At 40.1% G+C, this 72,089-nt stretch overlaps 2 protein-coding genes across 2 annotated transcripts; one reads left to right on the top strand and one right to left on the bottom strand.

The window, feature by feature from the left end:
* Positions 1-867: 867 nt before the first annotated feature.
* LOC134531656 (splicing factor YJU2) lies at positions 868-25,517 on the top strand. Its single transcript, XM_063367427.1, has 7 exons — positions 868-1,002; positions 4,050-4,150; positions 7,974-8,085; positions 8,179-8,346; positions 16,101-16,288; positions 21,646-21,832; positions 22,068-25,517. Exons 1-7 carry the CDS (start codon positions 979-981, stop codon positions 22,230-22,232), a joined length of 945 nt encoding a protein of 314 aa, XP_063223497.1. The 5' UTR covers positions 868-978; the 3' UTR covers positions 22,233-25,517.
* A 21,745-nt stretch (positions 25,518-47,262) lies between these two features.
* Positions 47,263-59,741, bottom strand: LOC134532228 (mucin-22-like). Its single transcript, XM_063368648.1, has 3 exons — positions 56,871-59,741; positions 49,879-50,033; positions 47,263-47,542 (listed from the first exon to the last, which is right to left on the bottom strand). Exons 1-3 carry the CDS (start codon positions 59,739-59,741, stop codon positions 47,263-47,265), a joined length of 3,306 nt encoding a protein of 1,101 aa, XP_063224718.1.
* Between the last annotated feature and the right edge of the window lie 12,348 nt (positions 59,742-72,089).

The raw sequence follows: 72,089 nt of genomic DNA on the forward strand, positions 1-72,089 counted from the left end.
TCCAAAGTTCCTATTACACAATGGAAGTTTCCTTGTAAGATGTTCCATGGAAATGGTATGGATGGTTCTGTAGAAGAATTAGCAAAGACATGGCCATTCTCAAAGTCGTTGTTTGGTACTGTGAAAGTGTTATTGCTACCATGTATGTGTGTTAATAGGTTTGTTTTACGCGAAATTACTTTTATACTTTGAGCTCTCAGGGCAACCTTCAGCATTTTAAATTCCACAAGCAGTATAGTGGAGGGCCATTTTACTCCTGAGAGCAAGATGCTATCATGTCACTCAGGTTATGCCCTCGATACTCCTCCTCTCGAAGAAGAGTTGTGAGGGCAAGTCACCTGCTGCTTGTTTTGGCACGATAATTTACTTCATTGTTCAGTGTTTTGTAATTTTTAGGACAATAACTTAAATGTTGTGCTACAAATGACAATGATGATCGTATATTTACTACTCATGGATTTTGAATAAAGTATTTTTGTTAATGTATATTTATTCAAATTCTACATGTGACATGGAGTATATTCGCATTAACGATCTTAAATTAAAAAACGGCCAAAATAAATTGATTAAGCTCTCACAATTTGTGGCACAATATTAGACATTGCCTAAGCAATTTCACCTTCAGGCCATTCTTAATTCGCAATTGAATTTTTCAAAACATGTAATTTTGTGCTAGGTCAAAAAAGAAAATTTTTTAAAATAAACCTCAAGTCGTTCTCTTCGCCTATATTAGAGTTTCCTACTCTTTTTGACCTAGGTACGTTTGCTTCTCTTATATCTCATAGGGAGCAAACGAGACGGCGAATAAAACAAATCCATCAGGTCTCTGGCCAAATTCATATTTTTGACTCTGGTGTTGATATCTTTACTCCGGTGTTGATGTCTACGTATATTGTTTACGTTTTAATATTTTTAATTATTACTTGTTAAGTAATTTTTATTCAATATTGAAATTATAAATTTTACCTTCTAAGCACAATGTCGGAAAGGAAAGTTTTAAACGTAAGTTAACAACATGAAAGCGAGGAAATAAAATATCAAAGTTACATTTAAAAATTCAAGTTAAATATAAATTTACAATTTTTTTTGCTAGTTTCTTTAACTGGGCTCAGTATTATTACTACTATATCTGTTTGCTCACTTGTTGAATAATTGTATGTATCACATGCAATACTATTTTCGGTTTTCCATGTTAGGTTAATTCCACCTTATCTTTTCCAGACATTAAATTTAGGGTAATGCCAAATAAATTGTGTTTAACGTTAACAGAAATTTGGGGTCATTCTATTTCCCGATTCCATAATACTAATGACGTCACCATGATGGCGTTGCATATGTCATTACCACCCCTACATTTTTACGGATCGCGGGAATATAGGGTTAAGGCAGGGAATTGATAAACACACTAGTTTTCATTTATTTTATATTTTTAACATTATGCTTTCTTGGTATCATAAATTAGACTATAATTTCATCATGAACTAGACTAATTTCTTCCCCCCCTCCAATAGCCCTAGTCTTTTTTTATATCAATATTTTATTAATAAAGCAATTATATCAATATAAATTAAAACGTGTTGTGGTATTTCGAAATATTACAGTGCCCAATATATTACAACACTTCATTATGCCAAAAAATAAAAGTGGTAGGAAAAGTTGTAATTATGAGGAACAAAATACCAGGATTGCAAAACAGAGTAGACCGGTTGGAACTGTATTCTACTTCACGAAACCAACAAAATATTACCCCGAAAGGTCTTACTTTCAAAATATTAAGTACTGTTATCACAAAATAGACTAGTCTACTTCACGATACCACAAAAATTGATCACGAAAAGTCTCTATTTCAAAAAAATGAAATACCGTTATCAAAAACCAAACTTTACTGGATAAAATTTTTATTCTTCAGTATATTACCCGAAAGTTACCAAAATGAAATACGTTTAAAAAAATACTGCCTCTACAGTTCTCTGGCCAAAACCTGCAAATTTTCCGTCTTACCCCGTAAGAATGGAGTTATACTTTTATTGTAACCAACCTCAATCGCGTGATACACTCTTCCGTCCAGAATATATTAAAGTATTGATAATATAGCTGACCTAAACTAATCAGCCATTCACTTCCTTTTCATTATGTGAACAAATGGTAACTGAACGTATTGAATTTCACATTTCACTTAACCTTTAGAGCTACACCTTTTTTCATTTAACATACACACTTGTCACACATATCCAATTTAACTCTTTTTGAAAGTAATTTCGTCTCTACTTTTTTCTCTTCAAACCATTTACTTTGTTAACCGCATTGCCGTCATTTTCTACATTTTCCATAACTTTTCATTAATCAAACAATGAACATTACACATCACACGTGGTCTGTAACTTACATTATTGCCACTAACTACTTCCCATTAAGGAAAAACTACACATGAACATCAACTCCATTGCTACCAAAACATAAAATCCTACTCTATTCCAACTTCATTGGCGTACTCCTATGCAGTCATTTTTTACCCATACTTTTTGTTTTGACACGTAATAAGCTTCCACACTTGCTGGAAACAGCTTCTAGAATTGGCCCAGAAATTTTAAAACCGGAGATGGTAACCATGGTATGTGAGTGTCCTATGTGTTTTGTATTGACAACTCCCCTTCAGGCTGCCTGGAGAAATGGAGGCTTATAAATAAATAAAAAAAAAAAAAAAAAAATGGTACTAATCGGTTTAAGGGTGTTACGATACTTCAAGTGGGGTAATTCTGAAGGAGACCGATTTCTCTGAGGGAAAAAACATTCTGGCATGCTTTTTAATCAATTGCTAAGAGGTCTATGTGATACATCAAATAAGTTCACCATTTTAAGGCGTAGTTAGGTTAGGTTTGTATATTGCAAATCTGAAATACTTTGAGAATGGTTTGTTGGGTTAGGTTAGTTAAATTTTAAATACTTTAAATGATTGTGAATGGTTGGTTGTGTTAGCTATTTTTAAAATACTGTAAAATTATTCCATGGTTAAGTAGGAGTTATCAATTTAAAATATATCTCACTTAAAGAAATTAATGGCACATATTATTATATAGGATTTTTAATTTAGCTAACCATACCAAACCTTGTGATATCATAGAATTTGTAATGTAGCTATCCTAACCTAACTGCATGTTAAAATGGTAAGCTGCTGAGAGCGGGTTGGTAAGTTCCAGTGTATCCGCGCAGGGGGAAATCGAGCCTGGCTCCACATGGGCCACGTCATAGCCCAGGGACAAAGTCGAATGCTGGGAGCACGTGCCCATCCACGTGGTGACGCCTTAGATCTCTATTTACGCCAACACGATAACCCATCTTACGACAACTTAAATCCCGGCAGTCATTCTAGATAACCCTGAATTACGTACATTATTTTAGGGACTACGAAAAGTGATATAAGTCAAATAAATTATAGTTTCAATTTAACTAAATATTCTTCCCTGAAACATTCAAATTATTATTTGACATGGCAAACTCAAATCTGCAAAACTCTATAATTATAAAACTTTGTTGACCCATACTGCTGTAAAAATAAACTTAACTATAATTGTATATCCAAATCACCGGCATTGAAGTTCCACCCTTCAACAGTCATCAGCAAACATTACTGTGTTCACCAAACATTAATAATGATATTTTTGATAGACTCATTTCACAACGTTTGATAGTTATGCTCCTTTAGTTGATAAACAGTTAATTGTAAAAAATAATATAATTTACTAGCCCTCATTTAATGTAAACTTCATCACATTATCTTGATAACTTATTTTTTGAATGACATATCTTGTGTTGTCTAGTTGTCATGTTCATGACATTTTCTTAAATTTTTTTTTTAATAATTTGTAAAATATGTAGGCCTAAGTACTTGCATACAGTCTTCATATAAGTATTCCCATTTGATAAAGACATTTGGGTATCCTACCTTAACTAAGGCTGAATCTACTGAAAGTTATACCTAGATGTTAAATATTTACTGAAGGCAGCTCCGTCCATAAATGTTCTTTACAAAATGTTTACATCTATTTCAGAAATACTATCCACCGGATTTTGATCCGTCTAAGATACCTCGCATGAAATTGCCTCGAAATCGACAATATACAGTTCGTCTGATGGCACCATTTAATATGAGGTATGTTTTGTAATACTTGGTGTCTTGGAAATTTTGTAGCTAGGTGAATGACTGAATGAATGAATAAATAAATGTTCTAAATGCATCTTTGAATTGAGTTCATTAAAACATATTAAGAGTAATAAAATGTGAATGGGGGAGGGAAATGGGAGTATCCTAAGAAAACCCATTGGCTCACTGCAACTTCCGCCAAGTTTCCTATTGGTGAAAAATCAGGGTTAGACCTTGCCGGGAATCAAACCCAGATTGACTTGGTGAGACTATGTTTTCTGACTTTTAACCCACATGTAGCACCATTTTATAGCTAGATATAGAAAGTTTGTAGCCAACAAAACCTGAAACTATGAATAAGAATTTATACTTCAAGTAGGTACCGTATTTACTGGTAAATGGGTTGGCCCTTCATGTTGGTCAAAAATTTTTGGCAAATATAATATAATTTTTACCATAAGGTTCGCCCTTGAATATGAGTCCCGCCATATAACTGACTCTAGTAGAATACAAGTGAAGTCTTTATGGTCCGTGTCTCAGCTTATTGCCACGAAAGAAATGGCAATGATGTCCTTCGTCTTTCCCCTCTTCATCCTTTATAGCACTTTCTCCCTCCTCCCCCATGCACTATCTAACAAAATATACAAAGGAAAAGAATGCTATTTTTTATATCCATGTTTCACTTCCTGTCTTCCTCAAGAGAGAAAAGACTGCAGGCTATTTCCTTGTCAATTTTTTATGTAAGTTTCTTCAATATAAACAAGCACGCCCTTTATAGCAGTTTTGTCATGAATGAAATGTTGCAGTAGAAAGAGTAAGAAATCTCACGCAAAAACAATGTTTGGACACAGTTGCATCACAAAATCCTTTCAAAATGACATGATAATTGTTTATGGTGCCAGTTCACAACACCTTGCGGGGGAGGGAGAACCGACCATAAACACTGCTGTGTGGCCACATGCATGTACACGCATGCCCTTCCCCCCCCCCCCCCCTCTCTCTCTCTCTCTAGCTACACGACAGGGGGCAGACTAGCTTATACAGCGCAGTTCATGATGCTTTATACTTACTGCTGAGATATTTTAATGAAACATTTATAATTACTCTTGACATATTTATTAAAAACCAATACAGACTAGTTATTTAAGCACATAGTCAACCACAACAGAGCAATGTTTATTTTTTTTCTCCCAAAATTTAAATTTTCACATATGGGTCGCAGTACATTTTATTAAACAAAATTGGCATAAAATCTGTGATCTTACGCAGGTAAATACGGTATTCTTTCCAGCAAGATTAAACACCACAATCTGTCTAAATGAGTGTTAGATCAGAGGTTTCCAAAATGTGCGCCGCGGTGTCCTGGGGTGCCGTTGAGAGTAAACGGGCGCAGTGAGACGCTCCTGTTTTCTCTTCTCTGGAAACTTAACTTATATTCACAATAAACAATTCAGATCACACGCACTGCATGCACCACTCGCTGCGTTCGCCAGTACTTTCGCTCGGGTTGTATTCGAAAATAAGATTGCCATCACATTTTAAGGGCGTATGTCCCGTTCCAGGTCATGATTTTAGATTTATATTAATCACTGATCAACTTTTAGACATTTTCAATCGTTTAACTTTAACTAAATGAAAAATATATATAGTTGCATACTTTTTGCATAATTAGCTGCCAAAGTTACATTTTTAACCTTTTTGGGTTGTACAAATAAGGAGAATTTTATTTATTGCAGAACTGAAACTTTTTAGGATTAACTGCAATGCCACTGGCTACTTCAAGAAATGGTTTGCATTTCTATCACAAAAACTCATTTCATGTTTCTTGGTTGTTAATATCATAAAAATTTTGAGAATTTTGAAATGTCAGGTAAAATTAATTAATATTTTCATTTTTTTTTTGAAGATGAACATTTGTCCAAACAAACCTGAAGTGAATTTTTTTTTTAATGTTTAAGTACACTAAATAGTGCGTGTGTACATAAATTTCAGTTTGAAAACTTTAAAAAATTTAAAATCTAATTACGTATATTGTCTATTGTAACAGATGTTAATAATTATGAATTTCATGTCAGTCTAAAGTCGTATTAAAATAAGAAAATAATACTTCTTCTGTGTATTTTATATATAGTGTAAACTCTATATAACGACACTTAACGGACTGAGCATTTTTAAGCGTTATAGAGAGTGGTCATTAAATGGAGAGAAACAAAAGATATCATTTTATATGTATCTACTAATAGAGTACACATTTTACACACAAACATGAATATTCATACAGATAACAACACATATTGCATATTGTCTGTTATCTTCGTCTGATGTTTTTTTGCTGCTCCAATATTTTAATTGGATTTTCTTATGTATTTTACTGATATCTTGAGATACTGCCAGATCATCTTGATTATATAAAAACTATTTTTCTAATAGTTTCGCTGCATCAAATTCTTAATAAAACTTCTTCATCAATACACAAAGATTTTCGTTTACTCCCCATGTTTACAGTTCGAAAGTCTGTAAGCAACTGCGAAAACGATAACGTGTAACAACTTGACAAAAGTCTAGTGACCGAGTTAAACATGTGCAAGTTCATCATACAAAAACAAAAGACAAAATTTCTTAGAATGTACGGTAAGTCAGTCGATGTAAACACGTGCTAGATAATACAACAACAAAACAGCAAACTAAAGAATGTACACAACTGCAGTTCTGATCAACTTCGGCAACTTAGAAAGTACTGCTTCATGATTTATAATGCCGTATTGTTGCGTTGAATAGAGTGAGCGTGACGCTTTATAGAGTGTATTATTGTATTGAAAACAAGGTAAACCAATCAAAGTCAAGCAATTTTGATGTTTTAAGGAGTTTGTCGTTAAATCGGATGACGTTATAAATAGTTTACACTGTAATTTGAAAACATCGTCTACCTGTTAAGAAGGAAGCTACAACTATTTTCTGTTATTTCTCCATATTCTTCAGCAAACAATTTTTATAGTCTGGTTGTCTTGGATCACATTTAAAAAATTTATATTTCACACTTTTGCTATTAGTTTTTCTGTTTCTTCAGCATCTAGCACGCAGAATGCTAGACAAACTGTCTGGAAACACAGTCGGAAACTAGGATGCTGTGGGCTGGGTTCGCTGGACACTGCGACAGCCCGCGTTATGTGATTTTGTGTGCCTCGACCTTTAAACATTCCTCGCTGCCCCTCACCCTTCCCCTATTAGGGTAACTAAGTACTATGTAGTTTTTCTGCTGTCTACTCGTTCGGGTCGCTGCATTACCTTGCCAAACCAAGCTGGTACCTGCAGTGGGCCAGTGCTCTGGAGGACACGGAACTGAACAACACTGCCCCCAGGTATGACCATCTTGGTAGCACTGAGATTCAGGTCAGTGAGCAGGATATGCCTGGTCCATGCCAAAACACTGAAAGTTAAGAGGCTGTAATTTTAAATTTTACCCTTTGCTATTCTGTTAATGTGGACTTACTGCTCCATATTACAAAACACTACTGAGGAAGAAGTGCAAAGCTCTAAAGAAAAGGAAATTGTGTACTTTAAAAGACTTGCTGTGCCATACCTCAGCTTGCTTGGTGATTTTTTTTTTACTTTTTTTTTTATATTTTGCTTGTTTTGTGTCTTACTGTATTGTGTTTGTAAAACCATGTAATGCGTGGAGAGGAATTTATTGCATCCTAATGAATGAGTAATGCCAATGAAGGTTTTCTTCAGAGTTGAAATATATTTTTGTATTGGGGCCCATAGCATATCTTCTTGGAGGGGTGTACAACCTGCAGTACATTAGACTTAAATGTGCTGATTTTGGTTCCAGATGTGTAACGTGTGGTGAATATATTTACAAAGGAAAAAAATTTAATGCACGGAAAGAAGATGTTGAAGGAGAAGATTATTTGGGTATTCGCATTTATAGATTTTACATCAAGGTAAAGATTGGTTTTGGTCATATTTACATCTAATAATAAATGTTTTGTATCACTTTTTTGTTGTAAAACAAAATTGCTTGGTTTTTTATTTAGTGTACGAGATGCTTGCAAGAAATCTCCTTCAAGACGGACCCACGCAACACGGACTATGAAATAGAGGCGGGCGCAACTCGTAACTTCATGGCACTGAAGTTAGCTGAAGAGCAGGCACAACGAGAAGAGGACGAGAGAAAGGAGGATGAAGCTACAAATCCAATGAAGGTGCAACTCCATTGTTTTTGTTTACTTAGTAACACACATGGGGACTTCATCGTGGAAGCACTGACATTAATAACATTCATATTATTTATATCATTAGCAAACAACCCGTTGCTTTGCTTATGCAATTTCACGATTCGCTGGTATTTTACAATTGTAATAAACTATTTAATTCATTCCAAATAGTTTTACTAAAGAAATAGACACAGTAAAATTTCAGGTGTAAATAAGTTTTAATTTCTAACAAAACAGTTTAAGAGTGATATTATATAATGTGGTAATGCGTAAGCCTGTTACAGTTTTTGTATAGACTGAGGTAGCCAATTAATAAATTTGGGACTATTCTAGATCATGATACCATGATGAAATCACTCACATGGCATCACTTACGTTATTACTACCCCTACTTTCTTATGGAACAAGTGCAGTGATATGGAGGTTTTAGGTGGGGAACAACACACACACTGTTTTTTTTAATATTATATTTTTACAATATCGTAAACTACTCTATTTTGCGATACAGATTTTTCATTATCAATAAAATTTTGTCTGTAAACATTACTACATATGGCGGAATCAGGAAAATTAACATTGTGCCCTATATACTATAAAAATTCATTTATCTGAAAAATAAAAGTTGCGTGAAAATCGTTCGATTATGAGCTCGCAAATTAGTGTTGACCGGGCGGGATTGTATTCTAGTTCATGATACAAAAAAAATATCTTGAAAATTCTTATTTTCAATAAAGTAAATACCAGTATCACAAAATAGAATTGACCGGGTGGGACTACATTCTAGTTCACAATACCTAGAAAATATTGTATCAGAAAGCTTCACTTTCAAAGAATTAAATATCGGTATCGCAAAATAGAGTAGGTCAAGTGGGACTGTACTCTACATCATGAAACTGATAAAAATACTATCTAGAATTTTAATTGAGGTAATTATTTAAATCTTGGTATCGCAAAATAGATTAGACCGGGTGGACCTATTTTTTATTTCACAATACCACAAAATCACAAAAATTCTCATTAAATACAAATGAAATACCGCTATCGCAAAACAAACTCGACCTTGTAGAATTTTAGTCTCCTTTATGATACCTTCCACCTATAATTTACTAATTTACTCAAATTAAATATGCAAAATGTTTTTAATAGCTGACCTACCCTCACCAAACCTTTCACTTTGGGTTTATCATTTCAACAATTGCACAACTAACCACAGGAAAATGAGCCATTTTTACATTATCTAATAACTTTTATGATTCCCCTAACCAAAGCAACTATTTCATCCAACATTTCAAATGAAACACACACAATACACCTCTCACATAACATATAAAATTAAATTCACATAAAACTACAAATCACAAATCTTTATAAAACATAAAAAAAACATCTTTCCTAGCATTATTATAATATTCATTTTCTGTCAATATTTTCTTGTATACAGGTATATTACATTTAAACCAAAAACAATTTGCCATTCCTCCTCTTAATTCATTTGATATTGTGAAACACGAACTGTCACTTCCGTGGTCACTGCTATAATTACGACCATGCATTCTCTCTCTACACTGTACTGTTATATTGATACAATATAAACACTACTGTCCTCTTCTCTCGTCACTAGTACACTCATTACCCCACATATCCAACAAATTTTGTATTACCTACTTGCTTAATGCTTATTGCGTACTTATTTATTAAATTTACAATGATATTTACTTACTCTTATTAATTCACTCTTCCTTGTATAAATGGTCTCTACTATCGCTCCAAAACTCAACTATCATAAGATTTTTTTTTCCACGGTTCTGTTTTGTCTTTAGCTATAGCCAATACTACATACTATATCTTCCTTCGTTCCACCATTCCATTTATTATCATTGGACAACTTCCATGACATCATTCTTTTCCCCTACTTTTATTTTTTACACATAACAAGCTTCCACGCTTGGCCAGTATCACTATCTAAATTTGAGCCAATTTGTGAAACTCACACCTTTTTCATTTTTATTAAGATTATGTCATCATTTACACTTAAACATTAATTTTTTTTTATTATAGCTATGCTCTGATTAACTAATTAAAATTTATTACAATATTTTAAGATTTTGAAATGTAGACTACAGGTTAAAATTTCTTATTCTAAGTATTAGTTGATTAGTAGTTATGCTTTGTGTTACTTGAACTAAATTCCCAAATTTTTCTTCCCTCTCCTCATTTTCCGCAGTAATGCTAATGTAAAAATTCAGAACTACAGGTTTTGTAAACATATCAAAATTTCTTAACCAAGTAAAACCAAACTCATTACATTTTTTTACCGTACATTTTTTTACCGTAGATGTGAGGTCCAAAATATTTATAATAATCTTACATTACATATATTAAATTCAAATTTTTTTATGCCAATACTGATTTTGTGAAGTCCATATAAATATATATTTTTAAATTTATTCACCTCTGTTACAACTTAAAAGGTAATATTTTAGAAAATGTTTAGTGAGAGAAGGTAGCTTTAATTATATTTATCAATCATTGCCAGTATCTTATACTTGGATTGTATCAGTGTATATTATTATTTTATTTTTTTAATGTTATAACCATATTTACAACCTTTTCACCCATTTAGGATTTCAATTTCAGCAAGTAGTGACGACAATAAGATGGTAGATTTTGTCAGTTTATAAATATCACTAAATAACTTACATCCCACTTAATTATCTTCGGAGATATGACATGATAAAAGAAAACTTACCACTTTTTACCCCTTTTGCGGCCCAATCTAGTAAAATGGTAAATGTAAAACCATGCTATGAAATCATATAATACAATTTATTCTTGCCCATTTGCTTACCTCCTGCTTAATTTGCTTAGAGTTATGATTTATTAATATAAAAACAAACTTTCACTAACTTGGGCTTGAATTTTGAAATTAATAAAAGCATGTTACATAGCTAATTATTTGTTATTCATGCTCAGTTTCTGGCCTCTCACTTGATTTTCTTTGAATATATTATTAATTTTTTTTTTTTACAAAATAAAATTACTTATTTTGTTTTTATCCCCTTTGCTATCCAATCTCAAGAAAATATAAAAACATAAAAACATTTTAGATAATTCATATATGTCATTTATGCTGACGTCGTCCGGGCCTGCGGCCCCCTTTTGAGCCCGATATGCCACCGCCCAAACACCACCATCTGTTCAAACCTCCCGCTTGTGCGTGCGTGTGTGCGTGTGTTGCTAGCCCGGCAAGAGGGCACTTAGCTGCAGTGCGCTGCACCCCTAATTGGTATTAATAATTATTGTAATCCTTTTCTTTTCACCCCAAAATAGTGTCACGACGGCTATGCATGTGAGTGTCTTTTGTTTAACTAAATCATGATGTTTTGTAATTTAATAAATGCAAGGACGCTCCCTAGCGGGCGGCGGAGGAACTAGCACGTAACTGGATTTAAACTGTTTTCTATCATATAAGTAATTATTACAGACGGTCTGGGTATGGATGTGATGTACTAATTTTTGTAAAGAATTTATGTTATTTTCAATAATAACCCGGGGCACGCCATAGCTAAGTTGTAACGGTAATTGTGTTCGGCGCGAAGGGCGCAATGTTGCCTTCCGCAAGCCCGGGTCTCTCCCCAGTTTCCTTCTACAACCGGCCGAGAGCGGACCTCCCTGCCGACACCCCGAGGACATCACCGTTGTTTCACCGAGAAGTAGTTCTGCTAAGTAATTTATCCAAATCGTTTTCTTTATATCCTCGGGGCCTCTCTCGGTCGGAGAGACTGCTTAATTAATAATTATTTACTCTCCGGAGTTTTCGATCATCTGTCTATTAAGTAACGGCTTGAGGCGACCACGTGCGTGGTTCGCCTCCTCACCTAATTCGATTCGTGCCTCGGGCGTTTTGTAGCAGTATCAAGGGAGGATTATGTAAGGGCGTGTAACGTGAGTAATAAAACCAACTTAATTGAGTCACGTGTTTTTGTGTTCGGGGGGGCCACGTGGGTCCCTAACCTGGCCGGCGGCGTGTGGGACGCCCTGAGAGCCCACTGCAGATTAGAAGCGTGCCCGACGCTGAGAGCGGGCTTAGTTAGGGACAGGCGTTGCGTTAAAAATCAGGAGGGCTAATATCTCGCCGCACACGGGCCACGTAACGCCCTGAGTTAGAGTTTCACGCCGGGTCCACGTGCCCACTCACGTGGTGGCGCCCATTATTTTCCACCAGTATTTCCAACATTAGCACCGGTACGCCCTCAATGCTTAGTGTTTTACATCCAGCTATATTTTGTTTGGAAAAAATTATTTTTTATGTCTAACCACACTTACCCCCTTTTCACACCCTAGATATCAAATTCTAAAAAGATTCTAAAAAAATTAATGAGTTGTAACTTTATATGCTTGACATTCATTCTTGGTTTCTTACCTTTAGATCCAGCAGATTTGGAAGTATACATTTATGTTTCTTAAAACAAACCTTTCCCTTTTTACACACCTTGGGGGGTGAAACCTCGCAAAGTTGTAAACAAAATAATGCATTGTTTATTATTTTTATTATTCTTACCAAATATTTTATGTCTAGCTTTATTAGTTTCTGAGATACAATTTTTTTATAATAAATATGAACTTTACCTTCTTTTTTTTTCCCCCATAAAGGACAAATTTTGATAAATGGAGAAAAAATACAATACTGAACTCTACATGCACATTCTTCTTTCTTAGTTTCTAACCTCTAGTTGTAATAGATTCGGAAGTGGTCATTTTTTCTTTTTAAAACAATACTTAACTTCTTACATCCCTTAGGGGTTGAATTTTGCAAAATAGTAACATTGTAGTTGGTAGTTTTGGTATGTTTATTATTGATATCAAGTATATTTTCTTATGCTTGATTAGTTTCAGATTCAATTAATTATCTTAAAATCATATTTACCCCTTTTTCACCCCTTATTGGTAACATTTTCCAATACCTAGTTTTTAAGCTAGCCAATGACCTTACTATTAAAAAATTTCATCAAAGTCAGTAAGTAGTTTTCAAATGATGCTGGAACAAAGGACAAACAGACAAATTAAAAACAATAATTTTCATTTCCAAATAATTTAAATAGTCATTTCCATTAGTTTTTTTTAATAATTTCATCTAATATACAGACATTTTTTCTCAAACTTTTTTATTTTTAATATATATTTAAGGCTATCTTTGCTTTTTGTGTGTTTTTGTTAATGGAAGAATGCTTGTTCAATATCATGGTATGTATGTATATAATTATTATTAATATGGAATATCTTTTTTTTTTTTTTTTTTTTTTTACCCAAGTTGATGATAATCAGTTACGTCAATATGGCTACTTTTGGGATTGTAGGTTAAAAAAGGATAGCTAAATTAATTAATTATTTAATTAGACTTTATTTATTAACTGCTATATATTCTTTTCTAAGTTACAATACTCTAAATGATTGTCCACAAATTAATCACACTTTCATACATGTACTATTTACTCTCCCCACTGGAGCTCGGTTCAACAATGGCTATTACTGCTGTTCGTCTGTTACCACACACCTCGGTCCCAACACATTTTCACACTTCTCACTCATCTGCCCTGCCGTGGCACAGTTGACACAATCAGTGGCGTAGCCAGGATTTGTGTATGGGGGGTGTTAAGAAGCATGGCCCCCCGTATTAAAGCGGGGGGTCCGGGGGTCCTCCCCCGTGAAATTTGGATTTTAAGGTGTAAAATAGTGCTATTTTAGCAGTTTTCGGTACTTAAATTTAAATAAAGTAATGGTAAAAATTTTATTAATTTTAATATGAAATTTGTTTCAGTGATGAATAAGAAATTATTTAAATATTTGGTGCTAAGGGGGGGGGGGGGGGTTGAACCCCTAACCCCCCCCCATCCTGGCTACGCCCCTGGACACAATCCATGATACTCGGATATTCTTCAAGAAGCTTGTTGCTCGCTGTCGCTCCCACTTTACTCCTCAGCTCTTGGTCGCTCTGAGGATTCCCGGTATCGCCACCAGTCTCCCTCTCACTCGCTGATGTCGCCAACAGCCACTCTTACTTTCGCCGGTGTTGCCCATGGAAAGTCCTCAAAAGTGCCCTTGACTTAACACTAAAAGCTGCGAGAGAAATGGCATCCCAGTTATGCCACTTCACGTGATGGTGCTCTCAGGACCTGTAGAACCCTCCAGGTGAGACAGAGGCACATCAGAGATTCTTTGGGAAGGCCACTAATGGGATTTTCATGTAGTGATAGGAAAGGGACGGTTGCTTCCTGTGTCGTGCTCCTCAAGGAGGCAGGGCTCTTCCAGGAATCCACCCGGGCCGCATATTGATTTGGTTGGCCGGACCTCGCCTTTGGCAGCCTGGTTTTTATATAATTTAAATGTTTGCACCATCAGTATTGTCAATTTTATTGAAGTCATTATTCAATATAATAAAAGTCTCTCTATTATCGTGTCCTCTATATCATTGGGGCCACTAGTATTTCAATATTTTTTTGGCTTGGGATGTTTATTTTAATCTATTACTGTTATGTCTCAAGCTACTGGAAGCGAGCTTGAACACTACACGTGGCCTAGCCAGTCTAGAATTGAACCTATACCAAGGCCATATGACAGGGTTGGGATAATGGGCCACACTCCTGGAATATTTTAGTTTATGTTAGGCTGAAACTGGACTTTCCTGGTGTCATAAATAAATGACTTTTAATAGAATGAGTGATAAAATATGATTTTGTATACAACTTAAGCTATGTGATTTAAAATTCAGGTAATTATGATATAACACAAATTTTTTCACACTTTGATGCATAATGAAATGTTTATTCGGTATTTTTACTAAACTTTAGAGATACCATGCATAGTTATATAAATATATTAATGTACCCATCCCTTGAATTAGTGCCCTAATTTGTTCCAGGAAAATATAGCGCTAACCAAAAACCTTTTTTTCTATTTGTTTGTATGTTAATCAAAATAATTAATTTTTCAACCACTAAAGTGTGTTTATTGAATACCATTTCAAACAAGACCTTGATCCGACTGAAATAAATTTACATTAAGAATTTTGTGTCTTAATACATTTTAAGTACATTAATATAAACATTTGTACATATTTCACTTTGACAATAAACATCCTGAAATAAAAATTAAATGTAAAAAAAACTCAGACCGCAATATTGGCATAACATTCGTTACGAAGTAGGTTCTGACAACATTTTGAGTTACGAGACAATTATATTATAATTATAGAAAGTCTGTTGTATTGTCTAAAAATCTTAAAGATGCATAACATTATTTTTTTATTAACACAAATGATTATTTTATTTGTTTACATATTTTCTGGCACTGTTGTTTACTAAATGTAGTCTACCAACTTTAACATTTTACCAGCTAACTACATCACTACCCACTCATGCAGTCCTGAAAATTTCTGGTCTTTCTCACCACAGATGCTGAGGGATGACTACTGCAGAAGTAAGTCTTAGTTTTAGATTTTTAATGATGGATGATTTGTGAATACTGATCTGTATTTGTAATACATTGCAAAAAAAAAACACAGTGGCTCTGTCTGGTTTCATTTACGAACACACTAAAATATTTTTTTTAAAATTTATATTAAGAAATAAATACACTTACTTATAGTAACATAATAAATGAAATCACAGGCTCAGTTGAAAGTGGGGTGGATGGCACACAGGGAACTGCAAGCAGTGTAGACGGCCAGTGTCCTGGGGTTGCAGCTGCTGGAGAACCGCACCAAGCAGTCAAAGCAGGAGCTGGAGCTGCTGGAGTCGCTGGAGGAGTTGCGCGACTTGAATCGACGCCAGAGACTCATCGACTACGACTCCATGCTGTCCCAGTACGATGGGGCGGAGGCCGCTCGCCGCCTCGAGCTGGCTCAGCAGGCGGAGGACGAGAAGTACATTCGGTGAGCTCTCTGCTTTTTGTCTCCTGCTTCTTGCTCCTCATCCCAATTCTCTCTGCTCTCTGCTCTTTGCTCCTTGCTCCTTTCTCTCTGCTCTTGACTCCGTGCTCTCTACTCTTTTCTCTGTCTAAAATTGTCATAAGATCTGCTCAGCACTTTTCAACTTATCAATACAGATATTTTTTTTGTGACCCTAGCTATGATAAAAAAAAAACCTCTCTGCTGCTTCAGTTACGTCTGGAGTTTGAGGTTAACAACTATGTTAGGCAACATATCTGGCAGATATATTTGCATTATTAACATTAACTAACATTCATGAATTCTACAGCAAGAATCGTAGTCGCCTACTGCAAGAGTACAAGCTGTGAGGTGGCAAACAAGAAGTCACTTGAGTCACTGCTCACAAACTAAGCTGTTATTGTTCAACACCTAGAAACATTGGCTGCAGAAAGTATTCAGCTTTCTGCAAAACTAACCACAATATTTTTCATGTGGATTTTATTTATTTAATGACATTTTGAGTCATTTTTTGAAACTGTCATTTTCACTACAGGGAGATAAAATGGACATACATTGACCATTGTAAAACAATTGTATTCAACACTAAACAGCATGATTTTACACTCTTAGTTAGTTACTAAATTTGAATGATTAGGATTCAAGCCTAAATTACCAAGGAGTTAATTTAACAAACAGATCATCTATATATGCATTTAATAGCAGCTATGTTGACATTCTCAGAGAGCTACACAATGTTTTCTGCAAAAGGTTTTCTGATTTGCATGACTTGGAAGTTATCGGTGCTGCACTGAAGATTATGAAGTGAAAATATTGCCCACAGACAAAAACATTATTTTGGTGAAGAAAAAATGGAATTTTGTGTGTCACTACCAGTACTCTTGGATTGGAGAACAATAGCGTAACAGTGGAGGTATCGTAAATAATTGGGCAGATTTCAAAAAATTCTGACACCATAACTTAAACAATCTTTCAGGTTATGAACTGTGGAAAATGTGTGCTAGGCTTAGAGTGCATATTAATTTTCCAAATCTTGGCCAAATTCTTAACATAAGTGTATTTCCAGCTTCAAATGCCAAACTGGAGAAAGCATTTTCTACAGTAATGAGTTTTCACCAACCATTGCTGCTGTAATATTCTTCTCAAAGAATCACCATCCAGAAACAACCCCTTATGGTCGTCAACCAGGCTATCAAAGAAGCTGAAGTCTAGTATCATAAGTAGGGTTAGAAGTTTTCCGCGATTCCGCAATCGCGGAATATTTCGCAGAATTACAAGAGTCCCGCATAATCGCAGAATAATCGCAGAATTACCGATTTTGCTGTACCTTTTTTGTCCATTTTGAGTGCAGTAATAATGCGTGCAAGGGTTATGTTCTCCCAAATAATATCTTAATTATTATGGGCAGAGTGAATAATTTCCAAACATTGTATAAAACATACATTTTCATATAATTAATGCGGCAATGCTGTTAAAAAATACAAGTTTGAATTACCAAATCACGTACGGCAAAATAAATTTTGTTTGCAGAGAATCCAAAGATAAGATTATAAGATGAGTAGCACATTGAGCGAGCGATCCTGCCGGCATTTATGAAACGACTGTAGTCACAGTCAATGGAAATATGTGCGCATCAATCGACTAATCGATCGATACAAGGCTTCGAATACGAAAGAATGACCTTATGGCCGTTGGCGCAAGATGTAGGCCACACAGAATATTAAAAAATATAAATATATAGATATATCGTGATCCACTAAAGAAAATGAAAATGTCTTTAAGTAAATAAGTTTTTTAAAGAAGCCAGCGGGGGTAAAACAGCTATTCAAAATTGTTTTTGTTAGCTCGTTGGAAAAACTGGCTTCTTTAGGTTGTATATACATGTTTCAAACATGATAAACTATTTTTAATAAATTGCAGAACTTTACATTTCTTATCGCAGAATTTCTTGTTTTCTATCGCAGAATTTGTGTTTCACTATCGCAGAATTTTGGCCTTTGGTGTGCAGAAAACTCCTAACCCTAATCATAAGTGCAGAAACAGGAACATTTTCAGATTTTGATAGCTCTGTGTCTTAGTTTCAAGGATTTAAGTACAGTACCACAGTTTTGTAACCATTAATATAGGAGTTAGGGTAAATAATTAAAATCTCTATTTTACAAATGTGATTTTACCACTCCCTTTGTTTTTACTTGTTATTTATTTACGCTGTTTATATTTTCTTAATAAAATGTTATTTAAGATTTCTGTTCAATTGCTAAACAAAATTAGGTAACTACAGCCCAAAAGTTTATATGTGTAGCAAATTGCTATACAAACTTTTAAAATGAAATTACGAGGTGAGTAAATTTGACTTACAAACCTTGGCTACAGGTTCATAGTGTAAAAAAGTTGAAAATATACATACAGCAGATGGTCTTAAGTGCCTCCAAAGACTATTATACTCATTTGAAATGGCAGCTGAACCGGGAGTTTTTTGTAAATAATAAAAAAAAACTATAATGAAATGCCAAGCATCTGCGTAATGTCTAATAATGGAAATTATTTAGGTTGACAATCTTATTTCCCATAAATTTTGGTGATGCAGAGGAGTAATTTGGTTTTCAAAGGCTGATTATTAATCTAAATGTCTAAATTAATGAAAGAGGTCGCTGTACTACCCTATACCCCACCATTTTCACGAGAAACTAAAATAATTTAGAGTGAAATAATTTGATGCCTGGCAGTTTTACAACACTCACAACACTTAGATTGAAACAGCTGCCTAAAATCAGGGGCACTGATTTTTAAGATATGTACATGCAACTGAAGATATTTGTGAAAGAAACATTGAACTAATAATTAAACTTAAACTGCAGGTGTAACGTAAAGCACATAAAAGTGAATGCTGAACAAACCATAGGTATCATCAAAAACAAGAGAAAATATGTTGTTAAACCTTTATTTGTAAGGAAAGATTTTATCATAAAACAACTTTTTTGTTAAAAGGTGTTTAACCTAAGGTTCCACAGTTCACAAAATTTATTACTTAAAATTTGAAGATTGTGCTTTAAATATGAAAGTCTTTAATAACTGGCTTTACTTACATAAATATATACACAACTACTTAGTGCCCGTCAAAGCTTTGATAAATGTGTGTATTCCGGCAGTAAATGGGAAGTCCTATTTTCAGCTACTGTCTCTTGAGGCTGGGGGACTTCAAGAATTGGAATGCATTCATCATACATACCATAAATTATTTCCATTAAATAATTTTGCTTTAGTGACAATATTTGTAGTGTTTGTAGAACTTTTTTCCATTGTACATTTGGTCGAATTTAGACTCAATTCTGTATACACTGCTGTAATTATACTTATTTCATATAAAAATGACTATTTCAACAAAATAAAAAAAAATTTAATAATTTCTACACATTTGGTCTGATTTTGCCCATTTACTTACTTGACCAAAAATTTTTTGTCTATATATTTTATGTACAGTAGAACCTCATTTTTACATATTTCAAGGGACCAGGAAAAAAATATGTAAAAACTGGGAAAATGCAAAATGAGGGAAATGTTCAAATTTTTTTTATCATCTCACTATATGGGAAACAATAAGAAAATATATACCACACTAAATAATATGTCAGAGACGGTTACATTTTTATATATTAACTAGAACTTCACTATCTCACATAATTAAAATTATAAATATGTATATCCAATATCGCTGTTCTTCATTATTGCCGAAAGTTAAACATGAAATTTGCTGTTCTTGTGTAAGAGATGAGAATGTTGAAGCATCTTGATATAGCCACTTGGTCTGCTGAAATTTTGTAACACAATTGATTTTTGAACTTTGTATTTAATTACGTGTTAAAGTTTTATTAATTTCAGATTTTTTGAGAAATAATACTATAAAACGATAGCTACCACCATCAATATAATTGTTTACATTGAGGAATAGAAGTTAAATTGCCATTGCATTGTTTGGATATTCATTGCAGCCATTTGACATTTCAGAATGTTTCTAATGTGTTAAAATGTACATCGCCGAATATGCATGAAGACACCATATTTATAGGAAACTCGTACGTTGCTTAAAACGTATTTTAATAATGGAACAGTAATCCGCTCTTTTGTGTATTTAAAATGCAAGTTTTCACCTTTATTTGAGTAACAGGCGATTTGCCTAAAGTCATTTCTCCTAAAGGCGTTTTGCCTAACGGCGATTTGCCTAACGGCGTTTTGCCTAACGGCGTTATGCCTAACTGCATTTTGCCTAACTCCGCTTTGCCTAACGTTATTTTGCCTAACGGCGATTTGCCTAACGGCATTTGGCCTAAAATGTTACTATGATGACAAAACCTCGTTTTGCCTAACGGCGAATTGCCTAACGCCATTTTGCTTATAGTGATTTTCCTAACAGCATTTTGCCTGACCTAACCTAGCCTAACTTAACCTAACCTAACCTAAGCTAACCTAAGCTAATATAACCTAACATAAGCTAACCTAACCTAAGCTAACCTAACCTAACATAAACTAACGGCATTTTGCCTATCAGCGGTTTGCCTAACGGCATTTTGCCTAACTGTATTTTGCCTAATGGTTGATTTGCCTAGCGGCGTTATGCCTAACGGCATTTTTCCTGAACTGCGTTTTGCCTAAAATTAGGCAAAACACCTTTAGGCAAAACGACACAAGCCCCTTTATTTTCATGCATAATACTTTTAAAATTAAAGGGGAACGCTAATAAAAGTACTTATTAATTTTCATGTTTATGTCACCATACGTTTGGTTCATGGCCGTATGGTGTACAATAGCACGTGGCACAAAAAAAAAGTAAGTTGTTTACAATGGCGAACGAAGCTGTGGTGACCATACACTCATGCAGTAATGCTTAATAATTAAACTTCACGCTATTCATTTTGAGAATTTATTGTTTTCTCTAAATTTTCCGATGGTTTGCCACGAAATACAGCACTAATTCTACGTAAACAGTGGGAAATGCTTTTGCGCAAGGCGGGAAAAGAATGCATTATTAGTACATATAGGGAAATTGACAGTGCATGTAAAAAAATACGTTAATCGCGGGAATTCGTATATCGCTGGTACGTAAAAATGAGGTTCTACTGTATTAGTATGGAAGTGATTACTGCAAAATTCATATTACTACTCAAACTGTAATACATCCTTATCTTTTTTAAATAAAATTAACATCAATTGGTTATTGTGTTAGAATAATCAATACTTTTGAAACTGAGTCCATGTTTCTTACGGTTTATATAATTTTTAGTTATGTTAGTTTTTATAGATACTTTTTTCCTCTATTTTTTATATTGCAAGTTCTTTGTCAACAGTTCTGTGTTTGGAGCCAAAGATTCAAAAACCAAGATTGTGGAAGAAGAAATAATAGAAATGAATGAAGAAAAGACTAGATCGTCTGCTAGTGTGGGCAGCCAAAACCATGGAGAACCACCCCCTAAAGTTGCAAAGATCTCTTCTCATTCTACCCCTAGTACTTCCGCAGCTGAAAAAACAGTGCAGGTACGTTAAAATTATCAATTGTTTATAAACATTATGTTTTATCATGAGTTGAAACTCATTGAATTAAATTTTTGTCGGCTGGCCTGGAAGAACTGAAAAAGTAATTTTTAAGCAATAGTGACCTAAATGTTACTAAGACAAAGACAATTACCATTCTGAGTGGTGACTATTAGCTATACTTTCTGTGTTGGATGACAAGGCTGTGTGCATGGTGCAACTTACAAACTGACCTCAGGTGGGAGCCACTACGACAGCGAGAGCGTCCAGCGTGGGCGTGCTGTCCGGCAAGAGCAGCCTGGCGGGGTTGGTGCGCGTGAGGCAGTCCGCTCCCACCAAGCCCGCGCCCAGCGCCTTGTCGCTGCTGGGGGCGTACTCTGACAGCGACGGTGACGGAGACTGACATGGTGGCTTGCTGGCACGACTCCCTCGTCTGCTCCGCCTGTGGCACAGCACCAGAGCCTGGGAAGGAAGTACATATGGAGTATGGACTTCTCGTCAGTCAAGATCACAAGAGAGGTCGTAGGGCATACATATTCATAAGGGTGTCGATTTGGGTTAGGCAGTGAAAGTCCTACTTCAGAGCACAATGTGTATATATCCGTCATATCAATTTCAGAATTCAACTGCTTATAATGTTTCAATTATATATTTAGAAATTCCTTATGAAATATATTTCCCTTTTAAAATACTGTAGAACCACCCCCTTTTTTTTTACGCTGAAAATGTTGTAAACTGCGGGAAAGTGTAAAATAATGGAAATGCATGAAAAATTATTTTTTGCTGAGAGGACAGTGATATACGACCTTACAATAGGCCTACAATTTGTTGATATAAAAATTGTTATTAATGTGTGAAGCATATATAAATAGAATAATCAACATTAAAGTCCTATATTTATATTCTTTATCAAGTATAGGTTAACGTACATGCACATACTTTAATCAGCAATTCATAGTAACATTAGACATTTTTAGGTTAAGAATATTAATAAAAATAATTACTTTTATCATCACACTGGGTTGCATTTCCTTCAATAATTTTGTGATTTTTCACAATTGTGTTCAGAGTTCAAATAGGCAAGCCTAACCTGTCAGCAAATGGAACATGAGTATCTTTGTGCTCATCCATGCACTTTAAAATGTTCATCAGTTGAAAATGTTTTTCATCTTTTGCAAGATGTCATCTCGATAAGTTACATACAGATAAAAATTCAATTAATTGCATTAAAGACAAAATTTCATGCTTATTGACATTTAAATTTTTTACTGACCATGTTATTTTTAACAGATGTTGACAAAGATGAATACCATAAATATAAACTTCATACTACGATATGTATAAGTTACTGATGGACAGTCAGAATTTCTATAAACTGTAGTGCTAGCATCACTTACTAATATTTTCTCAAAGTCTGTCATTGTTAGACCAGTATTGGCAGCCTGTAAATATTGTTTTTAATGGAAAAGCACATCGGAAAATCCAAAAGATACAGTGCTAGTGTTCCCAACAGCATTTTGGATTTGGTATTACACACGAAAGTGTTATCTTCATATGTATCATGTATGTGACAAACACGTGAATAACAAATTTATGTATGTATATCATAAGCAACAAAAATTGTGGGAAGCGTTGTTTCCAGGATTTTTGTTACCACGAAAACAGTTAACCCTCATTTCATTGAAGAATGGCTAATTACATCAAAATGTTGTAATGGTTGTTTTCAATATAGGTTTTGGTCAGTGAAAAATTTAAAAAGTTGGGATGAGTCAAGAAAAGTTTGGAAATTCAGTATCTGGGTTTTACTTGACAGCTTGCATTATCAAAAACATCTTTCCTTAATTTGTATTGATGTGGAATTCATATCCAGTAATGGAGTTTCCACTCCAGTTCTGTCCTTTATAATTAAAAATGAATAATTTTCTTTTATTTGCAATCATGTTAGAAGGTTAGAACCTTTGGGAGCGGCAACATAATGTGTAGAAAGGGCTGAACACTGAATTTCACTTAACTATACTTTAGCTACAAGATCTGTGTTTCTTTTTTTTCAGGAAAGGGATTTGCATTTTAATCTACACAAACTTCCCCCACTATTGGTTTGTACTTATACATTCATTAGTGATTCCCAGTCATCAGTTATTTCAGTAGAAGCAGTGGTTATTGATTTATTTAGGAATTAACTTTGCTGCCCTACTTAAAATTAGATTAAATAGCAGAATCTCAGTACAGTTAGACCCCTGGAAGAAATCAAGAAGTGACCATCTCTGATCACATCAAGATGGATTGTGTTTAGAAGCCTATTTAGAAATTGAACTGAAATAAAATTTGTGTCCATATCGGTACAAGCTTACAGACCAACACAGCATGTTAACTTTGAAAGCTTTTACCAAAGCCACTACATCAAGTAAAAAGTTGGCAACATTCTTGGTTATGTGAGACAAAGTCTCTTTGCTCCCACTGTTCATGATTATTACCACTGAAAAAATTCCCTAAAACATATTTTTCTTGTAATGTAATACACTTACAAATATTGTGTAACTAATAAAAGGAACAAATTGTATGATTTTTGACAGTGTATTAAATACTAATTTTATTAATGTGCTGCTAAATCTTTAGGGAATATATTTTTCAAAATACAGTACAACCATTTTTTGAAGTACCTGGGATTTAATAATTTCAGTAAATCAACAGTGTATTAATGGGTCCTTTTTAAAATAAGCTTTTAATTTAACATAACAAATTTCCTGTAAATATGGCGATTTTGGCGATGCTTGCTTTACTACAGTAAAAATGTTCATGATAGGTATTTGGCAGCACTGAATTTCCAAATATTGCAATGGACATGTTTGTAACCTTTTCTGTTCCTAAACATAAACAATTGTTTAAAAGTGGTTATGTTGTTTAATATAGTGGTCTCCAAACTATGGCCCGCGGGTCAACGCCGGCCCGCTACCACGGCATCCGGCCCCGTCACAGATGTACAGTATGTTGGTATTATGAGCTAGCTAGGTCTTGGCCCTTAGTACTTAGTGGAGGAGTCTGTTTGGCCCTAAGGCTAAAAAGTTGAAGGACTCCTGTTCAATAGAATAGTTTCCAAAAAAAAATTTGAAAGTAATTAATTATGTGTTGTTAACATGTGATTGCCGATTATAAACAAAGTCCAAAAAAGAATTGTGTAAGAAAATCTCACCATAAAAAAGTGAACATTTTGAAGTGCTTCAGTATGCACATCTCTTGCCCAAAAACTGAAGAGTTCATGCATCAACTTAAAAAACAATCAAGAAGAACAGCAAGGCTGAATATGATTTTTTTTTTTTTCTGTGTGTGAGAGAGAATTTCTACTTATTGTATAAATCTTAAGCATCTCTGACATTATATTTATTGTGATGTATATTTGCTTCTTATTATTGTCATTATGGTGAAATTAAAAAAAATATTAACATTTAACTGTTTTTGTTTTCCCACTTTTTAATATTTTTTTTTGTTCTGGTCCCTCAAAATACGTTAAGAAGAGGTTTTTACTATACATCTACAGCTACCTAAAAATAACAATCTGGATATTTTTGGTTTATTAATGTTGTTATATTATTGTATTTATATTTTTATAATTGTAGTGTTGTCAAACTATAAAAAATGGTTTGTTCATCACAGATCTTTTTACCTAATAAAGTGTGTTTGTGTATCTGTATCTGTGTGTGTATGTCTTTGTGTGTGACTGTGTATGTGTGTGTGTGTATACACGCACGCACGCGCCCACGCATGCACACACACACACAAAATATATTCTATTTTAATTCCTCATGTTTTCTGCATCATCGTACTGTGCTGAAGTTAGTTCTTATCTGCTGGCTCTATCCATCATTCAAAGAGCTTGGACAACGGCATCATAAGTCATACCACGCAAACATGGCAAATTTGATCCTGGTTTTATTTTTTATATCAAGATGTACAATGGTACTAAAGAGCTGAAATGTGTGTTAGCAATTAATATTAAAAAATTAAAAATAGAGGGGGAACTGTTGTACTGGTTGCACCGAGGCCTTTGAGGGCAACAGATGTGTGATTTTCATAGTATTTGTCACACACTTTTTTCAACCCCTAAGAAACAAACTGGTACCGATAAAGCTGATGACAAATGCAGAATCAAGTTTAAATGCATTTTATTTCTCCGGAAATAAGGTTACCTTGGCTCCCTGGAATATTCACCCCTGTTTCAGAGGAAGTTTACCTCACGCCTAACATGTTGTAGCAGCAAATCGTGCAGTTAGCGATTAAAGATTTTTTGGCATCAACGTTTTACTCTTTTAATGTTGGAAATAGTAAAGTTACATATTTTGAATACATTTTCACAACATTTTTAAGTCGTATTGTAAATATTGTATTTGTGTGTTGGAATAGATACATCACTTCCAAAAATTGCCTTTATAAATGTATCAGGTAGTCAGTAGACAGTTAGTTTTCCTCAATTACTAAAAAAACTTACAGAAACCTGGTCCTTAATTTAAGTAAAAGTTCTGTTCTCTATCTTTTCAAAAATATTACTTTTTGTATTTCTGGTAGCTTCTGGAGATGATAAACTTTGTCATAATCTTTGTTTTTATACAATGCTCTTGTCAAGGAACTTATTTTTTTGAAAAAATAATTTTTTAAACCACAATATTAATCAAATCATAATAAATAATTGACAGTAATTTGTCAATAAGGGCAAAAATTTCAAATAATGCTTGCTGGTATAGTTGCCACTGTACTGCCCTCTATGAGCCCAGCCATTTCCCGAACACCACTCAGGATCAGCCCACTCTGTTGGAGTGCAACCAGGTACCTGACAGCAGTCCTCATCATTGCTTGTTTCTGTTTATTTAACTCTAAAACGGGTTTAATGTAAAAGTTAAGTGTGTAGTAATTATTAATTCTCTCATTGCGATAGTTCACTGTTAATATATTTTGAAACATGAAATCTTCTATTTTGAAACATGAAATCTTCTATTGCTGCTTATTTGAAGACTGATCTTTGCTCTTGCAATTAAAGCTGACACTTATTTGCTAAAATAATTTTTAACACTAAAGAGTTGACTTAGAGCATGAGTCAAAACTGCTGTTAGTGTCGTTATTTAAAAAATAACTTTTTATTTGTTCATGATAATCAAACAACTTAATTGCATTAGTTTTCTCAAGTATTTTGCCCAAGGGCTTCCACAGGTATAATTGGTTCAGGGTGCTGCCTAATTGAGAGAATAATCATTTTCTTTGTTATGTATAGTGAATACATGTGATGACAAACTTGACTTTTTTTAATGCTAATAGAAGTAGAAATACTGTTGATATTTTATCGGAAAATTCGGGTCGTCTTCTGAAGTTAGTGGATGAAAACAATTGGAACATTTGGAAATTCCAGTTAAGTGTGATTCTCAAATCGAAGGAGTTGTTTGATATCGTGTCGGGCGTGGATCCGAAACCGTGTAAAACAGCTGATGTTTCACAAAGTGATTTTGAGAAGAAATTGAAGACATGGTGTAGCCGCGACAATAAAGCGCAGGAAGCAATAATTACGCGCATGGAGGCGGGCCCTGGCTATGACACATTTACTTACTTGTGAGTCGGCGAACGAAATGTGGGAGAAATTGCTGTCTATATATGAGCATCGTTCGGAGGTGAGTCTGCACCAATTGCAACAAAAGTTTTTTAATGTAAAATATGAAGGCGAGGGTATAGCCCTCTTCATCTCGAAGCTGCAGGAACTGGCAGGTCGTTTGAAAGAACACGGAGAAAAATTGTCAGAACAGATGTTGATTACCAAAATTTTTATATCTTTGCCTGAGAAATATAAACATTTTGTTTCGGCATGGGAGTCGGTACCCGCTCAGGGTCAGAAACTTTCGGAATTAACCTCAAGGCTATTGATCGAGGAAGAACGAACTGTAGGAAAAACCAATGTAGAAGGTGCTTTATTTACAAAAAGAGCCGAGTCAGGTCCACATAAATGTTTTTCATGCGGAAAATCTGGACACATAAAGGCTAATTGCTGGAAAAACAGAACTCAAAAAACCGCGGAAGGAAATGAGAAGGGAAGTCGGGCTTGTTTTTACTGCAAGAAACCGGGTCATTTCTTAAAGGATTGTAGGTTAAGACTTGCAAAGGACGGCAAGCAGACTTACAAAGGCTCCCAGAGCAGTCATGTAAATGCATTCATTAGTGCAGCATTGATAGGAGAAGGGTTAAACTCGGAGGACTGGTACGCAGACAGTGGCGCCTCGGAGCACATGTGTTCTCAGAGAAACATTTTTTCAGAGTTTAGTAACTTGGAAGAAAGGAGGGAAATTGTAATAGGGAATGGGTCCAAGTTAACAGCGATTGGAATAGGAACAGTTAAAGTGGAAACTTACACAGGAGACAGGTGGGAGCGGTCAGAACTGAGAGATGTTCTTTTTGGGCCAGACCTGAAATTTAACTTATTTTAAGTCGGGGCGGTCCTAAGAAGGGGATTCGAAATGACCTGGACCGAGGAAAAATGTGAGTTCATCAAAGAGAATAAAGTTTGTGCAGTTGGATTCCAGGCAGGAAAGTTGTACAGAATGAAATTTAGAGAACATTGAACTCAGCAGTCACAGCGATTAGTACTAAAGGAAAGTTTTCGCTACAGGTGTGGCATGAAAAATTAGCACACCAAAATGTACAACATATAAAATCATTCCTCCGGGAACGACAGATAACACTTCCAAGCTCAAATGATTTTTTCTGTGAACCTTGTGTCAGCGGTAAGCACCAGAGGCAGTCCTTTCCACCCAGTAAAACCAAATCTACGACAACATGTGAAATCATTCACGCAGATATATGTGGACCAATGGAGACCCCCTCTATGGGGAAGGCAAGGTTTTTCCTGTTAATTGTCGACGAAATACAGAAGTGTTTACTTCTTGCAACACAAATCCGAAGCAATAGAGAAGATGAGAGCATTCCTGCAGTTAGCCAAAAATGATACAGGAAACAGTGTGAAAATTCTCAGGACGGGTAACGACAAAGAACTAACAAGACAAGAAATGGTGAGAATGACAGAAAACATGGGTATACGCCACCAGAAAGCAGCTCCCTATTATACGGAACAGAATGTGAAGGTGGAGCGAGAAATGAGGACTGTAGTCGAAGCGGCGAGAACCATGTTGCAAGCCAAGAATATGAATAAGAGTTTTTGGGCCGAAGCAGTGAATACGGCGGTGCATGTGATAAACAGAACAGGCAAGAGTTCCGTGGATGGCAAAACCCCTTATTCGTTGTGGTTCAATGCCGAAGCGGAAATCAAACACTTCCAAACCTTTTGAGCGGTAGCCTATGTTCATGTACCAAAGGAGAGGAGGAATAAATGGGATGCTAAAAGTGTCAAAGGTTTTTTCGTTGGATACCAGGAAAACTCCAAAGCTTTCCGGATATATGTTCCTAGTCGGCGAAAGGTAGAGATAGCTAGAAATGTTGTGTTCCAGTGTGAAGAGGCCCAGCCAAGAGCAAACATCGAAGAGAACCAGATGAAAGACGTTGCCCAAGAGGGAGGAGGGGACACAAACGATGAGACTTATGATAACAGTGAAATGTGGCTGGAAAGTGGAGGCTGCCCAACTTCATCTCAAGAGGATGGAGTCGAAGAAGATTTCAAAGGTTTTGGGCCAATGCAACGGAACGCTATACCACCTGGACGCCGCGAACTGTATGAAATTTCAGTGTCCGGGGATCCGGCAGAAATGGCAAATAACCGTGGAAACCCATCAGCTGTGGATCAGTTAGTGCAAGGTACCAACCCTCAGACAAGCAAACTAAGGAATCGACTAAGCCTGAGAAAACCACAGAAGTTAGACAGTTATGAAACAAACTCCTGGGCTTCATCTGAACCGACCACCTATCAAGAGGCCATAAAGAGAAGTGATAGTATTAGGTGGAAGGAAGAAATTTATTCAGAGTTGCAGTCTATCGAAGAGAACAAAATCTGGACCGAAGTGATACCTCCAAAAGATAGTCATGTTATTGGGAGTAAGTGGGTTTTCAAGATAAAGAACAACGAACGAGGAGTACAATCGCAATACAAAGCTCGTCTCGGGGCGAAGGGATTTGAACAAAACAACATGTCTGACTTGGGAGAAATATATTCTCCGGTAGCAAAACTGGCGACTGTTAGAATACTGCTAGCGGTTGCAAATCAGCTAAGTCTGCCTATCTATAAAATTGATGTGCATAGTGCATTCCTGTATGGAAGCATAAAGGAGGAAGTGTATATGGCCAAACCGGAGGGAATGGAGTGTAATGGCAAAACCGTATATCGTCTGAATAAGTCCCTTTATGGCCTAAAGAAATCCCCCAAGTACTGGAATGATAAATTCGACCAGGTGATGGACCAGGATGGATTCGTGAGATCAAAACATGATTATTGCTTGTATGTAAAGAATTCATTGGAAACAAGGTTGTACGTCCTTCTGTATGTTGACGATTTGCTGATTGTGGGAAATGAAGAAAAGGAAGTTCAAAGGGTTAAAATGAACCTGAATGAGCACTTCAAAATGACAGATATCGGGGAAGCATCGAACTACCTAGGTATTTGCATAGCACAAGACAGAAAGAACAGAATACTCAGACTGAACCAAACGCAGTTCCTGAAATCACTACTGATGAAATATGGGATGGAAGATTCGAGACCAGTTGCCACTCCAATGGACCCATCCATCAAGATAGTGAAGGATGACCAACATCTCAAGGACTGGGAACTGGAAACAAGATGTCGTCAGCCTATTGGAAGCTTGATGTATGCAGCGGTAGGAACGAGACCGGACTTGAGTGCCACAATTGGTTTCGTAAGCAGGTACCAAAATAGCGCAAGCCAAGAACTTTGGAAAGCCCTAAAGCGAATCCTAGGATATATTAGAGGAACGTTGGATTTGACGCTAGTCTACAGGCGTCAGTCTGCAGTCCCAACTGTGGAGGGATATGTGGATGCAGACTTGGGATGTGACGAAGGGGACAGAAAATCAACTTCTGGATCTGTGTTCTTAGTTCTGGGTTGCACAGTGACTTGGAGTTCAAAGAAACAACCCTCAGTAGCTCTCTCATCAACTGAAGCACTTAGTTTTACGGCTATGGAGGTGGTGTGGCTGAGAGGAGTGCTAAGCGACCTTGGTGTGTTAGGATCGGAAGAACCTGTAGTGATACACAAGGACAATCAAGCAGCCATAAGGGTAGCAAAGAATCCGGAGAGTCATAAGAGATTGAAACATGTGGACATACGGCACCACTTCATCAGGGAGAAGATACAAGAAGGCGTAATTGAAGTGCAGTATGTCACCACCCAAAATCAGGTGGCAGATGGACTGACCAAAAGCCTTGAACAAATCGTTATTTCAAAAATTTGTGTATAATCTTGGACTTGAGTAAACCCTTTTGATCATGTAATAAGTAGTAGTTGTTGGTGTTTTGTGGTTTGAAAGCAACAAACCTTGTGTGGAAAAGCTAATGTGGTCAAACTAAAACTGGGTTCTCTAGTCGTACAAGGTGACCTACTTTGCAAGGGTCATGTATTTCATAATGCCTGTGTTATAGGAAAATTTTATTGAGGGGGGTGTAGAAGTCAATAAAATGTTCGGTTGCTGGAGTTGGTATGACTGAAGAAAAAAAAGAGAGCAGAGTGTAAATGATGGCGGAATAAAGGAGTGCGGTGTTATCATGTGGACTGGCATTACTACAGTATTTAAGTCAACAAGAAGGAAGGACATTTAACGAAAAGGACACACATTTTGGACAAAAATTCAACTTGGTAAAATACAATATCATCATAATGACACGGTCCCATTAGTATGATACCTACAATATAACAGTGTTGTCTACACACATTTAGCATAAAGGACATAAATTAGACGAACATTCAACTTAGTAGGATTCGATTTTATAGGTAGATATGATCTCCAATCTATGGTAGACCTCAACTGCTCCAATTGACTTTGGCTCCAACATTATTTTGACTTCAACTACTCCAACGACATTTGGCTACATGGCTACTATGCTACTTAGCTACGAAGCTACAAGTTTACGAGGCTCCAATTGCTGCATCTGCCTCCGGCTCCAATTGTCTTTGACACCAACTGCTCCAACGACATTTGGATATAAGATTACAAGTCTACTTGGTTACGAAGCTACAAGTCTACGAGGCTTCAATTGCTGCATCTATCTTCGGCTCCGATTGTCTTTGGCTCCAACTGCTCCAGCGAAATTTGGCTCTAAGATTTAGTCCGCAAATTTGAAATAATTGGCACGAATTTATTTTTCACCTAAAACCCTTAATTTTAACTTTGATAGCCCATTGTTCGTCCTGATCAAATATTTCCTATTAGAGTCCTGCTACGTTTTCCCAGCTCCGAAACCGAGAGCCTGGTGATACACATTTGCCACGAAAGGGAATTTGATACACATACTCTCTCTTTTGCACTTGTGTAACATAAATGTCCCCTTATAATGACTTTGGGAGACTAGTGGATCTTTTAGTTTCAGAGGTAAAACAATAAAAAAGTGTGATTTCGTCTGAATATAAGTGCCTCTACAATTATTTAACCATTAATTACTTTAACATCAATAAATAAAACATGGATTTCACAAACAGGTTAAAAATGAAACTTAATTTATGTATAGGCTACATATTGACAAAGTATATTAAAATTATAATGTTCTGTGATTTGGTTGACAAATATATTAAACTTATTAAATTATGTTAAGAAAAATATTAAAATTACAACATCGTAGGGCGCTTCAACCTGCACCCGACAATCGGCGAGCAAAAATAACAGTATAGAAAAAGGGAGGTTCTTCTAGTAGAACCTGTTACAGCTAGTTTAGAGGTGTACATCAAAGAGTATAAAATTAGACAGGATCATAAGGAACATGAGACTAGTATATTATTAAGTATCCTTATACACATATATATATATTCTTTGGAATAGTGGATACAGGTGAAAGTGCACAAGTACAATAAACAAGTTACTGATTATGAAGGTACATCGTGCGCCACAAGTGGTACTACTAAGCGAGTTAAACGCAAGCATAAATGAACAAAGTTAAAGTATAAGCACCTACGCACGGGCCAATTCCTCCTCTGAAGTGTTGGAACCAGCATGGCATGGCCCAAACGTATGAGAGACAGTCGAAAGAAGGAAATGTACCCAGTAATTAAGCACGCTGCACGAAAACAAGAAAACCCGGTCTTTAAAACGTGCACACAGACATCTCATACACGAGCGACAGAACCAGTAGAGCCTGCTATCGAAACTCCAAGTGGGACAATCAAATAGGGGAAGGGGTGGCCAGCCGGGAGGCTTATGAAAACCACACAAAACAAAGGGCACAGGTAAAAAAGCAGAAAGTATGGCAATGCAAAACCATCCTGCAGCACCGGGGTCGGCAAGTGACATGTGTTTCCATGAAAGGAGCGAATGACAATATCAGAAGGTGAATGCCAAAAAAACGTTACAGTTAGATAATGGAAACACATGATTTACCTTGTCGTCCCTCCGAAGGCCATTAAGCCCGGCCTCCACCCGCCAGTTTTAAACCCCGCAAACAGAGCGCACCCCTAGCCCATGTCACATGAGTCAAGCGAGCCATCGACGCCGGTGAGTGCCTTCACAGATTACGTCAATATGCCAACACCACCAAACAGTTCTTATGCATCATTAATTACTGTGACTAATTAAGCAATTTTTAATTAACAGAACAACACTTAATAGTGAAAGTGCATCGTAGGTGTTGTGTCTGATGTTGAGGGCTTGGTAAATTAACCACACACACCTGTAGAAACTTGTTTGTTGTTTCACCTGCCTATCCATTAATTCAGGAACTATGCTTTGTTGTATCTCTGGGTGAAACATTTGTTGCTGGTAGGGCAGCAAACCTCTCAAACCTCTACTGAAAAGCATCTGTGCTGGTGTTGGTAGATGTGTACCAATCGGGGTATTACGATATTCCAGTAGTGTTAATATTAAGTCCTTACCTTCCTCTCCTACTGTTCTTTTCAACATTTTCTTTATCGTTTGGATGTGACGTTCAATCAACCCATTAGACTGTGCATATATGGGGCTGGAAGTTTTATGTTGTAAGTTCCACGCCGTGACAAACTGTGTGAACTCAGCTGACCGGAATTGTGGACCATTGTCAGTATACAATACCTCTGGAATGCCATGTCTGGCAAAAATGGACTTCAACTGTGTAACGGTGTGGGCACTACTGAGGTCTTTCAATTGTACTAGCACTGGGTATTTAGAATACGAATCTACTACCAGGAGATAGTCAGCGCCACCGTAATGCATTATATCGGCTCCTAGGATCTGCCATGGCCTCTGTGGAATTTCTTTATTCATATGACTTTCTTTACTGTTCATATTTTGTGTTGCTCTACAGGCACTACAGTTACTCACTTAATCAGTTAATTCCTTCATTAGAAAAGGCCAGAACAGACATTCTCTAGTGCGAAGCTTACACTTTTGAATTCCCATGTGGTTATAATGAATATGCTGCAGAATATCTTTCCTCATTAGTGTAGGGATGACTACTTGTTTGTTTTTGAAAACTAAGCTACCTTGTACTACAAGCTCGTCCCTATATGCCCAAAATGGCTTGACTGACTGAGGTAATTTTTCTTTAGAAGGTGGCCACCCCTTTAAAACTAACTCTTTTACCTGACTGAGCATTTCATCCTGCTGGGTATGCAATTGTATTTTGTTCATAGTGTCCTGTGTTGCCTGTATGTGATGTAGTACCAAACCCTCCTGAGCAGCTATTTCCTGTTTCATGATATTACATTTTCTATCCTGCAAACTAGCTCGGGACAGAGCATCGGCAACAATTAGCTCTTTGCCAGGTACACACTTAAGTGTAAACTCATAATTTTGTAGCTTGATTCGCATTCGCTGAAGACGCAGGGGGCATTTGTCTAAGGGTTTATTGAATATCGCCTGGAATGGTTTATGATCAGTTTCTACAACTACGGGATTGCCATAGATGTACTGGTGAAATCTCTCGCAACCATACAATACTGCTAGTAACTCCTTCTAGATTTGAACATAATTTTGTTGTGTTGTACTAAGTGTTTTTGATGCATGGGCTACTGGTCCCTTTGGTTGTAGTAATTCTGCTCCTAACCCCTTACTGGATGCATCGACCGATAGCGTAAGTGGTTCCATGGGGTTGTAATATTGCAAAATGGGAGTCTGTGTTAGCATCAACTTTAGGTCTTGAAACGCTAGCTGATGCTTTTGTGTCCAATTCCACTGGGTCTCTAGTTTGCATAATTCTCTCAGGCCAGCACTGTGCTGAGCTAGCCTAGGAACAAATTTCCCTATATAAGTTAACATTCCTAAAAACCTATTCAACTCTTTCTTATTAGTTGGCTCTGGGAATCCCTGTACAGCCGTCACTTTCTCCTTATCAACTTTAATCCCATTCCTACCTACGACATGACCAATGTACTTGACTTCACTTACCCCAAACTGACATTTGCCTCTATTAAATGTTATGTTATTCTCCCTTGCCCTAGTGAAGACTCGTTGTAGGGTCTCATCGTGCTCTTACAAAGTCGTACCATGCACAATGATATCATCAATGTAAATTTATACTCCAGGGATGTCACTGAAGAGATCACTAAATATTTTGTGAAAAATTTCTGGCGCACATGAGAGACCATATGGCAATCGAGTAAATCTCATCCTACCATATTCAGGTGTGTCAAAAGTACTCAACTTTGAACTCTCCTCTGACAGTTGTATTTGCCAGAAACCCCTATTAGCATCTAGTGTGCTAAAATATTTAGCATTCAGAAATTCTACTGACACTTCCTCAAAAGTGGGTAATCTCTGATATTCCCTTTGAATTGCCCTGTTCAGTGGTTGAGGATCTAGGCATAACCGTATGTCTCCATTGGCCTTTCTAACCAGCACTATGGGGTTGAGCCATTCCGTGGGTTCGTTGACTATCTTTAACACTTCCATTTCAAGTATCCTATCTAGTTCCTCTTTTAGCTTTGCATGCAATGAGAAGGGAATTCCTCTAAACCTACATGCTTGTGGCTGACACTCAGGCTTTATCTTTAATTCACAAGGCTTTACCTTAATATTTCCAATTCCCTCAAATACATCGGCAAACTTGTGAACTACAGTCTGTGTAGTTGTTGGAGTTTTGTCCAACCTAACCTCATTGACCCTATTCAGTATTCCTAACTGTTGAATTGCTACTAACCCAATAATAGGTGGAGAATTATTTACATTAGTAACATGAAATTCCAAGACTTTTGGAGCACTGTTTTCTGTTTTACAATACAAATAACATTTACCCAAAACTGTTATGTCTGTCCCCGAATATGTTTTCAGTTTAGTGTTTTTTGCATGCAACGCATCTTTCCGTAAGTGTAACTTCCTATATATACACTCAGGAATTACATTCACCTGTGCTCCTGTGACAATTTTAAATTTAATATAGTCATCCGGCTCTTTTACTTGTGCAGTGCATTTCCGGTACGACGTGTTCCCCTTCGATGGACTTGAGTAGCTGATGTGTTTGTTCCGCCGCCTTGCATACTTGAATAGCTTTGGTTAGTGTGATATCTGTCTCTCGCAACAACCTGTCTTTTAGCCTAGGATCCTTGATGCCACAGACTATTCTATCCTTAATCAGGTCATCACACAATGTATGAAACCCACAATTAGAGCTGAGACGCCTCAATGCAGTAACAAACGAATCCACACTTTCATACTCTTCTTGTATTCTGGTGTTGAATTTATGACGTTCAACACTTTGATTCGTCTTCGGTAAAAAATAATCTTCGAGGTGCTGTAGTACACGATCAAATTTAGTATCATCACTAGTAGGCACATCCAGCATGGTGTACAAGTCTTGAGCCTCTTCACCCATAACGTGCAACAAAATGGCAATCTTCACGTCATCGTCTTTATTCGTCGCACCCGACGCTTTTAGATACACACAAAATAACTGCTTCCATCGTTTCCAGTTATTACCTAAGTCTCCTTCCAAACTTAATGGTTTTGGCGGTTTCAGGGATTGCATTATGCACCGCTCGTGAATGGACCAAATCCATGCAACACTTCGATCTGCGTTTAAATTATCACTACGGTTAATACCTCCTGCACACAATCACTGTTCTGTTGCTACCCCATGATAGATCATACTGTACCATAATTCGTCAGTCCGCAGTGCCATGTTGTGTGTGATGTTGAGGGCTTGGTAAAATAACCACACACACACACCTGTAGATCCAGCCATCTATATTGTGTACCGGAAATCGACCACCACTGTGTCTTCCATAGACATGATATCAAAGACAAACATAACATACATAACAGTAGGGGTGCAGCGGTTTTCCCAATGGGAAACCGCAATTAATAATCGTCCGGGATGTCCCTTGCGGCCTTCCGCCAATAATTAACAACAGTGTTAATCAATATAATTAACCTCCCTGTTTGTACTTGCAAATAGCCACTGGAGTATTCAACAAGTACCAGAAAACCTCCAGCTTGACCTTTTATTTTCAAATATTATTAATCTAAATTTTATTATGTATTATTATGATAGGCCTTCCGCCAACTAATTACGACAGATGTCATTAAGATACGAGGGTTATAGAAATTATAATGACTAATTATAATCATAAAATTGGAATAACGGCACATTAGAAAGTTCGGCGCGTCAGCGTCATGACACTTCCTCCCCTCCCAAGCCGGCACAAAGCGGCAGTAGAGTTTTACTCGCGGGCCGGGGCGGACGTGTGATCCCGTGGGGAGACTTAAACTTTTGTACTTCTTATTCTTCATACTGGTAAATATCATAATTCAATAAAACCTCTTTTCCTCTCCCCGCGTGCCCCTTTTTCGGTGCAGGGCTTAACCCGGCCGCTTTAATTTTTGCTCGTCGCGGAACAACGGTTCGCGACGCAGTCACTTTACGGTCCGGGCCGACTCCCGCGAACAGAAATTAATGTAATTCTTCGAGCATTCGACTGCCGACTGCAAGCTTAAAGACTTTGCCTCTTAATATTATCTTCGTGGGCCCGCCACTCACACAGGTGAGCCCGGGCACGAAGCTATCTACAGTTCATCACGGGAGTGGCCGTTATTCCACCCAAACTCTTCGACGACCCTCAAATCAATGTAGGGATCTTGTTTTCAAGTGCCGCAAACTAACATGTAATTAATTATCAGTGATAGTGTGTGTAGTGCCAAAGCATTTTTGTCAAGTGTAATTGTGTCCCATCTGTGGGATATTTAAGTCTGTAACATTGGCCGCATTGGAGACTTGTGGACAGTTTGGAAAAGATGGCCACATAGCTTGATCAAATGTAACTTTAGTTGGTGATTTACGAAATAAAAATGTAACACATGGCGACGAGGATGGGAAGTTGTGCCGGAAAGAATAATCCGTTTATTCAGCGTTGTTAAAATGGGAGGTTTCAAAGTGGAAAATTTTGTTTGCAGCGAGGATTCGTGGGAATCGTACGCTGAGCGGCTGTAACAGTGTTTTATTGCCAATGGCGTCAGTGATAAAGAAGAGGACCAAGCAAAGCGGCGCGCAATTTTGATATCGTCATTAGGCAAAGAAACATACGAAGTCTTACGGAATTTGTGTGAACCAAAGAAACCTCAGGACGTGAGTTACAGGGAACTTTTGAAGTTGTTGAGTGATTATTATTCTCTCAAGCCATCGGTCATAGCTGAAAGGCACAAGCGTGTGCAACAAGATAGCGAAACAATTTCTGACTTTGTGGTTGGGTTACGGAAATTAACCAGGGGGTATTGTAATTTTGGGACTTTTTAGACTCGGCTTTGTGTGACCAATTGGGCGGGGTAAGAGATAAACATATAACACATAGGTTATACTTGGAACTAGAAGTCATCACATTTGAGAATGCCGTAGCACTTGCAGCTGCGTATGAAGCGGCTATGGATAATGCATCTTTAGGTGTGGCAGATTTGAAGGTTAGTGAGGTACCTTGTCAGACGCCTCCAGTGACAGAGGCCGTAAATGTAGTCAAGTTTAGGCCCAGGAAGGTAGATTAAAAAGGGTTAGGAACAGTGAAATGCTTTGGCTGTGGTAGGGCTAACCATGTGGTGAAAGACTGTAAATTTAAGAGTTATAGGTGCAACAATTGTAAACAGCTGGGTCATTTGCAGTGCATGTGTCCAAATCAAGCGATGTCAAAGAAGGGTGAGTTGAGAGCACACAACTTTGTGGTACATGATGGTGCAGAGAACCAAGTTGGCCTCGTAGATCGGTGTGAAGGTGAGTTTACATCAGTGTTTTGTATATCAACTGGAAAAAAACCAAAGCCATGAGTAATACCTGTTTTGGTTGGGGAAGTACAATTAGACATGGAAGTGGATAGTGGTGCTGCTATATCCGCCATATCAGCACATACCTACAAACAATTGTTTGCAACCCATCCCTTGAGGCCTACCAATGTCAGATTGAAGTCTTATACAAATGAGGTGATGAGTCCGTGTGGTACGTTGAGGGTGCCCGTGAAAGTAAAGGGACAGCCTGAGACTGCAGAATTAGATCTTTTTATAGTACCAAATGGTGGTCCACTCTTGCTAGGGAGAGACTGGTATGATGCTTTACATTTACCACGACCGCACTTGTATCATATCGAGACATCAGAGAAGCAAAAGTGGGAGTTGTTTAACAGCTTGGTAAGGCGATATCCACTGGTTTTTGATGAGGGCCTGGGAACATTTACTGGTAGGCAGGTCTCCTTGCGACTAAAGGAAAATGTCCCTCCTGTGTTGTTGCCTGCCAGGACCCTTGCATTCGCACTAAAAAGCAAGGTGGACACGGAGCTAGACAGACTGTTAGGGCTGCACATTCTGCACCCCGTAACATTCAGTAAATGGGCTACACCGATTGTGCCAGTGGCAAAAAGTGATGGCAGTGTACGCATATGTGCTGATTTTAATATAACTGTAAATCCTGGATTAGTACCAAGGGTGGATGAGCTGTTTGCAAAGTTGAAGGGTGGTGAGGAATTTTCTACAGTAGATTTGTCTCAGGCATTCCAGCAGTTAAAGTTAGATGAGGCATCTCAAGAATTGTGCACAATCAATACACACAGGGGTCTTTTCAGATACAGCAGACTACCATTCGGAATTGTGTCCTGTCCGGCCATTTTTCAGCGTACAATGGAGCAGGTCCTTCAGGGCCTAGACGGAGTGGTTTTCTTTTAAGATGACATTCTGGTTACTGGTCCAACAAGGGAGCAGCACTGGAAAAATCTGGGTACAGTATTCCAGCGTCTAGACAAATATGGTCTCAAGGTAAATACGAAGAAGTGTAAAATCTTTCCGTCTTCAGTAACATTTTTGGGTAACACTATTGACAAAGAGGGGCTACATACTTGCGGCGATAAGGTCAGTGCAGTTGTGGGTGCACCAGTTCCGCAAGACCTTAAGCAGCTGCGTGCATGGCTGGGGTTGGTAAACTATTATGCTCGGTTCTTACCTAACCTCTCTACAATCCTCGCACCCTTGCATGGGCTTTTGAAGAAAGGATGTCGTTGGAGTTGGACCTCGCAGTGCGACGTTGCCTTCAAGCAGATCAAGGATTTAATTGTTTCATCGACTGTACTGGCCCACTATGACCCTGAGTTGCCTATCAAGATGGCATGTGATGCTTCCCCATATAGCCTCGGGGTGGTGATCAGTCATGTGTATCTGGATGGCTCGGAGAAGCCAATTGCATTTGCTTCTCGTACATTGTCAGAAGCCGAGAAGAACTATTCGCAGTTAGATAGGGAAGTCTTGGCAATTGTTTTTGGCGTCAAGAAATTCTTCCAGTATGTGTATGGGCGGAAGTTCTGCCTGGTTACCGATCACCAGCCCCTAACGCACATATCTGGCAACCATTGCGGCATTCCTCAATTGGCTGCAAATCGCCTACAGCGCTGGGCTGTTTTGTTGCAAGGATTTGACTATGAGGTACAGTATGTGAGAGGTTCAGCAAACTTCAATGCAGATGCCCTTTCCAGGCTGCCGTTGCACTGGGTAGAGGTTTCAGAAGAGTTTTCATATCTGCACGTTGCAAAGGCTGAGTTTTTACCAGTGACGGCACAAGCCATTAGGATTGCTACAGAGCTTGACCAGGTTTTGAGCAAAGTATTGTTGTGCGTTCGTGATGGCTGGCCATCAGAGGTTGAAGAGGCATTGAAACCATTTTACAGAAGAAGGCTGGAATTGACGCTTGAGCAGGGAATGCTGATGTGGGGCCACAGAGTGGTCGTGCCATTGTTTCAACAGAGTAAAATTTTGCAGGAATTGCATTCCAGCCATTTTGGTGTGTGTAAAATGAAAGCTCTAGCACGGTCTTATGTTTGGTGGCCGAAGTTAAATGATACATTGGAAAAGGTCACAACATCGTGTGAGTCGTGTTTGCGGGAGAAGTCTATGCCTGATAAGTCTATCCTTCTGCCATGGGTATGGCCTGGCAAGCTGTGGCATAGAGTACATGTGGACATTGCTGGTCCCTTCCTGGGAAAGAACTTCTTGGTGTTAGTGGACAGCTACTCTAAGTGGCCTGAAGTGTGTGAACTCACAAGTACTAGCAGCACAGCCGTTATCAACTAATTGCGTGGGTGGTTTGCAATGCATGGCCTCCCGGAGCGGCTTGTATCGGATAATGGCCCCCAGTTTTCATCGGAAGAGTTTCAACATTTCTGCTGTCAGAATGCCATAAGACACACATTTTCCCCACCATACCACCCAGCAACCAACGGGCAAGCTGAGAACATGGTCAAGACGTTGAAGCAGAATATCAAAGCCATTCTCCACTCTGGGGTGCCAATGGAGGTGGCACTCCCTAGGTTCCTTCTGAGCTACAGGACGATGCCTCATGCTGTTACTGGAGAGTGTGCCAGCAGTTTGATGTTTGGCAGGGTATTGCGAAATAGACTCTCCCTGGTTACGCATTCCGTAGCAGCCACGGTTGTTACCCACCAACCACCTCCTGCTTCTTCACCTCTGTGCAGGTCGGACACTTTTGCGCCTGGCAGTGCAGTGACTTTTCGAGTCTATGGGCGCGGAGAGAACATGTGGGACCGAGGCATCATAGTTGACCAACTGTGTCCGCTCACTTACAGGGTAAATGGTATTGTAGGAGATGTTTTCCATCGTCATCTTGATCAGATCAGATTATTTTCCCCATTTCAGACATTTGTGCCACCCTTCGACCAGCACAGCATAGACAGTGACACGAGTACTTGGGCTGCAGTAGTGCCTCAGGGTGCGAGAACTCCCTCAGAGTCAGTCACTGCCAAGGTCTGTGATACTGTTGGGAAAGTAAAGCGTGTTACACCAGGGATGGTTACTGGTGCGAATGGTAGTGCCTTCTTCAAGCGGTTCCATCCAGCTACAATGGTCAGTGAGAGTCGTGAAATAGGAAGGGGGAAGAGTGTGCTTGACAGTGACAGCGGTACGGACCAACAGGTTTTAGGAAACAGCAGTACGTCATATGAAGGCAGAATGGAGGATGAGCAATTCAAAGGATTTCCTGTAGAGGTGTCTTCACTCATCAACAGCACTGTTAAGGATCGTAGGTACCCGATGAGAGACAGAGTACCAAAGAAGGTTACTGATGTATAGTGTGTTATCTGCAGTGTAGGACATTTGTAAGCAACAATGTATTCGTTTGTTGTACTCTTTGTAATGTAGGCGTGAGTGACTGGTTTGTGTTCTCTAGTGTATTTGTACTTTCTTTTTAGTATTGGTTTATATACCTATTCTACTTCCAAATGGTTATGTGGGGGAGGAGTGTGGGATATTTAAGTCTGTAACATTGGCCGCATTGGAGACTTGTGGACAGTTGGGGAAAGATGGTCACATAGCTTGATCAAATGTAACTTTATTTGGTGATTTACAAAATAAAAATGTAACACCATCCACACTATGTGAGATGCGAGATAAAAAACCAGCACATAAATACCATTTTTTATTTTGTAAATGCCTCCTTAACAATTAGGAAACAGTACTCTATACTGTTTAGGGCCAGTGCATATTAGAAGCAGGGACTCCCTCCCACCATCAACACCCGTCGATCCTCGTGGAACACGCAGGGGCAAAAACCCATGACCACCTTGGTTAATCCTCGAATTAATCTGGCACCCGCCGGAGATTTCCTTTAGAGCCACTGAAAACCACTAGGACCGCCCCGAGACTCGATCACGAGACCATGGGTGATGACATTTGGCGCCCTTTGCGTGTGGCGAAAACGGACATTTTCAACAGTTTCTTGCCATTTTCTACAAACGGACCACGGCGTGGGCAAGAAGCGGCCATTTTGCGAGCAACAAGTGATTGGGGTCACACAGGCAGGCGCGGCCAGAGTTGCGGACAAAGAGTCCCCTTCCGCCTCTTGGACAAAGGCTAGCCGGCGAAACAAGGGACGCGCGGACACTTGACATCACAGCCCAGCACCCACCCTCAACCCCTCTGCTTTTTCGCATCCTCCCACTCTCCCTTTTGGGCGGCTGTCCGGGCGCTCTCGCCCGCCGCTTCGCATGCCCATCCGCACTCCCCCTCCTCCAGCACGCCTGTTTCCATCCTCTGCTTTGTGCGGCTATCTGGGCACCTGCCCAGCTGGCGAGGCGAACCCGCGCCCAGAACTACCTGCGCGCACAACACCACGAATGAAAAAACGAATCGACACAACGGAACACGCACCATAACAGGAGCACCAAGCGCATAGAGATGTATGCGGACGAATGCATCGGGTGTTACCACCCCTGCCCGAGTTGGTACTTATATGGCAGGGCCGCCGCTGGGTACGAGTGCAGCTATTGTGAAGAGTAACGCATATACGGAGTGATGGTGTGTGTAGCCCTGTCGCATCCCGGAGGAAGTAGCGTGGGCTACCACTGCGACGAATGTGCCCACCTATGGCATCGTGGCTGTACCAGCGAGCGTGAAGGGACTTCGCGGCACGAGTCCTTCACCTTCACGTGCGCGCGATGTACCGCCCAGCGAGCCACCCAGGTGCGGTATCCGGCTGCAACGCTAACAATTCCTCCCCTACGATATGCCGCGACGCTTCATGACATCCAGACGCCACTCACACCGAAACACCACAAGCCAAGGGCGCCATCCGTTGCCCGAACGTCATCCGCAAAGCATCGAGACGACTCCGCACCTCCACCACGGACCACAGTATCACAAAGGCGTGTCCCGACGACACCTGCACCGTCAAGTGTAATGTTTCCGATGCCTACTGTCCCGACACCGACGCTCGTCATCCTGACGCCGGTAATCCTGCTCCCGCCACCTGTTGTCCCGGAGCCACCAGTCTCAGCACCTCTTGTATACCTGACGCCTCCCGACACAAGCCCGAACACACCGTCACCAGCGAAACCACGTTTCCTCGACCTGAAGCCACTCATCCCGACTGTTATGACGCTGGACCCGCCGAAGCTAACGGAGCGACGCACGACGCCGACTGTCCCGCCGCAGTCTGCCACGCCGCCCAGCACCCGCCTCGTGTCGGAGACACCTCTCGACATCGGAATGACCTCGCCTCCGCACCTGACCGCTGTCAATTTGCCGCGATGGTCCATTCCAACATAACCCTCGTCGTCTCCGTCACAGGACTCGTCATGGACGCCGACAGACTCGGCACCGATACTTCGCGCCACATTGTCGCCACCACCTGGCTTCGACGTCATGCTGCCGTCGTCACTACCGCCCGAGTGCGGAGTCACAAACGGGACACTGTACGATGCCATGTCCAGGGCCCTGATGCCGAGACTCCTGAGCGTGGCCCCGCCACCTGGATTTGCTCTGCGGTGCCCGCCTGGCCTCGAGGCACAGTCGGTTGAACCCGCCCGAATGAGACAGGTGCGCACTCTGCCCTCCACAGGCGCCACGACACCGCCCCTCGGCCAGCCTGCCACAGCATCAGCCGAGAAGGCACGCACTCCAGCATCCACAGGCACCACGATGCTGCCCCTCGGCCAGCATGCCACGGCAACAGCCGAGAAGGCACGCACTCCAGCCTCCACAGGCACCACGACGCTGCCCCTCGGCCAGCCTGCCACGGCAGCCGCCGAGGTGGCGCGCACTCCAGCTTATGAAAACCACACAAAACAAAGGGCACGGGTAACAAAGCAGAAAGTATGGCAATGCAAAACCATCCTGCATCACCGGGGTCGGCAAGTGACGTGTTTCCATGAAAGGAGCGAATGACAATATCAGTAGGTGAATGCCAAAAAATTGTTACAGTTAGATTATGGAAACACATGATTTACCTTGTCGTCCCTCCGAAGGCTATTAAGCCCGGCCTCCACCCACCAGGATTAAACCCCGCTAACAGAACGCACCCCTAGCCCATGTCACGTGAGTCAAGCGAGCCGTCGACTCCGGTGAGTGCCTTCACAGATTACGTCCATATGCCAACACCACCAAACAGTTCTTATGCATCATTAATAACTGTGAGTAATTAAGCGATTTTTAATTAACAGAACAACCCTTAATATTGAAAGTACGTCGTAGAGGTGCAGCGGTTTTCCCCATGGGAAACCGCAATTAATAAACGTCCGGGACGTCCCTTGCGGCCTTCCGCCAATAATTAACCACAGTGTTAATCAATCTAATTAACCTCCCTGTTTTTACTTGCAAATAGCCACTGGAGTATTCAACAAGTGACAGACAGTCTCCAGCATGACTTTTTATTTTCAAATATTGTTAATCTCAATTTTATTATGTATTATTATTATTATAGGCCTTCCGCCAACTAATTCCGACAGATGTCATTAAGATACGAAGGTTATAGAAATTATAATGACTAATTATATTCATAAAATTGGAACAACGGCACATTAGAAAGTTCAGCGCGTCAGCGTCATGACGCTTCCTCCCCTCCCAAGCCGGCACAAAGCGGCAGTAGAGTTTTACTCACGGGCCGGAGCAGACGTGTGATCCCGCGGGGAGACAAACTTTTGTACTCCTGATTCTTCATACTGGTAAATATCATAATTCACTAAAACCTCTTTTCCTCTCACCACGTGCCCTCGTGTCCTTTTCCGGTTCAGAGCTTAACCCGGCCGCTTTAATTTTTGCTCGTCGCGGAACAATGGTTCGCGACGCAGTCACTTTATTGTCCAGGCCGACACCTGCGAACAGAAATTAATGTAATTCGTCGAGCATACGACTGCCGACTGCAAGCTTAAAGACTTTGCCTCTTAATATTATCTTCGTGGGCCCACCACTCACACAGGTGAGCCCGGGCACGAAGCTATCTCCAGTTCATCACGGGAGTGGCCGTTAATCCACCCAAACTCTTTGACGACCCTCAAACCAATGTCGGGATCTTGTTTGCATATGCCGCAACGTAACATGTAATTAATTATCAGTGCTAGTGTGTGAAGTCCAACGTATTTTTGTCAAGTGTAATTGTGTAACTTGTGTCCCATCCACACTATGTGAGATGCGAGATTAAAAAACCAGCACCTAAATACCATTTATTATTTTGTAAACGCCTCCTGAACAATTAGGAAACATTGCTCTATACTGTTTAGGGCCAGTGCGTATTAGAAGCAGGGTTTCCCTCCCACCATCAACAGCCCTTGATCCTAGTGGAACACAGAGGGGCAAAAACCCACGACACCTCGGTTAATCCTCGAATTAACCGGGCGCCCGCCGGAGATTTCCTTTAGGGCCACTGAAAACCACTAGGACCGCCCCGAGTCTCGATCACGAGACCGCGGGTGACTGCAACCTTATGTTAGTTTACGGTCCCCTCGCGGACAATCAAAGCATCCAAACACTTTACCGACCAGACGAAAGAGTGGGCAACCGCCACCGAACGCACAACCGACCGCAACCAGAGCTAGAGGTGAAAAAGGGCCAGAGGCGAAGAGCCTCGGTCGCACATCGACTTGCCACTGGAGGTGCCACCATCGCAGCGCGGGGAGAAAGGGAAAGAAACACTGCATCACAGCCCCAGGAGTGGAATGGAGGGTTGGCAAAGAGGGTGGCAGGGAGGGGGGGATAGGCGCGAGGCGCGATGTTTAAACAAAGAGGTTCTCTGGGCCTCTTGAACCTGCTCCCTTTTCGAATCCAAAGGCTCCTAAATTTTTCTTTACTGTCCAAATAACACGAGCTTTATTGTGCGACAGCCAGGAAAATCTTCTAGGAGCGACGACCCCCGTAGCTTCGAAGATGGCTTCAAAACGGGCGGCCGGCAGCTGGAGACGATCGCACAACAAGGCGGTTCCCCCGCGGAGGCAGCCACCATCGCCGCTCTGCTGTGAGGTGGGAGTCGAGCTTCTCAGGGGCAATAAGGCCGATCAAGGTCTGCCCTAGACTGCGGCACCGCCATAGGGCGCCCAGAGCACCAGGCATCTCTCGGCCGGGCGAGGCATGCCTCACAGCTCAGCACAGGGCTCGCACCTCACGCAGGTGGGACCGCCATGGATGACAGAGGGGTGAACCTCCGGAGACGACAAGCGTCTTCACGGGAGCCCACACCACACTCAGCCTGGTGCTCTTAGAGCCGACGAAGGGCGGCCAGGTGGGCTGCAGGCAGCTCAGGGACAGCAGCCTTACTTCTCCACCAGGCAGGCCGATCCTGGGAGGCTTCGGCGTCAAACTGACCTCGCAGGGCGTCCAGTGGCCGATAAGGGCCAGGATCAACGAAGTTCCAAAACACAAGCTGAGCAGCGGGGCGGGGTGCAAGCAGGCATCACAGTGACGTCACTTCCGCGGCAGCATCCCGTCGCAGAAGCTGAAGAGGGCTACAAGCGCTGAAGCGCTGACATTCACGCCTGTGCCAAAAAGAAGAGGGGTGCCAAGGAAAACAGAATGTCTAGCTAGTGAACAGATGGTCAGCGCACAATCTCCACACACGATAACACTTATCAGAAAGCAGCGTTCCTCACAGGCTGCTGAGCTCAAAAAAAGGGGTAGTCATGACTCACCCACACATCATTACAGTAATAGTATCCTCAGATTAAACGAGATAATTGACTAGATAATCAATATTCCACCACATCAGTTTTGGGACAGAAATACATTTCAAACAAGACACTTAAATTATACATATCAGCATTTACAAGTAATTTATAGCAAGAAGAACACAGGGCCAGGAGCTAATTCTAAATTCATAGAGCACTGTGATAGTAACAAAACAAAAATACGACATAAACATTAATTAGAACATGAACACAAGCATGCCGCAGGTCACGTAATGGAGCCCCGCAACGAGACACATAACGAGGCACGTAATCGAGCAAGTAACGAGAGGTGTTCTAGACGAGACCAGAGTCTAGAAGCATCAATTACTTGATGTAAGCTTTGAGCTGCGACACGTGCGCCTTGCGGAATTTTCGCTTGGAGTTGAGGTCCTGTAAAAGAGAAGTATTATTTCCTAGCATGCGGGTAATCAAAAAGGGTCCCGCATACGGTGGCAGCAGCTTTACGTTGATCTGCGCAGCCAGCGACGGCATCACGTGGGAACAGCACACAACCAGGTCTCCGACTGAAAAGGGGTGAACCTTTCTATAACGGTCGTAAGCAGAAGTAACGGCCTTACGAGCTTTTTCCAGATTACATGCATTGTGCCACACACGCGATCTAAATCAGATTGTGAAAGCGCGGAGTCCAGTGGCGGCAGGCCCCACAGGTTCAGGAGGGGATGGGTTATCTCTCGCCCGAGAAACGGAACAGAGAGGGGGGGGACCAGAAGCGGAGTGCACCGCAGTGTTCAGCCCTAAGTTAATGAACTCCAGGTCGGGGTCCCAGAGCGTCTGATCCGCTCGGTAGAATGAGTTTAAGATGCCCTTAAGAACCTTGTTAACTCGTTCCGACTGGTTTCCTTGCGGAAAATAGGCGGAACTGTAAACCAGCTTTATTGCCCAATCAAAACACATGTCCTAATATAGATTGCTCTGGAAGTACCGGGCGTTGTCGGAGACCAAAATGGTGGGTGCTCCGAAAAACTTCCAGACCTGTTCTCGCAAGGCTTTTACAATCGAGGACGCTTTCATGTTTTTGAACGGCACAAGCATCACAAATTTCGTAAAGATATCTAATATCACCACCAGACATATATTTCCTTTACGTGATCGCGTGAACGGGCCAAAGATGTCCAGATGGATTGAGTGCCAAGGCGCGATCGGCGGATCAGCATCATACAAGCCCATCTTCGTGGAATGAGGTGGCTTCTAGATCTGACAATCATGGCAACTGCGTATGTATTTACGTACGTCGCTGCGCAGTTCCAGCCTAAAGAGGCGAGCCGCGATTCTGCGGTAGGTTTTATCGATACCCAGGTGCCCACCAATCAATGATGCATGGAAGTAGGATAAATTCATGGGCCTCAGCTGATAGGGAACAACGGCCTTGAGGGCTCTGCCCGAGCTTCCAGTAAAATAAGGGATGTCGCGATCCTCCGCGAAGGGAAGCGCTAGGCCCTTCTGTAAGTCCTCACGGACCCCCTGGCAAAGGTCATCGTCCCTCTGGCAATCCTTAAGATTAAAGTACGACTCCGGCAACAGTCTACATACGGATATAAAGTCCGTGGGTTCAGGGGGATCGTTGGTGTCTACCACGAACTCCTCTGGAGCAAACATGCGTGACAACGTGTCAGTCACCATGTTGTCCATGCTCTTCACATGATGGGTAACGAACTTGAATCGCGACAGTCGGAGAATCGAGCGACCTATATTGCCCAATTGGTGAGGATGGTTGCACAGCCAGGACAGCGCACTATTGTCTGTGTATAGATCAAAGCATCTGCAATCCAGGAAAGATGAACATTTTTCACACCAAATAAACACGCGAGGGCCTTTTTTTTCATACGTCCCCAAGCGCCATTTTGATTTGAGGAGCGTCCTGCTGGCGTAAGCTATGGGTCGCAGCTTTCCCTTCTCCATGTGCCCCAATACCGTGCCCACCGCAATGGAGGACACATCCACCCAAACGGCGAACCGTTTATCGAAGTCAGGCAGAATTAGCACCGGGGAAGAAGCCATGCATTCCTTCAGTCACCTGAACACCTTCTCTTGCGCGTCGTCCCACACAAAAGGGACGTTCTTTTTACGTAAGGCATTAAGAGGCGTGCACAGGGTGGCATAGTCAGGGATAAAGCGCGCGAATTTCCCCAGCATCCCTAAGAAGCGCTGCACGCCCTTTACATTTCGGGACTGGGGAAAGCCCACAATAGGCGCGATATTTTCCGGGTCCATGATTAACTGTCCCTTAGAGATAACGTAGCCAAGGAACTTGACATGGCCCTTCGCCAGGAAGAGATTACCAGGGTTAACAGTCAAACCCACGTCTCTAAACCGTGTGAACACCTGTCTAAGATGCGCGACGTGTTCCTCTAACGAGTTACTATAAACAAGTACATCATCAATGTAATTAAACACAAAGTCGAACTTAAACTCGGCGAGAAAATGATTCATCACACGACTAAGCATTTGGCTTCCAAAACTCACACCCATCGGAATACGATTGTATTGGTACTGTCCAAAAGGCATGGAAAAGACGGTGAACTTACGACAGCTCTCGTCCAGTAAGCACTGATGGAAGCTGTGGTTCAGATCTATGATGGAAAATATGCTGGCCTTGCCCAAATGCTGCAATGCACTTTCGACCATGGGCAGTGGCCACAAATCGTCCACAATCTTATGATTGAACAAAGTATAATTATGGACAAGTCGCCACTCTTGGTGCCCTTTTTTGGGGACCAAAATAGTGGGAGTGCTGAAGTCTGAATTAGACGGCTAGATGACGTCAGCGTCCAACAACCTCTGTATTATAGTACGCAGGGCTTGAAACTTGGGTGGGTAAACCTTATGGTACCTGCTGCGTACCGGCACTTTGTCCTTCGTATAAAATTTATATGGCAGGATATCGCACTTGCCTATGTGACCAGTAATCACGTCCGGAAAATCACTAATGAGCTGTTCCACGGCTCGCTCAAGATCGAAATACCTCGCATCGATGTTGTGGAGCGCAATGGGCGTCCCACTCTCATGATGTAACAGTATCTTGACAGAGGGCGCAAAGCCGAAACACAGCTCATGACTATGAACATCAAGGACACATCATGTCCTGCTTAGGAAATCAAGGCCTATAATGAGGTTAGGCGACAATCTGGGCACGACCATAAACTTGCAGTCCCACGAGAAACCATAGATTTTAATATGGATCACTACTGACTGTGTGGCATGTAAAACATTGCCATTGGCCACGGACAATCTCAGGTCCTATTCAGGGATCACGACCATGTGAAGTCCAGGGAGTTGATGACGCAGGGACTTCAGGCAAGACTCGCTGATGGCTGAGCGCATGGCACCCGTGTCCACCAAGGCGGGGTAAAACCTGCCACGTATCGCGACAAGCAAAAAGTGCAAAGACGAGGGAGGAGAGGATTTTCTAAGAAGGCGACCTAATCGACCCCTTTTCCGACCGGTCACAGTCCGTTTCCCGGACATTGTGTACGGTAATGCCCAGACCGACATATAGATGTCTAACGTTCCAGTGCTGTCGGGCACTTATCGGCACCACCCCAAACACATTTCTCACGAACTAGCAGATCCCGAGATTCCGAGAGCACTGACCGGGCCTTTACCTCGGCTCTCGGCGAGCCGAAAAAAAGGACATCTCGCTGTCCGGCAAAAAGTCTGCCTTCGCCATCTCTTGGTGAAGATGCCAACTTCTTTACTTTAGTTTGGCGAGTAGCGAGGCCTCTAGCAGCCGCCACCACACCTCTCTCTATTTTCATTTTAGCCCGACAGAGCGAAAAACCAGTTGGTCCCATAAGGGCCAGGCTTATGCTAGTCCCTCTTGCAGGACTTTTTTTAACTAACCCCGAGTCTGTTTCGTCTAGATCCTGATGGAGCGCGCTGCTTTCGGATCGCTACAAGTGACCTCCGATGCTCCTTAAGTTAGGCTAAGACCACCTTTGCTATTTTTTCTTTTGGTCGGTAGAGCAATCTCTCAGAAGCAACCTCCAGCCAATCAGAAGCCAGTTCCCCCACTTCCTAGGCCTCCAGGCCCCTAGCGCGAGTTTTAACTACAAGCAGCCCAAAGGGAAAATTGATTCGTCCTTCTGTCGTCACCGTGGTCGTTTCTTTTCGGTGCATCTCACCCACGACCCCTTTTTTGCAGCAACTTCACAGCGACTAGCTTAAAGGGATGTGATCCCAGGGAGCCTGGGAGTGATCCCTAATTTACTTATTTTCTAGATTAATATTCGTGTTAGTTCTGATTACTAGGTAATCTTGTAGCATGACTCGCGCTTGGCTTCCGCGAGCGCTAGTGCATCTCCAGAGGGAGTGATTTTCATCATTCCACCCCCAAAATGTGGGGTCTAAGAGATGGTCCGAGAGATGGTTCGAGAGATGGTCCAAGATTTCGACATTCTCTCCGGCTCAAGTCCATCGCCAAATCCAGCTAAATTTACATTCTCTTCCTTCTTGAATGAACATGAATTCCACGCATCTCTCCAGCCGGCCAACCTTTGAGCCATCAACTCTTCTCCTCGCTTCTAGTCACCGACAGTGAACAGTAAACGATATCAGATATTGTTAAATCAGAAATAGTTACCTAAATCATACATAGTCTTGCAATGGTTGGGCTAACAAATGTTTTAAGGCAGTATTTTAACCATAAACTTTTCTAGTTAAAATATTTTTATTATTTACTTTTTTGTGAAAGCTTGATTATTACATTTCTTAGTTGGTCAAAGGAAAATGTTAAATTTGTATTTCAAGTACAATTAATAATCTATTTGTAAATGATACGTTTTGATGGTGGGGGCCCTAGTAATTATATTATTCTTGAAACTATCAAAAGAAAATAATGAAAACTATAATTAACAATAAAAAGAGAAAGCTTTAAGCAAACCTTTTCGTTTTTAATTTCTTCAAATACGATCCATTTTCTACTTCCTTTTGTGAGAAGTAAGTTTCTTTTTTCTTTTATGTTTCTCCCTTGTGTACCTCTGAGTATTCTGTAGTGTCATTCGCCCACTCAAAGCAGTTTCCAGGGCTTTTATAACCAAATTAAAATAAAGATCTATTTAACTACATAAGTGCAGTAACAGATTACAAGGCTACTTAGTTACGAAGCTTCAAGTATACGAGGCATCGAGGCAACGTGACTAAGCGGCTACAAGACTACGAAGCTACAAGACTGCAAGGTTACGATACTGCGAGGCTAAGGGACTACGAAGCTACATGGAACACAAGGCTACGAGGCTTCGAGGTTACATGGCTCCAACTGGCTACATTAGCTCCATTCAGCAGCAAGAGTTATTTTATTTCTTTCAAAAGAAATGTCACAAGTAGTTACAATTCTTGTCAACGCATGTCTCCTCGTGTTATTTCGAGGTAAATAGTATTTTTTTATATGTGCGATGCTCACTCACGATCGCAAGAGAGGGATGGCGTCGCTATGCATCAAGGAAAAGGAAGCTCGTCTTGCATGATGGCATTTCTCAGCTGTCCTAAGACACAGTAATCGACTGAGTAATTAATGCATTCTTTGTCTGAAGTTCACCTGTTAAAAACATATTTTAAGTGCTGGTTTGATAATAATTTGAAATCACTAAGAAAAGCGAAAGCGAAACTCGAAAAAGTAGAAAGCGAAACTCTGAATTAAATTACTGGTCTCATAACGAAAAACTTTCCTATATGTAACACAGGGAGACACACGGAGAAAAATAACAGAAGTCTCAACAGGAATAACCAGCAGCACACGGAGAAAACCAACAGAAGCGTTGCCATGAATGAGCAGAAGCACTGGAAAAACCACAGGAATTATCAGAAGCACACATATAAAACTAATATATGTATATATATATATTGCAGGAATAATCAGGAGCATACGCATAAAACCAGTGCACTTTTTCCTAAATCAAAATCAGCGTATCACAAAAAAATTAACATACAAATTTAAAAAAGTTAAAAAAATTAAAATATAAATTAAAATCACAAAAATTAAAAAAAAAAATACAAAAAATGTGTAGCTTGAGCTGGAATCCTATCCTTGCTGAACAAAGGACAAGTTCACATACTGTCAGAAGCGGTTTTTTGTAATATTTTTGGAACTTTTTTATTTTCAAATTTTTAATTTTCACAGTCTTAATTTTTTTGTGATACATTGATTTTGATTTATAAAAATGTGAACTGGTTTCTCCGTGTGCTCCTGATTATTCCTGCCAACTTTTCGATGGTTTACTCCATGTACTCCTCATTATTATTCTCAATATTTTGTTGGTTTTCTCCGTGTGCTTCTGATTATTCCTGTGGTTTCTCCAGTGCTTTTGGTCATTTGACTCAGTGCTTGAAGAGCGGGACCTCTGAGTTTAAAGTGCTCAAGTTAAAGAATAAAAATTACCCAGTATGCGAAGCAAAACGTACATCTCTAATCTCAAGTTAAACAGTTAATTATATCACTTGGCAGCGATTAGTATTAAAATAATAATGTTCAAACTAGTCGTTAACAAAATATGATGGCATGGGTTTAACTAACATGGCATTACCTTAGGTTTAACATCAGGACCATAGTGCAATATGACCTTTGAAAAAAACAACAGACAGTAACTTTTTGGAGATTTTGATATCTACCAGGAATGTGTGATATTTACTAACGAAGACTCTACGTATTGGATGTATACTAACAGAAATTAACACACGTCACGAACCACGATCATACTCTTGGTTCTGGGGTTCAGCTGGTAGCTCAGCAAAATGGTCCAACGTTGGATTCGACTGCAGGTGTATTTTGGGAATAAACAGGTAAAGTCCATTCCTTCCTTTCTTCGGTATACGGAGTGGACTCGTTCCCAAATGATGTACTGGACGTCTTGAAGTTGAAGACCTGTTTCTAAGTCACACAGCTACTCTTGACTGTATAGCTGTGTCCCGTTTAATGCACTAGTAGAAAATTCTTCTATCTGGTATTTTATCGTGAAATACAATATCAATGTAAACATCAAAATTTTAGGCATAATCACATCAATTCACATTTTATAAGTAATATTGCAATCCATGAATTAATATGTTCAAATTACTTAATGATTATCGTAGCATTACTCACTAAAGTTGGTAGAATATATTTAAAACTTTTCAGTCATGCATTGTTTATTTGATTACAATATTCACCCACGTCAAACAATAGTTCGATCTCAAGGATGGTTTCTTAACGATTATTTTGTTTTGGAACCTTTCCTTATTCATTCCACACCAAACGTAAGTAATCATAATTATAGTTCCTAGTAAAAATTGTTATACTTACATTGAACAGATAACTATAAATTATTTGTGATACTGCCTTAAATCAGATATTTAACACACTTTTAATTTTTTATAGAGAACACATTCGTAGATAGTATTTATGAACAAGCATATTTGTTTTGGAAATATTGTCGTTAAATTATTTAACAATAAGCATGTTATAAATTAAAATAAATGAAAGTTTTTTTTATGTATTATTTTGATAAACATAAATTGTTTACCATTAAGTTGGTAATCTTAAATACGAATTGTAAGTTAAAATTGTGTACACCCACCTTAATCGTTGATTTAATAACCCAAAATTGTTTGTTTTCACTGCATATCGAAACATGGGTATTCCTTAAAACGCCCCAAGTGGAGCCCGAGCAGAGCACTGGGCGGTCTGACGCCGTGCACAGGGGCACAGCTTGCTGGGGGCGACTGTACCTTTCCCCCCCCCCCCAAACCTCCAGCCAACAGCTCCTTCCCCTGCCGCGCCGCTCAAGTTACCGCCAGACTTTTGGGTGGGCCAATATCTCGAGCGGGCCGGTATGCAGGGACTGAGCCAACAGGTGACTTACACTGCCGTGCCGCCAGCGGCTAGCGCACTTCACACTGCGCACATACACTGACATATAATGTTATGATTACCGCTCATATTTCATAGTTGCCCTATGCACGACGAGAAGACTGCATGCCAGTTCAGAGCCTTGCGCTTAGAGGAGACACCGCGCTAGAAACAACAGCGAGCGTCACTTATCATTCCGTCTCACTAACACAGGTACATCCCTGACGAGGCAGGTCCCTTGAACGGTATTTCCAATTTATTTTATTTTTAACTAAGCACATATGTGTTTACGTATATCTTACCAATTATATTTGGATTGTTTAACTGTTACCCAGCACTCTGCCTGTTCAACCCAGGACCGCTCAGCAGTTCAACAGTTGGGCCACAAGCTACACGTCCCATTCCTAGCATGGGTGACACATGCTGCTCCGCCCAACTTTACTACCGGGCCATCCTCTAGTCCTGCACACATCCTGCTGTCGCTGCACTCCGCACAGCTGAGCCCCAAGCCACATGATGTCTAGCGAGTCAGTCACGTCGCCAAAGGCTGTCGTGGCTGGCCAATTCCTGGACAAAACACACAGTGCATGCTGCCTTCGTGCATGTCCTCATTCACTTATAGGCTTCAGACCAAAATTATCAAGGATTGATTTATTAAATTATATTAAAACATACCGGTATGCATTTTTATATAAACCCGTTTGTTAAAAAGAAGGGGCGCCGTGTTAGAGTATATTTATTTCTGTTATAACAATCAACAAGATGAAAGCTATCATGGCTGCCTCGCTTCCAGATGTAGAGCAGGCATGCTCTTCTTGGCTGATAACACAATTATTCACGGACACGAGGGTGAAAGCTATCGTAGCTGCCTCGCTCCCAGATGTAGAGCAGGCATGCTCTTCTTGGCTGATAGCACACTTATTCACGGACACGATGGTGAAAGCTATCGTAGCTGCCTCGCTCCCAGATGTAGAGCAGGCATGCTCTTCTTGGCTGATAGCACACTTATTCACGGACACGAGGGTGAAAGCTATCGTAGCTGCCTCGCTCCCAGATGTAGAGCAGGCATGCTCTTCTTGGCTGATAACACAATTATTCACGGACACGAGGGTGAAAGCTATCGTAGCTGCCTCGCTCCCAGATGTAGAGCAGGCATGCTCTCCTTGGCTGATAGCACACTTATTCACGGACACGATGGTGAAAGCTATCGTAGCTGCCTCGCTCCCAGATGTATAGCAGGCATGCTCTCCTTGGCTGATAGCACACTTATTCACGGACACGATGGTGAAAGCTATCGTAGCTGCCTCGCTCCCAGATGTAGAGCAGGCCTGCTCTTCTTGGCTGATAGCACACTTATTCACGGACACGATGGTGAAAGCTATCGTGGCTGCCTCGCTCCCAGATGTATAGCAGGCATGCTCTCCTTGGCTGATAGCACACTTATTCACGGACACGATGGTGAAAGCTATCGTAGCTGCCTCGCTCCCAGATGTAGAGCAGGCCTGCTCTTCTTGGCTGATAGCACACTTATTCACGGACACGATGGTGAAAGCTATCGTGGCTGCCTCGCTCCCAGATGTATAGCAGGCATGCTCTCCTTGGCTGATAGCACACTTATTCACGGACACGATGGTGAAAGCTATCGTGGCTGCCTCGCTCCCAGATGTATAGCAGGCATGCTCTCCTTGGCTGATAGCACACTTATTCACGGACACGATGGTGAAAGCTATCGTGGCTGCCTCGCTCCCAGATGTATAGCAGGCATGCTCTTCTTGGCTGATAGCACACTTATTCACGGACACGAGGGTGAAAGCTATCGTGGCTGCCTCGCTCCCAGATGTATAGCAGGCATGCTCTCCTTGGCTGATAGCACACTTATTCACGGACACGATGGTGAAAGCTATCGTAGCTGCCTCGCTCCCAGATGTAGAGCAGGCCTGCTCTTCTTGGCTGATAGCACACTTATTCACGGACACGATGGTGAAAGCTATCGTAGCTGCCTCGCTCCCAGATGTAGAGCAGGCCTGCTCTTCTTGGCTGATAGCACACTTATTCACGGACACGATGGTGAAAGCTATCGTGGCTGCCTCGCTCCCAGATGTATAGCAGGCATGCTCTCCTTGGCTGATAGCACACTTATTCACGGACACGATGGTGAAAGCTATCGTGGCTGCCTCGCTCCCAGATGTATAGCAGGCATGCTCTTCTTGGCTGATAGCACACTTATTCACGGACACGAGGGTGAAAGCTATCGTGGCTGCCTCGCTCCCAGATGTATAGCAGGCATGCTCTCCTTGGCTGATAGCACACTTATTCACGGACACGATGGTGAAAGCTATCGTGGCTGCCTCGCTCCCAGATGTATAGCAGGCATGCTCTCCTTGGCTGATAGCACACTTATTCACGGACACGATGGTGAAAGCTATCGTGGCTGCCTCGCTCCCAGATGTATAGCAGGCATGCTCTTCTTGGCTGATAGCACACTTATTCACGGACACGAGGGTGAAAGCTATCGTGGCTGCCTCGCTCCCAGATGTATAGCAGGCATGCTCTCCTTGGCTGATAGCACACTTATTCACGGACACGATGGTGAAAGCTATCGTGGCTGCCTCGCTCCCAGATGTATAGCAGGCATGCTCTCCTTGGCTGATAGCACACTTATTCACGGACACGATGGTGAAAGCTATCGTAGCTGCCTCGCTCCCAGATGTATAGCAGGCATGCTCTCCTTGGCTGATAGCACACTTATTCACGGACACGATGGTGAAAGCTATCGTGGCTGCCTCGCTCCCAGATGTATAGCAGGCATGCTCTCCTTGGCTGATAGCACACTTATTCACGGACACGATGGTGAAAGCTATCGTAGCTGCCTCGCTCCCAGATGTAGAGCAGGCCTGCTCTTCTTGGCTGATAGCACACTTATTCACGGACACGATGGTGAAAGCTATCGTGGCTGCCTCGCTCCCAGATGTATAGCAGGCATGCTCTCCTTGGCTGATAGCACACTTATTCACGGACACGATGGTGAAAGCTATCGTAGCTGCCTCGCTCCCAGATGTAGAGCAGGCCTGCTCTTCTTGGCTGATAGCACACTTATTCACGGACACGATGGTGAAAGCTATCGTAGCTGCCTCGCTCCCAGATGTAGAGCAGGCCTGCTCTTCTTGGCTGATAGCACACTTATTCACGGACACGATGGTGAAAGCTATCGTGGCTGCCTCGCTCCCAGATGTATAGCAGGCATGCTCTCCTTGGCTGATAGCACACTTATTCACGGACACGATGGTGAAAGCTATCGTGGCTGCCTCGCTCCCAGATGTATAGCAGGCATGGTCTCCTTGGCTGATAGCACACTTATTCACGGACACGATGGTGAAAGCTATCGTGGCTGCCTCGCTCCCAGATGTATAGCAGGCATGCTCTCCTTGGCTGATAGCACACTTATTCACGGACACGATGGTGAAAGCTATCGTGGCTGCCTCGCTCCCAGATGTATAGCAGGCATGCTCTCCTTGGCTGATAGCACACTTATTCACGGACACGATGGTGAAAGCTATCGTGGCTGCCTCGCTCCCAGATGTATAGCAGGCATGCTCTCCTTGGCTGATAGCACACTTATTCACGGACACGATGGTGAAAGCTATCGTGGCTGCCTCGCTCCCAGATGTATAGCAGGCATGCTCTTCTTGGCTGATAGCACACTTATTCACGGACACGAGGGTGAAAGCTATCGTGGCTGCCTCGCTCCCAGATGTATAGCAGGCATGCTCTCCTTGGCTGATAGCACACTTATTCACGGACACGATGGTGAAAGCTATCGTGGCTGCCTCGCTCCCAGATGTATAGCAGGCATGCTCTTCTTGGCTGATAGCACACTTATTCACGGACACGAGGGTGAAAGCTATCGTGGCTGCCTCGCTCCCAGATGTATAGCAGGCATGCTCTTCTTGGCTGATAGCACACTTATTCACGGACACGAGGGTGAAAGATATCGTGGCTGCCTCGCTCCCAGATGTATAGCAGGCATGCTCTCCTTGGTTGAGAGCACTCTCCCGCATGGATACGAGGTGAACCAGCTACGTCTCACTGACTCGCACTGGCCGCTGGGGCCTCGCTAGAGGGAGCGAGTCAGGGTGTCTGGGAGTGCCAAGCTGACAACGCATAAAAGCTTATGCGACTAGTTTTTTTTTAAGGCTCAGTTCACACGCAAGGTAGGTTATATTAATTTCTGGTCATTACTATTATTCAAGGGCATTTCCTATCAATTTATCCGATAGTTCTCTTGAATTATACGGTCTGTTTAAAACTTCCTCAGCAGGTATTTACTTATTGTTTTCTTAAAGTGGTAAACGTCACGCACGAGTTTGTAATCATCATCATTAGCGTGGCATTTTACATCTCGTAAATTACGTCTATTAAATATCTGGTGAGGAATTGTGTGACCCGACAACAAATGCCTAATAAAGAGTATGTATTAGTCATTTTGCATATAAAAGATTTTACTGGGCTTGAGTTTTCAATATATTTTCGAAAATAAATGAAAGGCATGTTTAAGTTTTTTTAGTTTCTGACTATAGCTCATTTCTTATTCATTAAATCTTTTAATATTACCTTCCATGGACATCACTTAAGTTAAAAACAAAATAAAAACTTCTGATTTATTTTGAGTTATTCTTTGACTGGCCTACTAATTCTTCTGTTCTTCTGGTCAAACTTAGTTGCTAAATGATTTTGGTACAAATAATAGTCCTCGATCTCGTTCTGTGTAACCTCTTTTTAACAGAGCTTACATACGAGGAGTACTGAGATCTCTGGAAACTCTGCATAATAGGGCTGGATGCTTGCACTCTTAGAACCTTGCTCTAGTATTACGATAGGAGTTAAGCAAATAATACACTGTTTTTATTCTAAGACAATTATCGAAGGCATGTTACTTGTTTAATAAATTTTAAAGGTTTTTCAAATAAACTAGACTTTTTGTATAATATAAATCAATTATTTGGCAACAAATGTATAATTATTATTTGGTCCTAGTTTACTTTCATTCCAATTATTTGTATTATGGTTGTTTTCCAAAGTTAATTGTCGTTACTTAAAGAGTTTAAGTAAAAAAGATAATTTTTTAGAACAATCGCAATTTTTTGTTGTTCTGGCGAAATTGTAAATCAAACATATGTAAATTTAATTTGTACAGGAAAAAAGTACAAACTTACGTGACGGTGCAGTTTAGCTGAATGATTGTTTCAAAAGGAACCATGGCAAACCTTAAAATTGCAAATATTAAACTATTTCATCGCCCCGTTGGTGCCTTTGTGGTTAGTGTCCAGTTAGTTTTTCATGGCGGGTTCTCTGCTTCCTTCACTGGTCTGCCTCCCGAGGTGTTCCATCCTCCAGCACTTCACCACCTCACCACATCACTCTCACCACATCACTCTCACCACAGTTAGGTTTACCGCATGCAGCAGTTTTCTATAACTGCAAGTTCTTACCGACAAATTCATCTTCCCAACAACTCACTAACTATACATTGCATCAAAAAAGTTATATTGAAAAGTTTTTTTTTCTATATTCCATCAAAATAATACAATTATATTGAGAATAATTACAGTTTGAATTTTTGAAGTGGAAATTCTTTGCTGAGGGGGGCTACATTTTTCGAGCGTTACGAAAATTCCGATCGCACGAGGGTAATAGTTAGGTACGTGGTTAGAAGAGGATAGTGCGTCAGCGGCGACGCCACTACAACGCATGCGCTAGCGGTCGAATGGGAAAGCGGCAAGGGGGGAAGAATGTACGTAGCGTAGCATGCTATATGCTAGTTGTAACGGCCGGATGAGGAGACGGCAGGGTGAGGTAGAAATGACTCAGCAGTGATGCTACGGAATTCTCGGAACGCTGCTTCTTTTGGTCTACTCCTCAGTTTTTTTTATTTGAGATCATACCCGCATCCTTATTATTCTCAATTATTACCTCTTGTTCAATAAAAAATACCAATAATGTATCTCTATTTATAACTAATAAGCAAGAAGTTTCACTTCTGTAGCGCGTGGACTCCATGCACACACTTTTTAAAAATAATATTTATTATTTAAATGATAACGTGAACCTATATCTTCAATTACGTTTATCATTTTTAAACTTCCAGGTTTCACATAATTGTATTTGATAAACACCCTTTGCAATTACTATTAAATGTACTAGGCTTGTAAATGAATATTTTACAATAACTTAAACCATGCATCGCATCCAAAACGTTGTTGGAAATAAACATTATTATTTTTAATCCTCTATCAAAACCACACTTGAATTCAACGAAGATTTGAAATATTTAGCTTTTTCTGCTTTTGTAGTGAAGAGTCAACGATATTTGGTATTTCATGGTGTTCAATCTATTCTAAACACAAAGAGTTCTTAGTGAGTTTTGCTGAAAAAAAAAAACACATCCACTTTAAATAATGTCATAGTTACAATATTTGAGATATCTCCAAAATTACTCAGGACATGCAAATATGACACTGTAACGGGGCGTATTCCCATTACGTTCCGTTCACTATTACGACGGTGTTATAAGCATGAAATGTGCCAAGAGTTTATTTGTGAGCAGTTAATTCGGCGCGTGACCAGGGAGATACAGACACAGGGTGTGAGAGAGACCATGCAAGCAGTCCTCACGACACGCACGTCAGCAGAGACCCGTGTCTACTCGGTGGGCGAGCACTCGGAGGCAGCGCTAGAGTATAAACAAGAGGTTTTCTTCTCGAGGCAGCGGCGGATACGGAAGCAGTCCAGGGAGCGAGCGGAGACGTACTCGCTGAGCGGACGGACAGCGAGTTTGGAGGTCGTTGCTTGCGGTTGTGCGAGTCGTACACGACGAGCGACCACTATCAGGGCTGGTGCAAGGTAAATTGGCGCCCTAGGCGAAAAACCTTAATGCGCCCCCCCCCCCCCCCCCCCCCCCCCGCCCGGACACACCAAAAAAAAAAACATCACAATACATCACGTTAGGCTAAGATTTTGTCAACAATCAAATGTAAGTAGGCTTGTGTTTTTTTTTTTTACTTTTTTACTTATTACAAATCATAAACAGGTCACCGTGGGCTTTAAATAATTACTTATATCAATATAAACATTCCAAAGTGTTACAAAAATCCATTTTCAACTAGTTTCAGTAATCGTTAAACATATGATATGAGCTGTCATGTGTCGTGCTGCGCCGACCACAGCTACTTGGCGCCCTAGGCGGTTGCCTAGTTCGCCTGTATGGACGCGCCGGCCCTGACCACTGTGAACTGAGCGACAGGCACCGGGTGGCGCGGTGCTGCATGAACGACTCGTGCGCCGACAGCGAGCGAGGAGTCGCGCCGGGCCAGGTACGAGGGAGGGACGACCGTGCTTGAGCGGCGAGTGAGCAGCGCGAGCGCACACTCGCGCTGAAGACCGGGCGACAGCCGAGCCGCGAGTGGGCCGGGACCCCAGGAGCCCTGGGACACAGAGTCGCCTCCATGCACCACGAGCAGTCTCAACCCACGGAGTCACTGGCTCGTCGCAGCAGTAGGAATAATGATGTGAAGCACAACTTTGTCACCGTAGTTAGTTCATAACTAACACGATACATTTACTAAAATGTTTAGGTTGAGTAAAGAAGCAGCAATTCGTACTTTAATGAATTTTTTAGCAGTTCACATAGGACCGCAGCGGGCTAACGGTAAAGGTATCCTAAAATTAACTGTATTATTCGTTGTTCTATGATAAATATGTGTGAGGGGCTCATTGGTTTTTAAAGTGGTATGCAGATACATGGAGCCTGCCGATTATGTAGCCAGAGTACCGCCAATATTACGTGGAGAATCATGCATTTCATTATATCTACATATCTGGTAATAAATCAGTTGTTACCAGTAAAGTATTGCCTTGCACCATGCATCCTCCACCTGCTATTTCCTATCATTGGTAATTATCCCCAAAAAAATTAAAAATATTTTAATTAGTGTTCTGATTAGTAAAAAATTAAATATTTTATTGAAGATTTTATTCATAATTTTTTTTTTTTACAAAAAGTAACATTCTACCTTTTATAAAATTTGGTATTCAAATAATTTTTGTTGTGTTCTCAATAAACTCATTTGCTGAATATTTGTTGACGAACAATAGTAATTTACTTAGTGACAATGCATATACAGCAATATAAGTAGTATAGTAGGGAGTCGGCCACAGGCTTCAGGCTGAAACGCAGCAAGGAGGCGGCCGCCATCGTGTAGTTTTAAGAACAAATTCCTCAAAATTCCTCAAAAATGACTCAAAATTCCTTTAAAAAATCTCTCAAGATTGCCCTATTTCAAGGGAAAACTTTCCATTTTAGTTCCAAGAAATGCGGGTTCTAATGTTCTAAAAAAAAGTCCTTAAAAATCAAAACAATTCTACCCGCTAAGCCCAGATTGTGAAATTTTGACTTTAATGACGACTGAAATATTATACCTCGAGTGAAATTCGACGCTATGATTCCGTTTTCACCTAAAACTAAAAAAAAAATATTTTATTTAAAAGTTTTAAATAATAAAATATTTAATAAAATCTTGTAAGCCATAAAGTCTCGAGTCTTTGCTTTAATCCCAACAAGGGATATTTAATAAAAAAAAAAAATTTAAATTTTAAAAAATAAACTAGCTGAATTACCCGGCATTTTTTTGGGCTAAACACAGAGTGAAGGGGATTTTTTAAAATCGCACGTAGACAGTAATTGTTTCCTTAATTAGAATGTGATGTGTGCAAAACTTCATAAAGAGTTGCCTAAATTCTGATTTAAGGGGTAGAAAAGGGTGTTAATGAAGTTGGTGGGGGTTTGGAAAAGGGAGGGGGGGGGGAGGAAAGTTGTGATTCAAAATCTCATGTATTCAATTAATAACTTGAGGCGTTAAAGGGGCTCTAATGTCGACCCCAGTCAGAAGTGGTGGTCGAAGTTGCCAAAACCAAAATATGCGCAAAATGACATAAAAGTAATCGATGTAAGGGATCTGAAAGAAAATACTTAAAATATGAAAAAATTAAAGATAGAAGGCAAATATAAACCAATGCAATTAAAATCATTTAAATCCACATTACACGCGCAACTGTCTTTGCGTGTATAAGTTTAACCTACACATATTAGCAACAAAGCAAAAAGATTACTAAAAATTAAAAAAAATATATATAAAGGTTCTCTTTGGATCTGAAAGATTCGTGAATAACGAATAAATTCATCATGATGGGCGTCGATAATAATGACTAAGTACTTCTTAAGCCACAAGAGTATTTCTCGCAAAAGTAAGTCTATATTCATTCGCTTTTAGCGTGCATCAAAAACACACTAACATTCAGTTAGCACGCCGATATGTCCATTTTAAACACTATCGAACGCCTACACACTCGTGTATAACTCCGTTGCAGAGCATAACTATTGCGCGACCCAAAATTCTTTGTCAATCCCAAAATCAATTTCATGTTCTTAGAATGATCACCGAGTCCTAGTCGCAGCTAAGGCAAAAAAAAAAAAAAACCTGCTGATGTGCAAATAGATTCGTGTTCAACCATACTGTAGCCAAGTAAAATTGTTAGAAAAGAAAATAAAACATTCATGGTTTCCCAAGCACTCAAAAAGGCCATCGAAGTAAAACACAGTTGAAATTAGCCCCCGTAAACGTCAAAATGGCTCAATACACAAAGTGAGGCACCGCCTACAGCATTACTTGCGCTGTAATTGCAGCAGCTTTTAACGACAGGCTCAAATCACAGCTGTCGGAAGCGGGCTGGCAAACAACCACATCCGATGCATGTAATAATTTTAAGTTAGTTCTTACACACGCCAAACACAGCCCGATGCCTGGCAGTAAGCGCATGATGACATTGCTTACTTGTTGTAATGCAGTGACTCTGCAGTCCTCTGAGTCGTGAGCGCGACCTCCGCCACAGTAGTAGAAGTACACAGCCCGAGATATCGGAGAAGCCTAAGATGTCCATCAAGTTCTGTCCCTGCCCGAACACGCCCGAATATTCACCTTCGGCCAACCTCGGGACTTGTTTTATTTTTGCGCAGGAAAAATGAATTCAAATATTAAAAGTGGTCGGTTAGGTTAGCTACATTAAAACACTTTAAAACACTATGGACGGTTAGTTAGGTTAGTATAGCTACATTAAAATAGAGATATAAATATGTATAAATAAACCCGAGGTTGGCCGAAGGTGAATATACGGGCGTGTTCGGGCAAGGACAGAACTTGATGTACACCAAGGCTTCCCGAGGTATCGCATCGAAATCCCGTGCGCGGCGAGCGCCGCTGCAACAGTTCAGGCTCTAAGGCGCCGGTGGCGCCGTGCAGTGGCATGGAAACGAAACACACATCAAAGACGATAGTTTCGGTATGCTGACAGCTGAGTGGCGAAAATTTATCGGTGGACTCAGACACAACAAAAGTTCTATTCCAAACGAAACAAAATATTTAAACCAAAAGAGTTATAAATAAATCTCTACATATAAAAAACCAATTGCCGTGCGTTAGTCTCGCTAAAACTAGATAACAGTTCAACCGATTTGAATGATTTTTTTTTTGTTTTGTTCGCCTTATTACAGGTATGGTTTAGGAAAACAAATTTAGAAAGACCCAAAGAAACAGATCGAGAAAAAAAAATCGAATTTGGTAATTTTGTATGGGAATTGCCACTTCGAATAACTTTTGAATGGTTTTATGTTTGTCCTCTATGCGTTCCTATACCACTGATCCGATATCAATAAAATGTTGCACACTTGACCTTCCAAACACGAGGAAGGTCACTGTCTAATTGAGATTACGATAATACCAACCCTTAAAGCAGTATTTAAGGTGGCACGCGAGTCATGGATAGCTACCTGTAAGTATTTTAGAGTATTTCCTCTTTGCTATAGTCGGAATAATAATGGTTGGAGAGAGGATGGGACAGAGGAATATAGAGGGAGGGAGAGTGATAAAGGTGTAGGGGGATGGTGAAGGGGAGAGGAAGTGAGATGGATATATAGAGAGATAGAGTTAGGTATAGAGAGAGCTATACAGATAGAGATTGATAGATAGATATAAAGAGTTACAGAGAGGTATAAAGATAGAGCGTGATAGAGACACAATCACACACACTCTGTTTATGTAAACCTTCTTTTAAAAATTTGGGGAAAAAAAATTAAAGAGGCATTGCAACGCATGCTGGGCATTAGTTAGTCTCTATATATAAAAATCAATTGCAGTGCGTTAGTGTCACAAAAACTCGAAAATGACTCGACCGGTTTGAATAATATTTTTTTTGTTCGCCTCAATACTGGGGTGGTTTAGGGAAAAAAGAACATTAGGAAAACCCAAAGAAACAGCTGAAATTATGAAAAAATCGAAATTGGTAAATTTGTATGGGAATTACTACTTCCGATTAGATACAATAGATGACGTACGTGGTGGACCTTTCGTTTGACAACTGCGCCATTTATAACTGTTTTCCCTCTATGTGTTTTTCATTCCTTCCGGCTGTGTAAATTTATTACATTAAAAATCGTTTTATTCTTAAAGAAAGGTAAAGGATTTTGAGGAATGATTTGGTTAAAGCGAATTTAATTACATTTTGCGAACATTAATTTTATCAGCCATTCTTTTAAGGTAAATTGACATTGCAGGCTCAGACATAACCACAAATTAATTCAAAAGTGTTTTAGTAAAACTCTAGGAATAGTTTTGAGGTTAATAATAAGTTGTAAAGTTCTCAAGGTAACTTCGACATATTTCAGTGATTATGAAAAAAAAAAACTCTGTTTTACAGTGTTCATTACAATGAGCTAACATAGGTCGTCGAAGTCATTTAAATCCGCGGCGAGCTACTTCACGTGCGAACTTCGCTGATGACTAGTGAGCCACGGATAATGAAAATAGTCGTATTGGCGTGTGCGAATTACGTTTGACAGCGACTGAAGAACGACAAGCGAATAGACTCAGAATGTAACAGTTCGTGCACATCAAACAGAACGCCAGCGAGCGCGGCACAATGAACATGACCGATTGCACCCACTCGGTGCTCCTGTGAACCTGGAACGAGCGGCGTTCCACTACGATCCGGAAATCGATTACGATGCGGACAGATCAGTAACGAATGGAGAAATGTCAGTTGTTTGTCCGCATTGTAAGGTGTTGAAATTCAGCGGTGAATCTCCTGGATTGTGTTGTGCGGGTGGAAAAGTGAAATTGCCACGATTGGTCCCGCCACCCGAGCCATTGCACTCAATAGTTTCTGGAACGGGAAGTGATTCTACTCATTTCCTGGCCAACATCCAACAAAACAACAGTTGATTTTAAATGACGTCGTTTGGCGCAGCGCATAATGTACGGGACAATTTCATGCCCATTTTGAAGATTCAAGGGATAATAAATCATTTATTAGGTGCGCTGTTAACACCACCGAATGTGGACCATTAATAATAACAAATTTATTTCATGGGCAATTCGAATGCGGAAGTTAATCAGCGTTGTAATCACAATCCAATAACGAAGCGAGACATTGTCAGTGAATAACAAATATATCTTCATCAGAACAATGAACTGATCAAATTGTTCAATATTGTGTTGCATCGGATGCTATCCGGCAGCCATAACATCGTCATCAGGGCTGACAAAAAGCCTGCCGGTGAGCACGCAAGAAGGTTCAATTCACCGACAATCAACGAAGTGACTGTTGTTATTGTTGGAGAAAATTTGCAACCTAGAGATATCGTGCTTCATCATCGGAACAATGAATTGAAACGCGTGTCCGAAACGCACAGGACTTACGATGTGCTACAGTATCGATTGAACTTTTGACAGGGCGAGGACGAATACCATTTCAACATCAAAATGGTTAGTCAACTAACAGGCGCTGAAACCAATAAAAAAGTAAGTGCTATGAATTTTTATTCATACAGACTTATGATCCGTGAAGGTGAAATAATCAAATTTTGAAGTGTCGCCGTCTCTTCCATCAGTTCACGGTTGACATGTATGTCAAAATTGAGACTGAGTGATTGACATATATTCGTTTGAACTAAAAGCAGCTTCGAAGTGAAGAATACATTCATCTCCGCAATGCGATTAATGCGGATGGCGATGAAAACAACGTGGGAAGAATGACAATTTGGCCGGCCACTTACATTGGAAGCCCACGCCACATGCAAGAGTACGCTCAAGATGCGAAGTCGTATGTTAGACAATATGGCCACCCTGACCTATTCATAATATTCACCTGTAACCCTCAATGTATCAAAATCAAGAAGGAACTGCTACCCAGCCAAACATCAGTTGATAGACATGACATCATTGCTAGAGTTTTTTTTAACAAAAATTTAAATCTCTGATGAATTTCATCATAAAGCACCGTGTGTATGGCCAAGTTCGTTGTAGGATGTACTCCGTTGAATGATAAAAGTGCGTTCTGCCTCATGCGCACATTTTGGTTTGGTTAGTTGACAAAATTAGGCCGGATGAAATCGATTCAGTCATCTCAGCCGAAATCCCTGATGGAACTTTTGGTCCGAAATTGCTTGGGATAGATTCCTATTGGGGGTCACATTGCTCCAATTTGACTAGCTGATGATAATAATGATTGATAAGGATTGATAATCGCTTATGAAGAGTTACAATGAAATTAATTTTAGGTGGTACGAAGTTCACCGGTCATCTAGTAATAAATCTATGAAAGGGGACAAAAGAATAAATGAAATATAACTTAACTAGAGACACTGAGACATGGAGCACGCCTCAAACATTTAATTAAAATCAGCTTTAGATAGTATTGTTCAATTCATTTTTAACATTAAGCGTGCAAAATTTCATTTAGGGTGGCTAAAATACTGCTTTAAGGGGTAGGAAATGGAAATGGGGGTTGTTTATCATAATCTAATGTTTTCATTGTACTTATTTTTTAAAAAAATTGGTTATTAATAATAAATTCCCCTTTTATTTGTATGTGAATTGTTCAAAATTTTAACGAGAACAAAAAATCTGCTTTAAGGGGTAGATAATTGAAATGGGGTGGTTATTTTTTATCTTCATGTAAATAGGAAGAAAGATAGGTTTAACAGAAATTTTATTTTTAACATAAAATGTGAAAAAAGTCATCAATGAGTGAAATATTCTTCTTAAAAGAGATGTGAACAGGATATGGGGAAGTTTTTTTTAGAAATATCATGCATGCAATAAAAAAAAAATTTTACTAACAACATAATGTAGACAGTAATTATCTTTCTTTTTGAATATTAAGTGTGCAAGATAATACCAAGTAGTACCAGTACTGTACTTTAAGTGGTGGGAAAGGTAGACGGGGGTCGTTTTTCGATATCTCATATAGATAATTTGATGGGGGTGAATTCTAATCAAATGCAAACAGATAATTTGTTTTCTTAACTTCAACGTCGAATTTGCAAAATGCCATCAAGAAGTATCATAATACATACTCCTTTAGAGGTACAAAGTGGAATTAGGGGTAGTTTTTTTAGAAATCGCATGTAGACAGATGGATGGAGAAACATTTTTTTTTAATAAATAGAACATAGGTAGTTATCTTCCTCTTAATTTTAATGCATAGTATGCAAAATTTCATAGAGAAATACTAATATCCTGTTTTATGGTATGGGAATAGAAGACTGGGTGGTTTCTGAAACCTCATGTGGACAGGAAAATGGGGGTGGGTGTTTTTAAATCAGTTAAAATATTAAATTTCTTCTTCTTTTAAATATTATTGGCGTTAATTTTATTTATATATACCGACATTATGCATAAAGGAATTAAAAAAGGGGATTGGGTTGTTTTTAAAAATCTCATATAGGCATTGATATTACAATATTTTTATTAAGATATATATAGAACAGTAATATTATTCTTATTTTTAATGTCATGTGTGAAAATTTTCATCATCAAAGGATGGGAGGGTTGATTTCCCTTCAGAAATCAACTGTAGACAATAGTTTTAACCTTACTTTGAATGCAAAGTGAACAAAATTTCATAAAGTAGTGTTGGTGTTCTGTGTTAAGGGGTGTGAACGGGGTATGGGGGTAGTTTTTTGAAATCCCATGTAGACAGTGGCCTTCCTCGTAATCGAAGAGGTCAAGTGTGCAAAGTTTCAACTCAATCGGATGAATGGTTTAGGAACGCATACAGAAAAGAAAAAAAAAATAATTTTTTTATATACAATGACTAAGAAAAATATTAAAACTGCATAAATAAATTATTAAAATATTTGATAAAGACCGCATTAGACTCGGTTAGATTAGCGCCGTATTGACCAATAAAATAAAACAGCATCTTTATATAAATTTTACACTAAAACGACTAACTACTACGAAGGAATATATCACGTTGGCCATTATTACATCTCTTTAGCCTATTGGATCGGCCATCTTGTTTTCGTCTGCCAGAGCTCAGTGCTGACACATTAGTTTATTTTTTTACCCAATAGAGTGTATTTGTAGTATTTATTAACAGACATTGAACTATTGCCACGTCCGTAAACTTGAAAATCTGTAATTATTAAGTTAGAATGTCGAAAAAAATTTCCAAAAATCATAAAAAAAAAACTTACTCATTTCTGTAATAACTAAATCAATAGATCACTGTACTTTGTTCGATACCAGGCGGTTACAGAGTTTATTAATTATCACCTTGAGGCGCCGCGGCGCTCGTTCCTGTCAGTTGAAGAGACCGCACCGCGTCATCGGCGCGCGCCGGCTCACTGTTTTCTCTCCTCCCTTCATTGTGTTTCCCCTGCTCACCCTCCTTTCTTCCCACCCCCTCTGCGCATGCGCTGTGAGTGTGTCTGTGGGTGTATGCTTTGTGTTGGTTTTTTTTCCCCCATTGGTCTTGACAGCTTATAAGGATGGTCTGCTGTTTGTGGGCTCGGGCCTGTTTAGTCTTCTCGAGAGCGGCGGGAGTCATGTAAGTTTATTTATGTACATTAACGTGTAACTGTGTTCTAAATTCTGTTTCGGTCCCACCACGGACAATTTCATTTGCTTGATTTCATACACTTAGCTTTTAGAGCTGTGCATGTTTCTTAAGTTTGCTTTTATTTTATTTGCACACTTGTGTCGTGAAGTGACTGTGGCCAGGGTCTCCCAACCCGTCTTCCGCCTGTATCGGTGTTCTCATGTGTGGAAAAAAAAGACAAGTAGGCGATATCAAGACTCCCGCCTACTTGTCGTAGCCTCCGAGCACTGCGGACTGCTAGGCGGTACCACTAGTGTTCAATGCTGGGAAATAGCTTTATTATTTGCAGCCGAAGCTGTCAAGATGGTGGACTCGCACGTGTGGCTGCACGCACCCGCATATGTTCGTGTTTCTGGACATCAAGAAATGTACCAAAAATATTGGTGTGTCAAATGATTATATTTTGCTAACTT

Source organism: Bacillus rossius, chromosome 5 (genome assembly GCF_032445375.1).
Source record: "Bacillus rossius redtenbacheri isolate Brsri chromosome 5, Brsri_v3, whole genome shotgun sequence".
Classification (NCBI taxonomy): domain Eukaryota; kingdom Metazoa; phylum Arthropoda; class Insecta; order Phasmatodea; family Bacillidae; genus Bacillus; species Bacillus rossius.

Excerpts from the sequence above, each read along its gene's own strand:
- LOC134531656 (XM_063367427.1), top strand. The coding sequence starts at position 979 with ATGTCGGAAAGGAAAGTTTTAAAC. Across the intron at positions 8,347-16,100 it reads AAGCTACAAATCCAATGAAG|CTGCTGGAGAACCGCACCAA; the intron begins GTGCAACTCCAT and ends CTGGGGTTGCAG. Across the intron at positions 16,289-21,645 it reads GAGGACGAGAAGTACATTCG|TTCTGTGTTTGGAGCCAAAG; the intron begins GTGAGCTCTCTG and ends CTTTGTCAACAG.
- LOC134532228 (XM_063368648.1), bottom strand. The coding sequence starts at position 59,741 with ATGCGGGAGAGTGCTCTCAACCAAGGAGAGCATGCCTGCTATACATCT. Across the intron at positions 50,034-56,870 it reads TAGCTTTCACCATCGTGTCC|TCCCGAAATGTAAAGGGCGT; the intron begins GTGAATAAGTGT and ends GGCTTTCCCCAG. Across the intron at positions 47,543-49,878 it reads GCGCAAGAGAAGGTGTTCAG|CTTGTGTTTTGGAACTTCGT; the intron begins GTGACTGAAGGA and ends CCCGCTGCTCAG.